Source organism: Loxodonta africana, chromosome 24, assembly GCF_030014295.1.
Source record: "Loxodonta africana isolate mLoxAfr1 chromosome 24, mLoxAfr1.hap2, whole genome shotgun sequence".
Taxonomy (NCBI): Eukaryota; Metazoa; Chordata; class Mammalia; order Proboscidea; family Elephantidae; genus Loxodonta; species Loxodonta africana.
The window spans coordinates 25,080,569-25,152,657 of NC_087365.1; the positions used below are offsets into that span (position 1 = coordinate 25,080,569).

The following is a 72,089-nucleotide window of genomic DNA, read 5'->3' on the forward strand; positions in this document are numbered from 1 at the left end:
TAAATTTAGTAATTAATTTTGTTTATTTTCTTAACATTTTTCTGGAAATAGTAGCCAATGCAATTAAATTAAAAAATGAAATGAGGTATATTTATGGGGAGGAAGGAGCCAAAATTATTATTATTTGCAGATGATTTAATTATACTCCTAGAAAAACTCAAGTAGCTTGACTGAAAAACTTTTAGAATCAATAAGAGAATTCAGCCATGGACCTTGTTATTAAAATGTATATATATAAATCAATAGTTTTCTGAAGAGTAAACCATTATTAGTAGAAAATATAAATTAGTAGAAAAGATTTCATTCACAATAGGAATAAAATGAGAAATTACCAAGGTATAAGCTTAATAAAAATGTGCAGCAAAAACTAACTCAAAATGGATCAAAGACCTAAATATAAAATCTGAAACGATAAAGATCATGGAAGAAAAAATAAGGACAACGTTAGGAGCCCCAATACATGGCATAAACAGTATACAAAACATAAAGAATGTCGAAGAAAAACTAGATAACTGGGAGCTCCTAAAAATCAAACACCTATGCTCATCCAAAAAAAAAAAAAAAGAGTAAAAAGACTACCTACAGACTGGGAAAAAGTTTTTAGCTATGACATTTCTGATCAGCACCTGATCTCTAAAATCTACATGGTACTGCAAAAACTCAACTGCAAAAAGACAAATAATCCAATTAAAAAATGGGCAAAAGATATGAATAGACACTTCACTAAAGAAGACGTTCAGGTAGCTAACAAATATATGAGGAAATGTTCATGATCATTAGCCATTAGAGAAAGGCAGATCAAAACTACAATGAGATTTCATCTCACTCCGACAAGGCCGGCAGTAATCCAAAAAACACAAAATAATAAATGTTGGAGAGGCTGTGGAGAGATTGGAACTCTTACACACTGCTGGTGGGAATGTCAAATGGTACAACCACTTTGGAAATCGATTTGGCGCTTCCTTAAAAGGCTAGAAATAGAACTACCATACAATCCAGCAATTTCACTACTTGGAATATATCCTAGAGAAATAAGAGCCTTTACACGAACAGATATATGCACACCCATGTTCATTGCAGCACTGTTTACAATAGCAAAAAGATGGAAGCAACCAAGGTGCCCATCAACGGATGAAAGGATAAATAAATTATGGTATATTCATACAATGGAATACTACGCATTGAAAAAGAACAGTGAGGAATCTGTGGAACATTTCATGGCATGGAGGAACCTGGAAGGCATCATGCTGAGTGAAATTAGTCAGTTGCAAAAGGACGAATATTGTATAAGACCAGTATTATAAGATCTTGAGAAATAGTTTAAACTGAGAAGAAAACATTCTTTTGTGGTTACGAAGGGGGGAGGGAGGGAGGGTGGGAGAGGGGCATTCACTAATTAGATAGTAGATAAAAACTACTTTAGGTGAAGGGAAAGACAGCACACAACACAGGGGAGGTCAGCACAATTGGACTAAACCAAAAGCAAAGAAGTTTCCTGAATAAACTGAATGCTTTGAAGGCCAGTGTAGCAGGGGCAGGGGTCTGGCGAGCATGGTTTCAGGGGACATCTAAGTCAATTGGCATAATAAAATCTATTAAGAAAACATTCTGCATCCCACTTTGAAGAGTGACTTCTGGGGTCTTAAAGGCTAGCAAGCAGCCATCTAAGATGCATCAATTGGTCTCAACCCACCTGGATCGAAGGAGAATGAAGAACACCAAGGACACAAGATGATTACGAGCCCAAGAGACAGAAAGGGCCACATGAACCAGCGACTACATCATTCTGAGACCAGGAGAACTAGATGGTGCCTGGCTACAACCGATGACTGCCCTGACAGGGAACACAGTAGAGAACCCCTGAGGGAGCAGGACAGCAGTGGGATGCAGACCCTAAATTCTCATCAGACCAGACTTATTGGTCTGACTGAGACTGGAAGGACCCTGGTGGTCATGGCCCGCAGACCTTCTGTTGCCCCAGGACAGGAACCTTTCCCGAAGCCAACTCTTCAGACATGGATTGGACTGGACAATGCGTTGGAGGGGGATTCTGGTGAGGAGTGAGCTTCTTGGATCAGGTGGACACTTGAGACTATGTTGGCATCTCCTGCCTGCAGGGGAGATGAGAGAGTGGAGGGGGTTAGAAGCTGGCAAAATGGACACGAAAAGAGAGAGTGGAGGGAGAGAGAGGGCTGTCTTATTGGGGGGAGAGTAATTGGGAGTGTGTAGCAAGGTGTATATGGGTTTTTGTGTGAGAGACTGACTTGATTTGTAAACTTTCACTTAAAGCACAATAAAAATTATTTTAAAAAATGTGCAGAATCTATAGGGCAAAAAAGTTTAAACTCTCATGAGAGAAACAAAACATAGGTAAATAAATGAAACACCTTGTTCTTGAATAGAAGCACCCAATATTTTAATAATACCAATAATTTCTCTGCTAAAGTAACAACAAATAGAAAAAAATATTAAAATTATTTTAATTACTTAAAATGTTAATATTACTTAAAATCATTTAAGTGTTTTTTTTCTGTATGCTGAAAATAACACTTCAAGTTATTTTTCAGGTAGAGCATTTGCTCTATCCTGAGCTGAATATTCCATGTCTGTGGTAGGTGGAATTCTAAAGATGGTCTTCTGAAGTGCAGTTGGTTTCTCTCATATATGATTTTTCTGACCCTGGGTTTGTAATTCTGTCAGAAATGATTGGTTGGGCTGCAGATGCCCTGTGATTGGTCTGTTTTACTCGGTTTACAGGGATTGATTGGTTTACTGGTTGGAAAGGTGGTGTGTAAAACCACCCAATAGGATGGAGTGATTTTCAATCCACTGAGGGGATTGGTTGGTTCATGGTCCTACTGGAAGGGCCATGCATTGAAATTAACAAGGAGTTTGCTTATATAAGCAAACTGTGGTCAACCCCAGAGAGGTTTTTAAAAAGAGGTGAGGAAGGAACCTCAAAACCAAGAAGAGGGTAGAGTGGAGCAGTTTGGACCTGGGGTTTCTGCAAGGAGAACCTCCTAAAAGAGCCGTAATAAGGGTCAAGGGCTGCAACACTTAAGACGGTCAGAGGCAAGGTAGGGGCTTGATGGCAGAGTAGCCCAGGAGGGGTCTGGTGACAGTAGAAAGGTACTGCTAGGAGAGCAACAACTGAGCAAGCTGCTGTACTGGCTATGAGCTGGGTCACGTAGCAGCGGAAAGGCTGACAGTAGAGATGCTGAAGGCAGAGAGGCCTGTTAGCACAGCAGAGAGTCCTACTAGCACAAGAGAGAGGCCTGCTTGCATGGCACAAAGGCTGGCTAGCATGACAGAGAGGTCTGCTTGTACAGCAGAGAGGCTTGCTTGAATGGTAGGGAGGCCTGCTAGTAGCAAAGCAGCTGAGACAGCTGTTCCGATTAGAACCTGTCCCACACTGAAGAAGGGAGGGATATGCTCTTCGCTTCTGGAGAGCCTTCCTGTGCCCATGTGCTTCCTGATCCTGATTCCGAGTCGTTTCTGTTGCTTCCAAGTTGATCCTGATCTGGAGTTGTAGCCTGTTACTTAATAACACATAATTGTGAGTATGATCTGTGAGTTCTGTGTGGCCATTGCAATGGCCACAAACCCAAACCCAGCAGAGAAGTAGAGAGTGCTGTGGTGGGAATGGCTGGTGTCAGAAATGGTGAAGAAATTAGAAAGTGGAGGTATGTCTGACCTTTGCCTCATAGGAACTAGCTTTGTGTTAATCCTGATTCTTATCCCTCGTGCATTTAGATATTTCCTTACATTGCAAGAGGACTTCCCTCCTCCCTCAAGATTCCCATCTCCTAGTTATTCAATCAGAACTAATCTAGGTACTTATGAGAAGAGATTTTGTAATTATAAAGAGTCCAAAGTCAGTTGACCTTAAAATACAGAGATTATCTAGGCGGGTCTCGAGTATAATTTAACTTTATCTAAAGGATTTGGCCTTTATCCTTGGTTTCTGAGAGATAAACTCTAAAACCTTGGACATTTTCCAATGATCAAAAGGTCTTTGATGAGGACTCCAGACCACACCTGAGGGTTTATGACTCCAATTGGGTGGGGGGTGACTATGCCAGAAAGACCCACTGATGTAGACTTCCTGATGTCCCTCTTGTGATGTCAGCTTCCTGATATCATGTGACCTCCTGGGAGAGGGGCTGGAGTTTTAATTATGTAGTGAGGGCTCTAATAAAAGCTCTCAACACTGAATCTTCATGAGCTTCTTGATTGGTGAAAGACTTCTGCTCTTGCAGGTGATATACCCTCTTTGGGACATGGACCCTTCCCATTGGAACCCTCCCAAACCTCCCTCTATGTGTCACTTCTTTGTGCCAAACCTGATTTGTATCCTTTATATTAAACTTGTAATTATAAGTAGCACTTTCTGTGAGTTCTATGACTTGTTTACCAGTCTGATCAAATCATGTGAGTTCTTTAAAAGGCAGAAGGGGAAGTCAGAGAGATTTAAAGAGTGAAAAGGACTCGACATGGCATTCCTGGTTTGAAGATGGTGGGGGTCACATGAGAATAATTATGGACATCCACGAGGAGTTGACTGAGGCCTCTGCCAACAGCCAGCAAGGAATAGAGACCTCCAAGGAATTGCATTCTGCCAACACTTGAATGAGCTTGGAAGTGGATTCTTCCCCCAGAGAACCTCCAGAAAGGAATGCAGCCCTACCCACACCTTGATTTCAGCCTTGAACAGAGGACCCAGTCGAGCCTACCCAGACTTCTGACCTACAGAACCTTAAGGTAATAAATGGGTGTTGTTTTAAGCTGTTAAATTTGTTGTAATTTGTTATGGAGCAACAGATAATTATACAATGCCTCTTCTGAACTATTTTATTCTTCATATATAATTAGCAATAACTTCTGATGCTTTATATTTCAAATCCTCCCTCAAAGAATGAAAGTTGCTTATAATGAGGTCAGTCAATTTAATGGTGGCCTTATTTGGGTATTATCATTTATTTCAAGACTGTGCCAAGGTTTCTGAAAGCTGTGTATATGAAAAAAGCCTTTTCAGGTCAGGGATACTCACAAAGAATCACTATTATACTTCTGAAATCAGCTTGGTTGAAGACTGGATTTTCGTCATAGACCCATTTTTCAGCAGTAAGCAATTTCACAGAAATAAAATATATCTAAATACATTATTAGCTGTTTGGGGCCATGGGCATAACTTAAAATTTCTCACAAGTACCCAGTTGCCCTTTTTCCTGATGCCAGAAGCCCTTTGCTTGCCTTGACACCCTAACTAAACGGGAGGTAACTTATTGTGTTAGTCAGTCTAAGGTCATTTCTACAAACTGATTTTTATACTTTTTAACCTTAGTCTTTCTTTGGAGCCCCTGAGTGGTACAAACTTAACTCACTTGGCTACTATTCAAAGGTTGGAAGTTCAGGCCCATCCAGAGGCGCCTTAGAAGAAAGGCCTGGGCTATTTCCAAAAAATCAGCCACTGATAACCTTGCTGAGCACAGTTCTACTCTGACACATGCGCTGTCACCGTGAGTCAGAGTCCACTCGATGGCAATTGGTGGTAGTGGTGATGAATCTTTAGTGGTGATGAATCTTAAGAAAAATAACTTTTTTTTAACTGGACAAATGATGTAAGTTCTTTATAGAAAAAACAGAATATGTTACATAAGAAAAGAGGAAAAACATCTGTATATCCTTCTATATATACATGTCCTCGTCTTTCTTCCACTCCACGTCTCCCCATCTCCACATCCATTTCTGCATCTGTTCGTATGTTTGTGTACTTTTGAACTGAGTGTATAGCCCAGTGATGCACACTTCCTGACCTGAGACATTCACTAGTGACAAGTCAAATGAGCTCCAACTCTCAAATTTTCCAAGTTTTACCATGATTTCTGGGGCAACTAAACTTTCAAGTACCTCTTGACAACCACTGTATTGCCATTTACCTAGAAATGGGGCAGTCTCAGCTCCTGGTTAAGAAAGAAAAGTGAAAAAATGAAAAAAAAAAAAAAAGACTCACACATCTTCTGCCACACTTGCTCCAGGGCAACAACAACAAAAAAACCTATAGTGTTATTTGCACAAGGGTGAACAAAAAATCTTTTATGCAAATATTTGGTTGAATATTTTCCCACTCCACAATCAAATACTGCTTTCTGTTTATTCCTGGATGAGTAGAACCACTGTGGCAGAAAAGTGCCAGCTGCCACCTGCCACAGCTCTTAACTCGCCTGGAACAGGAGTATGGCAGAGTAGGTGAGCTGGGCTGAGGTTTGTCCCCAGTTGATCATGACAACTTCTTCCAGATTCTGTCCCTGGTTTGGTCACTCTTCTGCTTGTCTATTTCTGCATTACAAACAAAATACTAAAACTTAGTGGCTAAAACAATTTATTTTGTGTCCTATGGTTCTATGGGTTGACTGGGCTTAGCTTGTTGATTCTCACTTGGGGTCTCTCGTGCAGTTGCAGTCAGATACTGGTTAGGACTGCAGTCATCTGAGGACTCAACTGAGTCCAAATTCAAGATGACTGAAGTACATGGCCAGTAGTTAGTACTAGTTGTCTGCTGTGAGCTCAGCTGGAGCTGTCAACTGGAGTGCCTACACATAGCCTTTCCATGTGTCTTGGACTTCCTTATAGCATGGTGACTGGGGTTTGAGAGGGAGCATCTCAAGAACAAACGTTCCAAGAGAGCCAGGTGAGAGCTGCAAGACTGAGCCCAGAAGTCCCAAACTGTCCCTTCCACTGTAAGTCACTAAGGCCAGCCCAGATTCAAAGAAAGGGGAATTAGACTTTACCTCTTGATGTGAATTGCAACATTCACATATTGGGAGGAAAGGAAATATTGGTGGCTATCTTGAGAGATAACTTACATTAGGCCATTGTGTTAGTCATCTAGTGCTGCCATAATAGAAATACCACAAGTGGATGGCTTTAACAAAGAGAAATTTATTTTCTCACAGTCTAGTAGGTTATAAGTCCAAATTCAGGGCTTTGGCTCCAGAGGAAGTCTTTCTCTCTCTGTTGGCTCTGGAGGAAGGTCCTTGACCTCAATATTCCCCTGGGCAAGGAGCTTCTCAGGCACAGGGATCTCAGGTACAAAGGACACGCTCTGCTCCTGATGCTGCTTTCTTGGTGGTATGAGGCTTGCTTCTCTCTTTTATATCTCAAAAGAGATTGCCTCAAGACACAATCTAATCCTGTAGGTTGAGTCCTGCCTCACCAACACAACTGTTCCCCATCCTCCCTCATTAACATCATAGAGGCAGGATTTACAATATGTAGGAAGATCACACAATACTAGGAATCATGGCCCAGCCCAGTTGATAGGCACATTTTTGGGAGGACGTAGTTCAATTCATGACAGTCATGAACAAGTGAATCTTGAGCTCCAGCCTTATAGAGGGCTTTTGGGAGGTGTTGTGGTGGTACCAGGATGCATAAGACGTAGTTTCTTGACAATTAGGATTCCTTGTGGATTGAAGAGGTGAGAGTGATTCAGGCAAACCTTATGGTGGAATTGAGTGGGAGTGTCTATCAAGGTCTCAAAGCCACCTCATAGGAACTGTTATGGATTGAATCGTGTCCCTCAAAATTATGTATTGTAAATCTTAACCTCTATTTGGAAACTCTGGTGGTGTAGTGGTTAAGAGGTATGGCTGCTAACCAAAGGTCAGCAGTTTGAATCCACCAGGCACTCCTTTGAAACCCTATAGGGCAGTTCTACCTGTACTATAGGGTCCCTATGAATTAGAATCTACCTGATGGCAATGGGTTTGGTTTTTGGTATGCCTGTGGGTTTTTTTTTTTGTGTGTGTGTGTGTTTATAGTCCCATTTGGGAATGTGTTGTCTTTGTTATATTAATTAGATAGGATTAGTGTAAGGTATGTCTTGAGTTAATCTCTTTTGAGATGTAAAAGAGATTAAATATGCAAGCAAGAAGCAAACATGGGGTGAGATAGGTGCCAATATACATGCAGATTGCCAAAGAATCAGGAAACAAAAGTTGAAGAGACAGGAATCTTCTTTAGGGAAAGAAAGAAAGCCTCCCCTAAAGCCCGTGCTGTGAATTCGGACTTCTAGCTTCCTAAACTGAAAATATAAATTTCCGTTTCTTAAAGCCACTCACTTATGTTATTTCTGTTATAGCAGCACTAGATGACTATGACAGAAACAATACAAACCTGATCACAGACACCTACCAGGGTCCAGTGAACACAGTGTGCATGATGAGACACATCCAGGGGAAGGAATCCCAAAAGAAGACACAGCTCAAGGCTTTCAGAAGAGGAAAGAAAGCATCACCTGACTCAGGTTGGTACCTCCAATTTGGAAAAAGTATGAAAAAAAGTCTAGACCAAAAATGTCCCAGGAAGAAGTATTGGAGTATGAAGATGACCCTGGTTGTAACATGGAGCAGAGAACTTCCTCTGCTTAAGGAAGGCTACAGATGTCTGAGAGAAGAACAGGCAAAGGGAATTGCCAGTTATCTCCCCATCCCCTAAGTTTCTACTCCTTGGAATGGTAGGGATATTGCACAAGCCTCCTGGTTCCTTCAGGCAGGAGGACTCCCTTCTCCTCATCACCTATGGTATTGGGAGTGATGTTGCAGAGGCTGGGATGCTTTTATTTTCAAGAAGGGATTGCACTGTGACACAGATGACTGGTGGCCCAGCCCAACATCTATTTTCCCCTTCCTCCTTAGTAATAGAACCACTGAATCTTAGCTGCATATATGACCATTAATGTAAAAAGTGTATTTCACAGTATTCCTGTGGCTAAGCATGGCTATGTAACTAAGTTTTGACTGATGAGAGTTAAGTAGAATTTTTGTATCAATATCCAAATGGTTTTTAAAGGGAAGGATATGCCCTTCTTACTTTTTCTTCTTCCTGAGGGCTAAAATATGGACATGATGGCTGGCATTCAAGTAACTATATTAGACCATGAGGTGACCTCGAGGGTGGTGGAGTAAAGAGTTAGAAGATACCTGGATCTTTGGGGTGATTGAGACACCACACCAGTTCTGGGCTGCCAACATCTAGACTTCAATATGAGAAAAAGAAATACATTTCTATCTTGTTTAAGGCTGTGTTATTTTATTGTTCTTATTGTTGTTACAGGAAGCCAAACTTAATTCTAACTGATGCACAGAGCTAATGAGTTTGCCTATTATCATTGGCCACTAGTTAAACGTCTTCATAAAATACTGTGTTAATTATGTTTGAGCATGGATAATTCAGGACTTTGCAATTAGATGCATTTCTCTCCAGGGTTAGGTGAGCATCAAGCAATCAACTCTTGAAAAGTATCTCTGCATCTTTATTCTAGGTATTGCTCTGACAAGAAGCATAACATTGGGAGGGTAAACACCATGTATGATAAATAAAGGAGCAACTTTGTAATCACGTGCCCAGGGACTGGTATGAAGCAGGCATGTCATGAATATTTTTTGAATGAAATATGGTTTGGATGAACCAATCAATCAGTTAGTCCATATAAACCGAATTACGAAGGTATGAGTTTCCACCATCTTTATGGCCAGAAATCTTCTATTCAGTGGGTCCCCCAAGTACATCCAAATGTTTCCAGGTGAGCTACTCCTGAAGATACTCTTGTCACCTTTGCCTGCCACCTGTTCCAATAGCCTCCCAAGACTGTCCTTTCCCCCTGACCATCAGAGCCCCTCCAGGCTGTCTTTTAAAACGTCTTTATTGAAAGTTTAAAAACAATGCAAGGGAAATACAAAAAAGAGAATAGTTTAAAATGACTGTACAGAAATTTGAATATGGAGTGGATACTAGCCAACTTTATGGTATTGTGGTTAAGTAGGAGACTGTCCTTGTTCTTAGGAGGTACATGCTTTAGTGAGGTATAAAACTTACTTACAAAAAAATTGTTTGAAAAAGAGAGCTAAAGCAAAATGTGGAAAAATGTTAACAAATACTGAATTTTGGTAGAAATTAGATAGGTATTCAATAAGATATTCTTTCAGGTTTCTAAATGGACATTTTTGTAATTAAAAATTGGAAAAATTTTTTTTAAAGGAAAAAATTAATACACAGGCTGTGACAAACTTTTAGTGCCTATACAATTTCCATTCTCCCTTCTTCCTTCCTATGATTTTCTTTCTTTTTTATGGAGGAACAGCTTGTGGTCAGGTTTGTTTGTTTTTTAAAAAGACATTTCCTACCTTCGTTTGCATATAGGGATTATCATGTGACTAAGTTCTAGTCAAGGAAAAGTAGGTGGAAGTTGTTGGGTCAGCCTTCTGGAAATTTCCTTAAAAAGGAGGATTTGTCACACAATGAGATACCATCTCACCCTGAAATACTGGCACAAATTAAGAAAAAATAACAACAACAGAAAATAACAAATGTTGGAGAGGCTATGGGAGATTAGAACTCTTATGCACTGTTGGTGGGAAAGTAAAATGGTACAACCACTTTGGAAAATGATATGGTGCTTCCTTAAAAAGCTAGAAATAGAAATACCATAGGATCCAGCAATCCCACTCCCAGGTATATGTCCTGGAGAAATAAAAGCCATTACATGAATAGACATATGCATACCCATGTTCATTGCAGCACTCTTCACAATAGCAAAAAGATGAAAACAACCTAAGTACCCATCAACAGATGAATGGATAAACAAACTGTGGTACCCACACAATGATAAAGAATACTGAATCCGTGAAACATTTCACAACATGGATATATCTGGAGGGCATTAAGCTGAGTGAAATAAGTAAGTCACAAAAGGACAAATATTGTATAAGACCACTATTATAAGAATTCAAGGAAAGGTTTACACATAGAAAAAAACATTCTTTGGTGGTTACAAGGATGGGGAGGGAGGGGAAGGGGAAATCACTAACTAGAGAGTAGACAAGTGTCAACTTTGGTGAAGGGAAAGGCAACACAATATGGAGGGAGTCGGCACAACCTGACCAAAGCAAAGGCATAGAAGTTTCCTAGACACATCCAAACACCTTGAGGGACTGAGTTGCTGGGGCTGAGGGGTGGGAACCACAGTCTTGGGGGACATCTATGTCAACTGGCATAACACAGTTCACAAAGGAAGGGCTCTACAGCCCACTTTGGTGAGTAGTGTCTGGGGTCTTAAAAGCTTGCGAGCAGCAATCTAAGATGCATCTGTTGGTCCCATCCCATCCAGATCAAAGGAGAATAAAGAAAACCAAAGACACAAGGAAAATATTAGCCCAAAGGACTAAAGGACCACATGAACCACAGCCTTCAGCAGCCTGAGCGCAGAAGAACTGGATGGTGCCTGGCTACAACCACCAACCACTCTGACAGGGATCACAACAAAGAAGTCCCAGACAGAAGGGAGAAAAATGTAGAACAGAATTCAATTCATGTAAAAAGAACAGACTTATTGGTCTGACAGAGACTGGAGGAACCCCTGAAACTATGGCCCCCGGACACTCTGCTAACTCAGAACTGAAATCACTGCCAAAGCCCACTTGTCAGACAAAGATGAGACAAGTCTGTAAAACAAACAATAACACATGTGAGGAACGTGCTTGTTAGTTCAATCAAACATATGAGACCAAGTGGACAACTCCTGCCCAAAAGCAGAGGAAAAGGCAGGAAGGGACAAGAACTGAACGAAGGGACACGGAACCTGGGGAGGAAATGGGGAGAGTGCTGACACATTGTGGGGATTGCAACTGTTGTTACAAAACAGTATGTGTATGAATTTTTGAATGAGAAACTAACTTGAACTGTAAACTTTCACCTAAAGCACAATTTAAAAAAGGGGGGAGGTTTCAGCTGTAAGACACTCTCTGACCCTTCTCTGCTTCCTCTTGCCTGGAACCAAGACGTGGCTGGAGCTGCAGTGTGTACCGTGCAACCATGACAACAAATCTTTTTTTTCAATTGTTTATTAGGTGAAAGTTTACAGAGCACGTTAGTTTCCCATTCAATAGTTTGTTCATAAAGTGTTTCATGACCTTGGTTTCATTTCCCACAATGTGTTAGCACTCTCCCCATTTCCGCCCTGGGTTCCCCACTTTCTTTTGCCCTGATTTTCTACCCCTTCCGGCTTCTCATCTTTGCTTTTGCCCTTTTGATCTCGTGTAATTGACTGTTCTAAGGAGTATGTCCCTCTCAGGTGTTTTTATTTATCTTACGTGTTTGTCTATTATTTGGCTGGGAGGTGGTCTCTGGGAATGGCCTCATTTCCAGGTCAGAAGGATGTCTTAGAGCCATAGTTTTGAGGGTTTCTCCAGTCTCTGTCAGACCAGTAAGTCTGGTCTTTTTTGTGAATTTGATTTTTTTGTTCTACAATTTTTTCCTGCTCTGTCCAGGACCCTCTGTTGTGATCCCAGTCAGAGCGGTTGGTAGTGGTAGCCGGGTACCTGTAGTACTTGTGCTCTTGGGGTCATGTAGGTTGTGATTCATATGGTACATTGGCCATGAAGAAATCTTGATGGATGGTAGAGTAAAAAAGATAGGAGCCTAATCATTGTTGACATTGTTGTACGTTCACTTGCGGTCATGGTGGAAAGTTCTAGTACACTTAACAGCTTCCCACTTCAATAAACTGTGGGGCTTTCTCCAGCACCATGGAAGCTTGCACAACCTCTATACAGTAGCCGTCTGGACATGCTGGGGCTTTAGTACCCCAGGGTCAATTCTGAACCAGTGGTGCAAAGAATTGGGTTAAATGCCTCAGCTTTTCCACCTCTCCCTGGACAGTTCTGAAGCACTTTTTTCATGACTCTTCAGAGGGTCCCCAGCAGGACTGAGCCCTTTGCCCACAGTAGTAACCTGCTCTTTAACTGCACCTTTTTTGGCTTCCCTCCCTTTCAAGTCCCCACTTCCTCCTGGAATCATTTCCAAACAAACTACCTCTATCCAGAATCTACTTTTGTAGGAACCCAAACTAAGACAGGCTAGAATATTAGCGTCCTTTGGAATTAATGGGAACGCTTGAAGCTTAAAACAGGGGCTACTCAGATGAGTGTGGATTGGCAGCTGGGGACCTTAGAGGCGAGGGCAGGAGGTTGGAAACTCAGAGGTCAGGGGGGAGCTGGTACACTGGTCTCTATGAGGGTTGACAAGAGCTGAGCAAGTCAGCGATGGTCTGTCTGACATTCCAGATGTAAACTGAGCAAAGCACAGGTGCAAAGTAGTCCCTGAAGAAGGCTCCTCTGGTATGTTTGGGGTCTTAACATTTTTATTTTTAAAGAAATGCTCTTCTGGAATGTTCTGGAACTCTAAGAGGACAAAGAAGCACTTCAGACCCTTCATCAGGGGAAGGCAGTGTCCTCCAAAGAAGAGTGACTCAGGCTTACTGGCCAGTGGAGTGGCCCATGGCCAGGCCCAGGACTTGGCTGGCGGGTCCCAGCCCAGTCCAGAAGAAGCCATGCCAGTGTGGCAATGATGCGTCATTGACTTGGTTTACTGTCAGCCGGACCTGACCGTGACTGAGCAAGGCTATGAAGTTTCCCAGTCTGGGCCAGTATTGGTGTATGGACAGAGGGAACTGCGGGTGGGTGGCAAGTCAGGGCCTTACAGAGGCCAAGAATGGGGAAGCTTGTGGCCTCCTTCCACCATCTGGCAGCACTACTCCACCCCTTTCCCAGGTCAACTGCTTTTCTGGTCCTCCCTGGGATGGAGGTTCTCAAGGGCAGCCCATCCCCATCATGGTACTGCCTGTGCCCAGGGCAGGTCCAATCTGACCTGTTGTGGGATTTGGCATGGCAGGGTTGTGATCTGTACACCACACAACCAGCAGGTCGGTCTATGGGCTGATCACTTCCTGTCCTTCATGCTGCCCCAGGGCCGGGCCCCTCCTCCCGAGCCTACTCATTAGACAGGCCCTGATCTTTTTTTTTACTGTGGCAAAATATATATAACATAAGATTTACCATTTTAATCACTCTTAAGCATATGACTCAGTGTGAGTAATTAAATTCATGATGTTGTATCCCCATCGCCACTATTTATTTCCAAACTGTTTTCATCATCCAAAACAGAAACTCTACCCATTAAGCCATAGCTCCCTATTCTTCTTTCCCCTCAGCCCCTGGTAACCACAAATCTCCTTTCAGACAGGCCCTGATTTTGACCCAATTACTCTAGAATCATTCTCACATGTGTCCAGGGCGCCCAGGAAGGTGGTGGCTGAGGAGTGGGCAGGTGCCTCCGCTCTGTCCTCCTGGCCTCCTCCAGGCACCAGGAAAACGGGCCGTGCTCACAGACTCTTCCCTGCTTGCTGGTCTCTAAGAGCTTGTCAGAGCAACTTTGCTGCCCGTAACAACAAGGGTCATTGGTGAAAACAACCAACAGCTAAGGGAGGCGGGTCAGGAAATGATAGAAACAGAGAATTCTCTGTTCTCATCCCTGTAAAAGCACCAACCCCCTGCTCCTCCCAGTGGTGCTACTTCTTCACCAGTATCTGGAGATGTCATATTGCCTTCCTAGTGACATGGCTCATGACATTTATGGATTACTCTGACTTATTAGGAAACTATATAATCACACCAAACCTGCTTTCGTATAATTTTTCACCTTTTTCTTGGACATTTGCATTTCACTCACAAAAAAATTACACCTTTTTGTCAAGATTTTCCAACTTATTGCCATAAAGCCGTGTATAGTATTTTTTATATGTTTGAATATCTGTACCTTGATCTTCTTCCTTATAGCAAATTTTATTTTTGTTTTCTCCTTTCTGTGATCACACTTTTCAAAAACTGTTTTATCTCAATGAAATTAGCATTTGGCTTAGCTGATCAAATTTATTAATGGGTTTTATTAATTTTTACTTTTTGATTTCTGCTTTTATCATCTCTATTTTTTTTTTTTTTTGAATCTCTGCTTATACTTCCTTTGGATTTATCTTGCTGTTCATTTGTTTCTTTGGTTGAAAACTTAATTCACCTAATGTCGGTCTGTTTTTTTTACTAAATGCACTTGTGGGAGTGCATTTTCCTCTGAGCGTTGCTTTGACAACATCTCCAAGACGTTGATATGTAGCTCGCTAATTATTGTTTGTTTCTGAATGGTTTGTAATTTATTTTTCACTTTCTTTTGAAACCAAGAATCATCTAGACAGCTTTTATAAAAATTTCCAAGTTAACAGATTTGGGGCTACATTTAAGAAAACAATTCTATTGTGTTGTGGAGTGATAATACAGCCTGTATGATTTTTCACTTTTCTCTAACTTTAATCCACCTATCTCAGGTCTGTGCTCTGGTCCCCGTCAAAGAAATTTTCATTTTCTTTCACAGGTTGCTCCCTTAAATATTTGATAGCAGTTATTTAGCAATCCCTGCGGCAGCAACAGTTAAAGGGAAGGGAGAGAAGTCCAGTCCTCAGCCGGAGACAATCCCATCCTGTGGGGCTTCTTAAATTACCCAGATGCCCCACTCTCCATACCTGTCATCACAGACAGGAAAGAGAAAACTGCTAAGTTAGACATTCACAGTAGGACAGATGTGGCAGGATCTCACTGTCTTGGGGTTCATCTCTGGAGATGTCCAAGTCTTTCAATGTCCCTCCTTAATAAGCCTTTCAGGTCAACACAGTGCTCAGGGAGCAGAAGGCAGTGGAGCACCTCCCCTCAGCTCTGGAGTCTGTACTTGTCTAAACCTGCTTCTAGCTTTGTCTTTTTTATAGCCCAGCCCATAAACTAGAGCCCCAAATCAGGGTTCTCCACACTGTGTTCCACAGAGCACCAGTTCTGTAGCTAGTAATAGGTGATGTACAGAAAGGTTCTCTTTGGGGACTGCTGAGTTAAACAAGGAGAAAATGGACTTCTTTACCTTGGACACTCAGAGCCTCTGTATTTTCTAAAGTGTAAATTGACTTTCTATGAGGAGGAAAAAGTCTGGTAGTTTCTCCCAAGCGAATCTGCAATGGAACCCTTTTATGGAACACAGGTAACATTCTAGAACAGACACATGTGCCGTGTTGTTCAAGACCCTATTTTCAAATGTATCCCCACTAAGACTTTGGTTTGCCTTGATCAAATTTTTTTAGTCTGAGGATTAGAATCAGTCCTTCCCAACCCTCTCAGTGTGTATGTATCCTGATTCTACAAGCCAGTGTTTCTAGAATCCAATGGGCTTCTCCCTGTTGGCAGACCAGATCAGCACACCACCTGTGTGCGCATGCAGTGCACGTACACCTAATTGTTTAGAAAGGGACAAGACCAAAGACAGAGCCTTGCAGTGTGCCTCATCCATGGAATGATTTGATTGATCGGTAGGAGCAGCCTAGAACAGTGCTTCTCAGACTTCCTTGTGCAGGCGAATCACCTGGAGACATTGCTAAAATGCAGAACCTGAGTCAGTGGGTTGGGTTGTGTCTGAGATTTTGCATTTCTAACAAGCTCCCAGGTGATGCTGACACTGCAGGTCTTAAGTCCACAGCCTGAGTAGCAAAGCACTGGAGCACCGTGTTGAGAAGGCAGTTGCTTGAACAGAACAAGGGGATACGACCGAACCCAAACTCGATGCGGCCGAGTCTATTCTGACTCATGCAACCCTATAGATTAGAGTAGAACTGCCCCATAGGGTTTCCAAGGCTGTAGTCTTTACAGATGAGGAGTCCTGGCAGTGAAGTAATTAAAGCACAAGGCTGCTAACCAAAAAATTGGTGTTCGACCCCATCAGCCTCTGCAGGAGAAAGATGTGGCAGTCAGCTTCTATAAAGATTACAGCCTCGTAATGAGTTGGAATTGACTCGATTGCAAGGGGTTTGGTTTAACCGCTGTGCTACCAGGGTGTTTTCAGAAAATGTGTGCATCAGGGTTGTATCCTTTCACCATACTTACTCAGTCTGAATGTTGAGCAAATAATCTGAGAAGCTGGATCAGGATCAGGGGAAGACTGATTAACAGCCTGAGATAGGCAGATGACACAACCTTGCTTGCTGAAAACGAAGAGGACTTGAAGCACTTACTGATGAAGGTCACAGCCTTCAGAATGGATTATACCTTAAAGAAAACAAAAATCCTCACAACTGGACCAATGACTGATATCATGATAAACAGAGAAAAGATTAAAGTTGTCAAAGATTTCATTGTACTTGGATCTTCAATCAACGCCCATGGAAGCAGCAATCAGGAAATCAAACAAAGTATTGCATCAGGCAAATCTACTGCAAAAGACCTCTTTAAAATCTTAAAAAGCAAAGTTATCACTTTGATGACTAAGGTGTGACTGACCCAAGCCATTGTATTTTCAATTGCCTCACATGCATGTTAAAGCTGGACAATGATTAATGAAGACAGAATAAATATTAACATATATGAACTATGGTGTTGGTGAAGAATACTGAATATACTGTGGACAGAAGAACGAACAAATTTGCCTTGGAAGAGGTACAGCCAGGATGCTCCTTAGAAGCGAGAAGGGCGAGACTTCTTCGTGTGGCTTACTTTTGACATGTTATCGGGAGGGATCAGTGCCTGGAGAAGGATATCATGCTTGGTAGAGGGTCAGAGACAAAGAGGAAGACCCTCAATGAGATGGATTTTTCACGGTGGCTGCCACAACAAGTTCAAACGTAGCAGCGATTATGAGGATGGCACAGGACTGGGGAAAATTTTGTTCTCTTATTCATAAGGTCATTATGAGTCGGCACTGACTCAACAGCACCTAACGACGACAACATCAACATAGAGATGAAATAGTTATGAGCAGGGAGGGGCACACAGGGGACACACAGAGAGAGTTTCTAGTTTCTATTCCTTCATCTGAGTGTTGGTGAGTTATTCATTAAACTCTACAAAGAAGTTTTTTTTTCAGTTTTCTATATGCTATATACAGCATATGCTATGTACGACAAGCTCATATGTATATAAACATACGTGGTTGTTGTAGAGAAGGAAGCCCAGGAAACAGGTGATTGTGATTATCTCCACAGAAGAGAACTGGAGGTTGATGTATCGAGACGTCACAAGAGTCACTTTTCATTTCACCTCTTTGATTTAGTTTGAATGTTTTTACCAGCTGCTTTTTCTATTAAAGATAGTTAATTAAAAAAAAAAAATCTCTTTCATCACCTGCCCCTCCCCCAGTTCCACAAATAAACAATAACCAAAAAAAAAAAAAAAAAAGATCAGCTGCCAAGTGGATTCCGACTTAAGAAGACCCCATGTGTTTCAGAGTAGAACTGCGCTCCATAGGATTTTCATGGCTGTGACCATTTGCAGCAGATTGCCAGGCCTTTCTGCCAGAGGGACCACTGGGTGAGTTTGAACCGCCAACCTTTCGGTTAGTAGCCAAGGGTTACCTGTTTGCACTTCCTAGGGACTCCAATGGCATCATCCTATTTATACACAGAGTCCGTGGCAGGCATTACTCAGTATCTGTTTCCGCTCAAATCTGGGTGTAGGGGAGGATTCCAGTTCTCTGTCTCTGTGAAGTTAGGCATGGTCGTGTGACTTGCTCTAGCCCATGAAATGTGAGCAGAAGTGACATGTGTCACATCTGGAGAGAAGCGATTAATGGCCAGTGCCTGTTCTCTATTTTCCTTTCCCCTGTGGTGGTGACCAGTGGTGTTTTAGGTGGTGAAGCCCCTGTTAGCCTGGGCTGCTATACTGCAATGTACACGTAATATGAGTGAAAAATAAACTTACACAGTTTTGAGCCACTTAGATCTTGGAGTTTTTTATTGAAGCATTACTTAACTTACACTGAGTAAAACAGAGCTTTTGTTTTCCCAATCACAGTTTCATGAGAACTTGAGCTCCAAGTTTATTTTTCCTTTGATGACCATAGTTATATACCTACCTTTATACTTATTCCTTCTAGGAAAAGATAAATGACCATGCGTGATGCTAGTGAGTCTTTAGGTGCCCAAAGGATGGAAGTCAGATTCCTCTAAAGTTTAAAGGAATATTCAAAATGAGGGTTGTCTACAGGGGAAGGCTGTCTGAGACATTTCACCATATGCGAACTCTTAGGGAAGGAGTAGTGTGATTCCTTGTGAGAAGGAAGAGGGTGAGGATTAGGACAAAGGATACTGATGAGCACTACTCAGGCGCGAAGGGATGTTTCTTATCTAGTCTCTCTGTATGACCTTCCCCAGAATCCTGAACACCTCCCTAGACTGGCCATGGAGAAGGATGCAGAACCTGGAGGAGGGCGTAACTGTCTGTGGTGCAGTGAATTACTGTTATATGGCCTGTATAGCCATGGTCTCTTAACTCCCACAAAATGATTGGCTGGGACTATACAAATAAGGTGTATAAAGCTCTTGAGGGATTGGACGACAACCATGCAAATAAGGTGCCTATGGTCTACCAAGAGCATTGGTCAGTTTTGCCATCCCGGTAGGCTTAAAAGAGCCAATCCTACAGAAGTTGAAGAAGACCTCACTACCATCAAGAAGAAAAGCCGGGAGTGGAGTGTGCCCTTTGGAGCCAGGACCCCTGTGCTGAGAATTTCCTAGACCCAGGAGACAGAGAGAGCTGTAACACTGTAGATGGCATGAGATAGCACAAGATGTCACGAGCAATGAGAACCAGGAGACCAGCATAAGAAAGCTGCTTTGGGCTTCCCAGCCTATGGTGCAGTGTGGCTAGAGTGGTCACTGACCCATGGAGTGAGAGAGCTGACCGCCTTTGGACAGGAGTCTTGCTGGTGGAGCGCGGTGCCTCTGGGCACTTCTTGGTGGAGCTAAAGAGTTTTAACACTTGCCCAAGCAGGGCAGTAGTCCCAAGTAAAGGGCCTGGCAGCATAGGGCCTGTGTGGAAGGGCCTGGTGGCAGCAGAGCGGAGGGCTATCTTGGCTGAAAGCCAACCTAATTGACAAACTATATCCTTTCTCCTAAATTGTTCTTGTTACTTCCAAGTTGGTCCTGATCCCAAATTGTAACCTGTTACTTCCCCAATAAACCACATAATTGTGAGTATGGTCTGTGAGCTCTGTGTGGCCATTGCAACAAATTACCAAATACAACAGAGAGGGTGCCATGGGAGGGATGACTGGTGTCAGAATCAGTAAAAAGGTTGGAGAGTCTGACCTCCATCTCATAGGAATCAGCCTTGGGCTGATGCTGATTCTCATTACCCCCCTGAAGTTAGTCACCTTACACTGTCAGAATGAATTATCAACAGAAATAGAGACAAAGAGGCATTTCTCAAGAGTGGCTGGACAGTGCATGTTTTCTAAAAGAAGGGAGGTGTGGGTTGGAGACTTAAAGATTTATTGATTAAATGAACTTGAATATGTCCTTTTCACGTATTCCTGTTAAATTTTATTTTACTTGTTCAGTCCAACATTCCAGCCCCTGGGGATTGCATAAAAACCAGGTCTTATCTAATGAACTATTCCTTCAAGTTTTGGGTCATTTACAATTTGATAAGCATTTCTTCCATTTTCTCATTTCAAATCACTGATAAACATGTTGAATAGGACAGGGCCAAGAATAGATTCCCATGGGGCATTTTTTTTTTATTGTGGTCAATGTATACATAATAAAACATTTGCCATTTTGACTTTCTTCACACATGTACAGTTCAGTGACATTACATTTATCGTGATGGTCAGCCATCACCCTTATCTGTTCCCAAAATTTCCCATCATCCTTAACAGAAACTCAGTGTCCTCTAAGCAATGGGTCCTCCTTTCCCCTTCTTCCAACCCACCCCTGGTAACGCCAAATAAGCTTTGGTCTCTATACACTTGCCTATTTTAGTTTTTTCATATAAGCGGAATCAGACAATATTTGTTCTTTTATTTCTGACTTATTTCACTTAGCATCTTTTCAAGGTTCGTCCATGTTGTAGCATGTATCAGGACTTCATTTTCTCTATGGCAGAGTAATATTCCACTGTATGCATGTATGTATATACCACATTTTATTTATCCATTCATTTGTTGATGGGCGTTTAGGCTGTTTCTACCTTTTAGCTATTGTGAATGCCACTGCAACCCATGAGGCACTTTTTTAAAAATTTAATTTTACTTATTTTGTAGTTGTCAAGAATATACACAGCAAAGCATACACCAAATTCAATGGTTTCTACGTGTACAATTCAGTGACATTGATTACATTCTTCGAGTTGTACAACCATTCTCACCCTCTTTTTCTGAGTTATTTCTACCCCATTGACATAAACTCACTGCCCCCTAAGTTTTCTATCTAATCTTTTGAGTTGCTGTTGTCAGTTTGATTCCATATAGATAGATCTTGAAAAAGCACAATGCTCAAGGTAGACATTCTTTATTAGTTAAGCTAAACAATTATTTGGCCACGAGACACTTTTAAAGAATGTGGAAGTAAGATTTCTTAAGCAAAGAATCCATGTAATTTCTTGATTATGTGTACAAACAAAAAAACCCACTGCCTTCAAGTTGATTCCGACTCTTGGTGACCCTATAGGACAGAGTAGAACTGTCCCATAGAGTTTCCAAGGAGCCCCTGGTGGACTTAAACTGCCGACCTTTTGGTTAGCAGCCAGAGCTCTTAACCACTATGCCACCAGGGTTTCCTATATGTACAAGGGTGTCTCAAATTTGATAGCTTACTACCACACAAGAGTGTTAGGGTTTAGCTTGTCCCAAGGTATGTTATATAAGGCTGTGCTCTTGTACCTTTGAAATTCATGAGTATACTGACGTATTTTTTTAAATTAATAAATTATTTATTAAGCTACATCATTCTTGATGATAGTCCTGAAACTCTCTCTCCTCCTTTTAGACATTAATGAGATTTTTCCAACCCTCAGGGCTCTAGGGATGGTAGGTATTATATAAGACTTACTAATCATTTGGTTAATTGTGTTCTTGTATTTTATCTCTCTTTTACTATGTGGTTATAAAAAAGTTACATCTTAACTATTTAGGTGTGGTTATCGGTGTTCAAGATGGTTTCCATGATTGTCACCTCCTGGTATTCATGACCTTGTGCAGTCCCCTCCTATGTTCAAACAAGTCTGCCTTGTGAATTAATAGAATATGGCAGGAGTGATGGTGTATGTCTTTCAAAAATAGGTTGTAAAAGGCATTGCATCTTCTGCCTTGTCCTCTTGAGTTGCTCACTGGGAAAAGCGGAGGGAGTTAGCTTTCATGCTGTATGGCCACTCAGAGTTTCATAGTGAAATCCATACAGAGAGCGGCCAACCTGTCAACACCAACTTGCCATCCTTATGAGCGACACTTGGTAAAGCCTTCCGAGGACTGCAGCCACCACTGACATCTGACTGTAACCTCATGAGCCCTGAGCCAGGGCCACCCAGACAAGCCACTACCAAATTCCTGACCTGTGAGAGATAATGTTTATTATTGCTTTAAGCCCTAAATTTCAGATTATTTGTTACACAACAATGAATAATACAGGAGTCATTGAGCTCATGGCATTAATGAATATAGTTGAATTGAATATCTGATAGAGAATATTGCTGCAGAAAGAAAGGAAAGGTAGGTTAGAGACAAGCTCTGCTTTAGTCGTACTTAGAAAGAAATGTCCCAGCAGTTTTTCTGGCCTGAAGATCTTTCCTTAAATCATGTAAAATCCCAGGTGCAGGGGGAAAAACTGGCTCTTTTTGCCCCTAAAACTATATTCATTCAGTTTATCGGAAATTTAGCGAGCACTTACTTTGTGTAAGAATTAGGAAGTTTGAGGATAAGCAAAACATAATTGCTTAACATATTGCAAAAACAAAAGCCCACATCCCAGCAGGGAAGGCAAACTCACATACCACTAATAATGAGGTCAATGTTCCTAGTATGAACGGCCTACTGTGATAGTGCGGGGTAGGTGCAGACAAGGATGGTGGAGGGCCACAGTCTAGGTGGTGGGGCTTTGGAGAAAAAGCGAGGTTCTTCCAAGTGAATTGGAGGTGCAAGGATAGAAGGAAACTCATTGCAGGTGGAGAGGGTGGGCAACGCAAATCAATGCCCAATTTGATGAGCCCGAAGACTGGAAAGGTGGGGTAGAGCCAGCCTGGGAAGGGCCTTGAAGGCCATGCTAAGGAATTTGGACTACCTCCTGCAGGCAGAGAGTGGGATTGGGAGCAAGCTGGGCAGGTGTCAAAAGGCTTAAAGTCAGACTTAAGTGTGACCCTAACAATTTCAGTAAAAAGCGCTCTGGAGAAAATGTGGAGAAACTGAGGCAGACAGACCTTCTGTGAACTACTGCCTGGGCAAGGGCTGATGATGCCTTGAATTAGGATGGTGACTGTAGGAATGGAAAGGAGGGGACAGATTCCAAGGCCATTTCAAAATTGAGGGAGATAAATTTGGTGACAATAACTTTCCATCTTCCTTCCCTAGATTCTAGGGGGAAAAACTGAATAATCCTAAACACCTTCCAAGATAACACTTATATTTGAGGTTCCCTAAAAGCAGAGCCTGAGACGGGGATATAGGTGTGCAAGAGTTAATGAGGGAGAGCTCCCAGGAGAAGGGGAATGAAGGGTGCAGGGAGATTGGAGGAAGAAGTTAACCAGAGGTATGGTTTCATCCGGAACCTAGCCTTAGTGTCATCCCAAATGGAGCTCTGGAGCATGAATAGCGCCACAAGGTTGGCCTCACCTTGGGACAAGAGAGCCAGGCTTTTACACAACACGTCACAGTCATTACTGCAGGCTGCTGGGGGTGGATAACCTCTCAGACAAGGGATTCTGGTTGGCCAAGAAAGATTCTCTAGAGAAAGGGGCAGCTACGAGTCATCAGGAGTTTCTGAGTGGTGAAAGCGGTTAAGCGTTCAACTACTAGCCAAAAGGTTGGCAGTTCGAACACACTCAAACGCTGCCTGGAAAACAGGCTTGTCCCCAGCCTTGAAAACCCTATGGGGTGGGAGGAACCGCTATGGAGCAGTTCTACTCTGCACACATGAGGTCGCCATGAGTCAGAATCAACTTAACGGCAACTAACAGCAACATCATTAGCAGCCAACATTCATAGCACTTGGGGAAGGGACGTATCCGAAAGGCAAGCAGAATCTGGAGGGCACCAGCAGCAACCAATCCATCCTCGTTCATGCTCTTCACTCCAACCGACTCTCCTTTCCTTCCCCCACTTCCCCAAAAACAGTTCATTTCAAACTGACTTGCCCTTCCTTCAATGGGAGCTACAGCATTTATTATAAGAACCAACTAGCTTCCTGGCTGGCATATCAGGGGCCTTTAGAGCATTTTTCCACAGCTGCCTGCCCCCAGCCAGCCTTCCCAACCTCCTTTCAGCAGTTTCTCAATGGTACCAGCGCAACCAGGCTACAGATTTATGGCCCTTTGGTTGAAGGGAGCAATAAACCATCAGGTAATTGGATGTGTTCCGTATTTCCACCCTTAACCTGCCATCTATACTCAGTTCTGATGACGAAGGGGATTTGTGTGGTCCTGCCCACTATGCAAAGAGCTTAAGAATTGTTTCCAAGCTTTCCATCAAAGGGCAGATCAGAAAGGTAAAGACGCAGAGTTGGCTAAACTTTCTGCAATTTTAATTTACGTGACAATCATTATGGTTAATATTTATGGATGGGTAATTTTCCTTCCAACGCTAGTTTTCTCCTGTTGCAACAGTGGCTTTGTTGATCCAGTTTCCATGAAACAATGGCAAATCTTCAATTTCCTAATCTGATGAAGCAGTTTAAGCACTTTCTAAGGAGCAGATACCAAGTCTGGTAAGTTTATCAATTGGGACTTTGTAGGTTTGAGTAAGAATTTTGGTGTTTTTTTTCACTGAGTTAGATGGGGGGCCACTGGAAGGTTTTGAGCAGGATGGAGAGGGCATCTGACTTTTTTTTTTTAAAGGACCACTCTGGCTGTTGTATGGACAATGGGCAAGCAAGGAAGCAAGGGTGGAAGAGTGAGCCCATTAGGAGGCTCCTGCAATAATCCAGAAGAGAGAGCATGGGGCTTGACTAGGGTGGTAGCAGTGGAGAGGGTGAAAAAAGGGTCAGATCCTGAATACATTTTGAAGATGTAGCCAAGACAATTTGCTGATGGACTAGACGTAGGGTGTGAGAGAGAGAACCTTGAGAGTTCTTCAGAAGGCTGGGTGAGGTCCATTTCTGTGGCTCAGAGACCTAATGATCTCCCAACTCAGTATTTTTCAGACTTATCAGTTGGTAAGAATTATCCATCGCCATTGAGTTGCTTCTCCCTCATGGCAACCCCGTATGCTTCAGAGTAGAACTGAGCTCCATAGGGTTTTCTTGGCTGTGATCTTTACTGACGCAGGTTGACAGGACTTTCTTCCCTGATGCCACTGGGTGGGTTTGAACCACAAACCCTTAGGTTAGTAGTTGAGCACAAACTGTTTGCACCACCCTGGGACCTTGGTAAGAATTACTCAGATGATTATTAAAAATACAGACTTATCCTGAACCTAATAAATCAGAATCTCCTGGGCAGAGGCCTGGGAATCTTTTTAAAAAGCTCTCAGGATTTTTATAATCAGGCCAGTTTGGGAAACACTTTAATCTGTATTCTTGGTTGTTGTTGCTAGGTGCTGTGTCAAGTCAGCTCTGACTCACAGTGACCCCGTGTATAATAGAATGAAATACCACCTGATCGTGCGCCACCCTCACCACTGTTGCTATGTTTGAGGCCATTGTTGCAGCCACTGTGTCAGTTCATCTCAATGAGGGTCTCCCTCTCTTTTGCTGACCCTCTACTTTACCAAGCGTGATGTCCTCCAGGGACTGGTTCTTCCTGATAGCATGTCCAAATCATGTAAGAAGAAATCTCTCGCTATTCTCACTTCCAAGGGGCACTCTGGCTGTACTTCTTACAAGACAGATTTGTTCGTTCTGCTGACAGTCCATGGTATAGTCAATATTCTTTGCCAACACCATAACTGAAAGGCATCAATTCTTCTTTGGTTTTCCTTCATTGTCCAGCTTTCACATGCCTATGAGGTGACTGAAAATGCCATGACTTGGGTCAGGTGCATCTTAGTCCTTAAAGTGACATCTTTGCTTTTTAATACTTTAAATGTATTCTTACATCTATGGAAATATGAGCACAGGAAATAATGGCTCATGAATAACTGGCTGGGGGCAAACACGTAACTTATGGACTCAGGAATTGAATCAAGCCCCCTTCTGGGGATTTTGGGCCCTCAAACCCATCTGATCTTCTGTGTGGAAATTGTTTTCCTTTTTGCCAACTAGAAGGAACGCATGACTTGGATGGGTAGAATGAAAGGTGGAGACCTCCATACCATCAAGCCCATCTTATGTGTCTAATACATTAAAAATATGCGCATCACCAGGAAGTATCTGGGTAGGGAGGTATTGCTCTTTTTAAAAAATATTCTCTTTTGCAGCTCTCTATGATAACAGCTAACAATAACAGCATTTAGAAACAGCAGTTCCCTAGGTGGTGCAAATGGTTTGTGCCCAACTACTGTCATGATTTGAATTGTGCCCTCCAAAAATATGTGTCAACTTGGTTAGGCCATGACTCCCGGTATTGTGTAGTTGTCCTTTATTTTGTGATTGATGTAATTTTCCCATGCGTTGAAAACCCTAATCTCTGCCAGTGGCTAATGAGGCAAGGTTAGATTATGTTTAAGATGATTAAGGTGGGATGTAACACCCTTACTCAAGTCATATCCCGGATCCAATGTAAAGGGAGTTTCCCTGGGGTGTGGCCTGTTATCATCTTTTATCTTACAAGAGATAAAAGGAAAGGGAAGCAAACAGAGAGTTAGGAACCTCATACCACCAAGAAATAAGAGCCATGAGAATAGCATGTCCTTTGGACCCAGGGTTCCTGCACTGAGAAGTTTCTGGACCAGGGGAAGGTTTATGACAGGACCTTCCCCAGAGCTGACAGAGAGAAAGCCTTCCCCTGGAGCTAGCACCCTGAATTCAGACTTCTATCCTCCTAGATTGTGAGAGAATAAATTTCTCTTTGTTAAAGGCATCCACTTGTAGTATTTCCTCTATGCCAGCACTAGACGACTTAGCTAGTAACCTAAAGATTGGCAGTTTGAGCCCATTCAGTAGCATGGCAGAAAAAAGGCCTGGTAATCTGCTTCCTTTAAAACTACAGCCAAGAAAACCCTATGAAGTAGTTCTGCTCTGTAACACGTGGGGTCTCCATGAGTCAGGATTGATTCAATGGCAACTGGTTTTATTTAGAAAGAAAAGAAAGAGGGTCCTAATACATGGCATAAATGCAATGCAAACCGTAACTAACAGTGCACAAACACCAGAAGATAAACTAGATAACTGGGAGATCCTAAAAATTAAACACTTAAGCTCATCAAAAGATTTCACCAAAAGAGTAAAGACAGAACCTATAGACTGGGAAAAATTTTTGGCTACAACATATCCGACAAGGATCTACTCTCTCGAATCTATAGAATACTTCAACACCTCAACAACAAAAAGACAATCCATTTTAAAAATAGGCAAAAACATTAAGAGACATTTCACCAGGTAACATTCCGGTGGCTAACAGACACATAGGAAATGCCTGTGATCATAAGCCATTACAGAAATACAAATCAAAATGACAATGAGATACCATCTAACCCCAACTTTACTGGCATTAATAAAAAAGAAAAGAAATGTTGGAGAGGTTATGGGGAGATTGGAACTCTTATACACTGCAGGTAGGAATGTAAAATGGTACAACCACTATGGAAAACAATATGCTGCTTCCTTAAAAAGCTAGAAGTAGAAATACCATATGATCCAGCAATCCCACTCCTAGGTACATATCTTAAAGAAATAGGAGGCATCACACGAATGGACGTATGCATACCCATGTTTATTGCAACATTATTCGCAATAGCAAAAAGATGAAAAGAACCTAAGTGCCCATCAACAGATGAATGGATAAACAAATTATGGTACATACACACAATAGAATACTACACAACAGTAAAGAATGATGATAAATCCGTGAACCATCTCACAACATGGATAAATGTGGAGGGCATCGTCCTGAGTGAAATAAGTCAATCACAAATGGCAAAATATTGTATGAGACCACTGTTACAAAAACCCAAAAAAAGGTTTACACATAGAAAAAAACAATCATTGATGGTTACAAGAGAGGGGAGGGGTAGGGAGGAGAAATCATTAACTATCTAGTGCTAACTTTGGTGAAGGGAAAGACAACACACAATACAGGGAAAGTCAGCACAACTTGATGAAGGGCAAAGTCATAGAAGCTTCCTAGACATAGCCAAACATTTTGAGGGACTGAGTTACCTGGGGTTGATAGCTGGGGACTATGGTCTTGGGGGACATCTTGGTCAATTGGCATAACATAGTTCATAAAGAAAATGTTCTTCGTCTTACTTCAGGGAGTAGCTTGGGGTCTTAAAAGCTTGCGAGCAGTCATCTAAGATACATTTATTGGTCTCATCCCACCTGGAAAAAAAAAAAGGAAAATGAAGAAAACCAAAGACAAAGGGAAATATTAGCCACATGAACTACAATCTCCACCAGCCTGAGTCCAGAAGAACTAGATGGTTCCTGGCTACCACTATCGACAGCTCTGACAGGGATCACAATAGAGGGTCCTGGACATAGAGGGAGAAAAATGTAGAACAAAATTAAAATTCACACAAAAAAAGACCAGACTTACTGGTCTGACAGAGACTGAAGGAACCCTGGAGACTATGGCCCCCGGATGTCCTACTAACTCAGAACTGAAGCCACTTCCAAAGTCCATCTTTCAGCCAAAGACTAGACAGGCCTATAAAATAAATAATAACACATGTGAGGAATGTGCTTCTTAGTTCAGTCAAGTGTATGAGACCAAAAAGCAAAGACGAGAAGGCAGGAAGGACAGGAAAATTGAACTAATGGACATGGGGAACCGGGTGTAAAGGTAAAGGGGGAGAGTGCTGACACATTGCGGGGATTTCAACCAATGTCACAAAACACTTTGTGTATAAATTTTTTAATGAGAAACCCATTTGCATTGTAAACTTTCACCAAAAACACAAAAAATTTAAATAAAGAAAAAAAAGAGGAGAGTGAAGGGAAGTGGAAAGAAGGAAGATGGGAAGGAAGAATAAAGTAAGAGAGGGAAAGAGGCTGGACTCAAGATTTACTGCATAACATACCTAAATGTCACTTCAAGAAAAACAGATACTGCCTTTAAAAAAGAAAGAAAATTATTAGATAGTAGACAAGAACTATTTTAGATGAAGGGAAAGACAACACATGATACAGGATAAGTCAGCACAACTGGACTAAACCAAAAGCAAAGAAGTTTCCTGAGTACAACTGAACACTTCGAAGGCCAGAGTAGCAGGGATCATGGTGTGGGGACCACAGCGTTAAGGGACATCTAGGTCAATTGGCATAAGAAAATGTATTAAGAAAATGTTCTGCATCCCACCTTGGTGAGTGGCGTCTGGGGTCTTCAATGCTAGCAAGCGGCCATCTGAGATGCATCAATTGGTCTCAACTCACCAGGAGCAAAGGAGAATGAAGAACACCAAAGACACAAGGTAATTATGAGCCCAAGAGACAGAAAGGGCCACATAAACCAGAGACTATATCAGCCTGAGACCGGAAAGAACTAGACGGTGCCTGGCTACAGCTGATGACTGCCCTGAAAGGGACACAGTAGTAAATCCCTGATGGAGCAGGAGAACAGTGGGATGCAGATCTCAAATTCTTATAAAAAGACCAGACTTAATGGTCTGACTGAGACTAGACGGACCCCAGAGGTCATGGTCCCTGGACCCTCTCTTAGCCCAAGACTGGAACCATTCCCAAAGCCAACCCTTCAGACAGGGATTGGACTGGACTATAAGACAGAAAATGATACTGATGAGGAGTGAGCCTCTTGGCTCAAGTAGACACATGAGACTATGTGGGCAGCTCCTGTCTGGAGGCGAGATGAAAAGCCAGAGGAGGACAGGAGTTGGTTGAAGGGACATGGGAAATACAGTGTGAAGAGGAGTGTGCTGTCTCTTTAGGGGGAGAGCAGCTAGGAGAACATAGCAAGGTGTGTATAAGTTTTTGTATGAGAGATTGACTTGATTTGTAAACTTTCACTTAAAGCACAATAAAAAAAAGAAAATTGTAAGATGCAATAAGGAGTATACAGTGCTACATTCAAGATATTCTTTACAAAAATTTAGCCTGACTGAGACTTGATGTAACTCTGAGTTTACAGGACACACTGGGAAAAGAGGAACGCAACATCTTAAACAACAACATGGGGTGCAATGAGGGAAATGTAGACTGTAGGAAATTACACAGGGCAAAGGACTGAGTTTCTCAAACATGTATGTGGCAATGAAAAGGTGGAGGGGAAGAACCAATAGATTAAAAGAAACTTAAGCAACCAAATGTAATGTGTAGACCTAATTCTGGCGTTAAAAACATTTATGATGATGGAACAATTGGGGAACAGATAAGGGTGATGATTGAATAACATGATGAACGTAAGTTAATGTCACTGAACTGTACACAGGAAGAATGTTGAAATGGCAAATATTTTGGTACAGATATATTTGACACACACATAAACATTTATGAGTAAAAAAAAAATTTTTTTTTAAACATTTATGAGACAACTGGGCAATTTGAACTAAATATTTGATATTTAGGAATTATTGCTAATTTTGAAGTGTGATGGTGATTTTGAGGGCATCATAGTTATCTAGTGCTGCTGTAACAGAAATACCACAAGTGGATGGCTTTAACAAGCAGAAATTTATTCTCTCATAGAGAGAAATTTATTCTCTCTCTCTAGGAGCTACAAGTCCAAATTCAGGATATTAGTTCTAGGGGAAGGCTTTCTCTCTCTCTTGGCTCTGGAGGAAGGTCCTTGTTATCAATCTTCCTCTGGTTGAGGAGCTTCTCAGTGCAGGGGCCCCAGGTTCAAAGGATGGGCTATTGTTTCCTGGCTCTTGTTTCTTGGTGGTTTGAGCGCCCCCCACTCTCCGCTCCCTTCCTTTTCTTTTTATCTCTCGTAAGATAAAAGGTGATGCAGCCAAACTCCCTTTACATTTGATCAGGGATGTGACCTGAGCAAGGGTTTACATTCTACTCTAATCCTCTTTAACATTATCTAATCTTGCCTCATTAACCACAGACAGAGATTAGGATTTACAACATATAGGAAAATTGTATCAATCACAAAATGGAGGACAACCGCAGAATACTGGAAATCATCCTAACCAAATTGACACGTATTTTGGGGGGCACAATTCAATCCATGAAGGAGGGATTATTAAAAAACAAGTCCTTTTTTATATACCTGCTGAACTATTTATGGATGAAATTATTTGCCTGGGAATTGCTTTAAGTTAATCTAATGATGGAGGGAGGGGCAGGAGAAAGTAGGTGCGGTTGAGATAAAACAAGATTGGTTGAGAGTTGATAATTGTTGAAGCTGAGTGACAGGTGCACGGAGGTTCATTGTACTTTTTCTGCTTGTGTGTATGATTGAAATTTTTCATAGTAAAAAGTTTAGAGACCCAAAGACTGGACCAGAGAGAAAACTGAAAACCATACCTTCAGGGAGTACTGGCCCCACACTTTTTCACCCCTATTTTTTAAAGAAAGACAGCACATATATTTTTCCTGGAGAGTTGATTAATAAACATCTAGCAGCACACTAGTGCTGTCTAACATTCCCTAAATAACTTGTCGCCAATTTCCAACCAGGGTAACACATTGTCTTTAAATTCTAATTCCAAATTTCCAGTGGAGATAATCCAATCTTCTGTCTTGAGTCAATTGGCTGACTTTGGTTCAGTCGCCTATAGCCAAGAAGGCAAGATCACATAGAATTCAAGTCTTCCCCCAAAGCCAAGGAGGCTATTAGAGAAAAGGAGTGTGCAATGGGTCGAGGGGACATTCCAAAAATGTCTACTGTGACACACTCAGTATACAAGAAGCAGCTATGGCTTTGAAAAGTGAGCAAAAAAACATGTAGAAAGATATGGTTGGGATGGAAAGACAATAGGGTAAGTTAGAAAGCCAAGGACAGATAAAATCCGAAGACATTGCAAAAACAATAACGTTTTACATTTATCACATAGAGTAAAAGTAGAAAAATGTGCTTGGGAATGGGCAAGTCCAAGGTAAGGATCATTTCTACCAATGGGAGGGGGGGAATGGGATCAGGGACATGGACACTGAAGACTTTATTTGTAATTCTATTTTATTAAAAAAAAAGATTTGAAGCAAAAAAAAAAAAAGATATTGCAAGAAAACTAAACCTCAAGAATAGAATTAAAATTCATTTTGCATGATGACCTTTAAAAGTTCTCCTTAAATGCAGAGAAAAAGAACAGAGAAGTTGATAGTTCTAATACAGAGAACACATAACTGTGTCAGAGACACAATGGAAATACCCATTCTCTGTTTGCCTTACTGACATAATCTTAGTTTTGTTGGAGATGGCATTAAAAACATTTTACCATCTCCCTTGCAGCCAAGTGTGAACATGTGGCATATTTCTTCCCAACGAGACATAAACTGAAGTTTAGTGGGTATTGCTGGAATAGCATCGCTTCCTGATATAGGTGCCAACCCTTCCTCCCTCTGGCCTCTTCCTTCTCCTTGGATCATAGATGTGATAGCTGCTGCTGGAGCAGCCGTATTTTGACCATGAGGGGGAAAAGCCAACGGAATCAGGGCCCTGGGCTCAAATATCCTTAGACCATTTGACTAAGACCAGAAATTGCGTATCCCTGGACATTCCATTATATGATCAAAATAAATCCCTATTTTGTTTAAGATACCGATATCTGGGTTTTCTGAAACATAAAGATGAACTCAAAATCCTTAACTGATGTGCTAGCATACATATAATTAGTGTTCCTCAGGAAGAGACCAGAACAAATGGGTAGACCTAAACACTGAATCTATAAGAGAATAAAATTATCCTGAGATGGAGAAATATGCAGATTGAAGAAGCATATTGTCTCCTGAATAAAATCAATGAAAAGATCTACATCTAATAACATTTAAAGATATCCCAGCAAAGCATCTAAACTTTGAGTAAAAAAGGTGGGATCCAGGTAGAAAAAGGATAACAAAGGAGCAAAAATCAGGCTGGCTTTAATAGCAACCCCCACAGAGTTTTAAGGGGAACAATGCTGTGACCCAAGGATTTCACAACCAGTGTGTCTTTTATGTGTGAGGGAGAAATAAGAACGTTTTCAGACATGCAAGATCTCAAAAAAATATATCCTACCTAACATACAATAAAATACCGTGCAGTTATTTAAAAAAAAGAACATGGAAGCTTTTTATGTAGTTTTGTGGAAAGATCACCAAGATAAATTGTTACATGAAAGAAGCAAGTTACAGACCAGTGTGTGTAATATTCTACCTTAAGGATTAACATGTAGGAAATATAAGAATCTAAATTAGTGTTGGCTTGTTTATTCGCAAAGACATGAAGGGAAACATGAGAAACTAGAAACTGTGGCTAATGGTTGTTAGAGGAAGTTATACTGAGAAGACAGGGGAAGAGAATGAGTAATTTTTCACATGCTTTGGTTTGGTTTTTGAATCATGTGACAGTACTACCCATTCAAAAATTTAAACTTAAAATACTGTATTTTAAACTTAAAAATAATATACAATATATATAAAGAAAAACAAAAACCCATTGCTGTCAAGTTGAGTCCAACTCACAGCAACCCTGTAGGACAGAGTAGAACTAACCCATGAAGGCTTACCAAGGCTGTAAATCTTTACCAAAGCAGACTGGTAATATGTATATATATAAAGAGAGAGAGAAATAGAGAGAGAGGGACATACTATGTTGCACTAACTGCTCTAAACAAGGGTCGTTGTGGGCAAACCCCACCTTCACTGATAACTGCATGGTAAAGATCAGCAGGACTCCAATACATACCTGAAAATGGATCCAGTCCATATCTTTCCACTTCTCTATCCTCATCACCAGCTGACCCAAGGGGCACTCTCTTTCGTTCTTGCCCATCCACGGGTAGGCCAGGGGGCACCTGCCACAAGCTCAGAAAACCACATGGTTCCCTTCATTTTAGACCAGCCAATGCTTTCTCTCTCTCATCTCTAATTACCAAGGGCTAGGCCAGGGGACACAAGTTAAAGGACAAAGTCCTTCATGCTGCCAATAGGCAGACCCAGCTCCTGCTGGCTTTCCGTGCTCCTGTGGGTTTCCATAATTCCCTGGGATGACTCACAGAGTTCATGGAGAGTACAATACCGATTTATTATAACCAGAAAGGATATAAATGAAGAGACACATAGAGTGAGGTGGGGGAGGGCCCCAGAGCAGAACTTCCATGCCCCCAGGGAACACATTCTCCCAAGATCAGAATGTTCACTCTTTCCAAACCAGAAGCTCCACTAAACCCCCATCTTCAAAGCCTTTATAACATGGCCTAATCACATATAAAGGAAAATTATATCATGCTCTTGAGGCTGCCAATATCAGATCCCCAGGTGGTCTGGCTCTCAGGACCAAGAACAAAAGGCCAAATTGCTTCACCTTACATATGTATTTAACATCTGCTTTAGTACTTTAAAGATATATACCAGCTGGCAGGAGAAGAAAGCAAAATTCAAACCCCGGGAATGCAGAAGTTGTGGTATAAGATGTTGTTGTTGTTAGCTGTCCTCGAGTCGGCTCCGACTCATAGCGACCCTATGAAAAACAGAACGAAACACTGCCTCGTCCTGCGCCATCCTTACAATCGTTGTTATGCTTGAGCTCATTGTTGCAGCCACTGTGTCAATCCACCTCGTTGAGGGTCTCCCTCTTTTCCGCTGACCCTGTACTCTGCCAAGCATGATGTCCTTCTCCAGGGACTGATCCCTCCTGACAACATTTCCAAAGTATGTAAAATGCAGTCTCGCCATCCTTGCCTCTAAGGAGCATTCTGGCTGCACTTCTTCTAAGACAGGTTTGTTCCTTCTTTTGGCAGTCCATGGTATATTCAATATTTTTTGCCAACACCACAATTCAAAGGCATCAACTCTTCTTCGGTCTTCCTTATTCATTGTCCAGCTTTCAAGTGGATATGATGCAATTGAAAATACCATGGCTTGGGTCAGGCGCACCTTAGTCTTCAGGGTGACATCTTTGCTCTTCAATACTTTGAAGAGGCCCTTTGCAGCAGATTTACCCAATGCAATGCATCTTTTGATTTTTTGACTGCTGCTTCCATGGCTGTTGATTGTGGATCCAAGTAAAATGAAATCCTTGACAACCTCAGTCTTTTCTCCGTTTATCATGATGTTGCTCATTGGTCCTGTTGTGAGGATTTTTGTTTTCTTCATGTTGAGGTGCAATCCATACTGAAGGCTATGGTCTTTGATCTTTATTAGTAAGTGCTTCAAGTCCTCTTCACTTTCAGCAAGCAAGGTTGTGTCATCTGCATAACGCATGTTGTTAATGAGTCTTCCTCCAATCCTGATGCCCCGTTCTTCTTCATATAATCCAGCTTCTCATATTATTTGTTCAGCATACAGATTAAATAGGTATGGTGAAAGAATACAACCCTGATGCACACCTTTCCTGACTTTAAACCCATCAGTATCCCCTTGTTCTGTCCAAACAACTGCCTCTTGATCTATGTAAATGTTCCTCATGAGCACAATTAAGTGTTTTGGAATTCCCATTCTTTACAGTGTTATCCATAGTTTGTTATGATCCACACAGTTGAGTGCCTTTGCATAGTCAATAAAACACAGGCAAACATCCTTCTGGCATTCTCTGCTTTCAGCCAGGATCCATCTGACATCAGCAATGATATCCCTGGTTCCACATCCTCTTCTGAAACTGGCCTGAATGTCTGGCAGTTCCCTGTCAATATACTGCTGAAGCCGTTTTTGGATGATCTTCAGCAAAATTTTGCTTGCATGTGATATTAATGATATTGTTCTATAATTTCCACATTCGGTTGGATCACCTTTCTTGGGAATAGGCATAAATATGGATCTCTTCCAGTCAGTTGGCCAGGAAGCTGTCTTCCATATTTCTTGGCATAGGCGAGTGAGCACCTCCAGCGCTGCATCTGTTTGTTGAAACATCTCAATTGATATTCCATCCATTCCTGGAGCCTTGTTTTTCACCAGTGCCTTCAGAGCAGCTTGGACTTCTTCCTTCAGTACCATCGGTTCCTGATCCTATGCTACCTCTTGAAATGGTTGAACATCGACTAATTCTTTTTGGTATAATGACTCTGTGTATTCTTTCCATCTTCTTTTGATGCTTCCTGGGTCATTTAACATTTTCCCCATGGAATCCTTCGCTATTGCAACTCAAGGCTTGAATTTTTTCTTCAGTTCTTTCAGCTTGAGAAACGCTGAGCATGTTCTTCCCTTTTGGTTTTCCATCTCCAGCTCTTTGCACATGTTATTATAATACTTTACTTTGTCTTCTCGAGAGGCCCTTTGAAATCTTCTGTTCAGTTCTTTTACTTCATCAATTCTTTCTTTTGCTGTAGCTGCTCGACGCTCAAGAGCAAGTTTGAGTCCTCTGACATCCATCTTGGTCTTTTCTTTCTTTCCTGTCTTTTCAGTGACCTCTTGCTTTCTTCATGGTTGATGTCCTTGATATCATTCCACAGCTCCCATGGTCTTCGGTCACTAGTGTTCAATGCATCAAATCTATTCTTGAGATGGTCTCTAAATTCAGGTGGGATACACTCAAGGTCATATTTTGGCTCTTGTGGACTTGCTCTGATTTTCTTCAGTTTCAGCTTGAACTTGCATATGAGCAATGGATGGTCTGTTCCAGTCGGCCCCTGGCCTTGTTCCGACTGATGATATTGAGCTTTTCCACTGTCTCTTTCCACAGATGTAGTCAATTTGATTTCTGTGTGTTCCATCTGGCAAGGTTTGTGTGTATAGTTGCCGTTTATGTTGGTGAAAGAAGGTATTTTCGATGAAGAAGTTGTTGGTCTTGCAAAATTCTATCATTCAATGTCCGGCATTGTTACTATCACCAAGGCCATATTTTCCAACTACTGATCCTCCTTCTTTGTTTCCAACTTTTGCATTCCAATCACCAGTAATTATCAATGCATCTTGATTGCATGTTCGATCAATTTCAGACTGCAGCAGCTGATAAAAATCTTCTATTTCTTCATCTTTGGCCCTAGTGGTTGGTGCGTAAATTTGAATAATAGTCGTATTAACTGGTCTTCCTTGTAGGCGAATGGATATTATCCTATTACTGACAGCATTGTACTTTGGGATAGATCTTGAAACGTTCTTTTTGACGATGAATGCAACACCATTCCTCCTTGAGTTGTCATTCCCAGCATAGTAGACTATATGATTATCCGATTCAAAATGGCCAATACCAGTCCATTTCAGCTCACTGATGCCTAGGATATCAATGTTTATGTGTTCCATTTCATTTTGGACGATTTCTAATTTTCCTAGATTCGTACTTCATACATTCCAGGTTCCAATTACTAATGGATGTTTGCAGCTGTTTCTTCTCATTTTGAGTCGTGCCACATCAGCAGATGAAGGTCCTGAAAGCTTTACTCCACCGACGTCATTAAGGTTGACTCTACTTTGAGAAGGCAGCTCTTCCCCAGTCATCTTTTGAGTGCCTTCCAACCTGGAGGGCTCATCTTCCTGCACTATATCAGACAATGTTCCGCTGCTATTCATAAGGTTTTCACTGGCTAATGCTTTTCAGAAGTAGACTGCCGAGTCCTTCTTCCTGGTCTGTCTTAGTCTGGAAGCTCAGCTGAAACCTGAGTCATCCTGCTGGTATCTGAATACTGATGGCATAGCTTCCAGCGTCACAGCAACACACAAGCCCCCACAGTACGACAAACTGACGGACACATGGGGGTGTGGTATAAGAGTGGGTTGGAATATACAGTTGAAAGTAGAAAATCCTCGTAATTATTGTAGAGCAGATTTCAATAACATTGGGGAAAAAAATGATTCTTGAAAGAATACATACAATATCAAATATAATAGTTTAGTAATAATTAGTAATTTACTTTATAATGTAATTTATTAATAATAATGTTGATCTAAAATCTTGGATTATATTATCAATTTCAGGATAGCTCCAAAGAGAGTTTTGCTGTTAGTTCTGAAAAAGAATCATAGATTAAAGAATGTTTTTGGGAAAAATTTTAAAGCCAATCACCAGTATGGTTAAAAATAGGATGCATACATTCTACGTTACTGGAGATTATAAAGGTATAGAAAATGCAGCCCATATAGCAAAAGTTAGAAAATAAAGAAAAAAATAACAAAAAACTAAATGCGTATGTAAGAACTATATCAATTGTAATGATAAATGTAAGGTGATTAAACTATTATTAAAAGACAACACTGCAGATTAGGACACAAAATCATAACCGTATGCTATTTACAAGCTACATGTATAATGAAGTAACCAAAAAAGTTAAAAATTTAAGAAAAGTAAAAATGATACCAGGGAAGTAGAAATAAAAAAAATCAAGGTAGTAGATTACAACCAGTCAGGTAGAATTCAAGGCCTTGTCACATTAATAAAATTCACACTAAAGATTTACGTGTTCCTTTTGCAATGAATTGTATTACATTAAAATATTTAAAACAAAAAACTGTTAGAAATCTTAAGAGAAACTAAGTAAAACATAGTCATCAAAAAGATTTAATTCAATATCACTAAGTATCGACCTATCAGGGAAGACACATAAATAACATGACAGAGAATCTTAATAATTAACAAAAGTAATTAGTTAAATGAGATTTAAAAATAAAAATTAACTACTTGGAAACTTAAAAAATTACCCTTCTAAATAACATTTGAGATAAAGACGAAAAAAAAAAATCAAAACCACAACTCTTCAGAAAATAAAAATGACAAATTAAATATCAAAATTTATGCAGTGGACCAAAACTGTACTTGAGAGGAGAATTCATAGCTTAAAAAGTTTTCAGTTTAACAATATACAATGTGTTAAAACAAAAAATGTATTAAGCCAATAATAGAAACTGAAGTTTATTGAATATATGATTTGTAAATAAGGGTAACATTTCAAATAGAATATGTAAAATATTCAGAAGATGAGAGAACTTCAAAATACTTATACCAAATATTATCAGCATTGCCAAGGAAAAAAGGGTCTGAACTGAACTGATAAACAATTTGTGGTCAGGAAAGATTTTCATACAGAATTGTCTTGAAGAGCAATTAACTAACAATTTACCCTAAACATACCTCCCAGTCTGACCCTTGGAGTCTGTTTTCCAAAACTGAGTTCTTCAAATAATGCAATGCCCAAGGCATATGGTCTTGTTAGTTTACTTAGACCATTGTTTGACTCAATGGTGGCTTTTAGAAACCAATTTTTTTCAAGGCTCAAGGTTCAAAAGGATACCTAAGGGCAATGACCTATGTGGGTTACACCAGTGTCCATGGAAGCCAGAAATCTAGATTCCAGGAGAATTAAAACAGTTTATCAAATTAAAGTAAATTAACTAATTATCCAACTCAGAAGTTGAGAAAATAGCAATGAGATGAATCCAGGAAACATAAATAGAAGAAATCAGATAAAAGCATCAACCAATAAATTGGTAAAAGACTAAATACACTTCTTTTATTTTTTTAAGGAAAAATCACACTTTGCCCCAGTTGAATAATATTTATTATGATGGTATTATAACTTTTTAGGGGCTCTGGCAACAGTGATATGACCCAAGGTCACCTAGATACACCTAATTAGTATCCCTTACCTCACACTGTAGCCTGAATTAGGGCTAGAAGCTCTGTTCAAGCCACAGACTCTTCTTATTTTTAAAAATAAATCATGAAACTTTGCTACATAAACATTTTAAAAAATTCATTCTTTCAAAAGATCAGTAAAATGAACAAGTCTCTGACAAGTCTTTCATTCAGGAATGAACATATGAATTTCCAAGATTTTAGGAATTATTGGAATTAAAAAAAATTTTTTTTTTTTTGTAGGACTTAGGGAATTATAATGGAATCCACAGATTCAAATAATTTTTTTTTAAGTTTAAGGGAATACAATGTTAACAAAACAACACAAAAAACAGGGAAGGACTACTCAATAAATCGTATTAGGGTAATTGACCAGTAATTGGGGGAGAAAAATATTTAATTTCTCCTTTTACATTATTCACAAAAAGTCAATTTTTAATATATGTTCTCTCTAGGGCTGATTTTAAAGCATTCATCTCTCCACCCATACTCAGTATTAGGCCTTTTACCTCTCCACGCGTTTAGGAAAAAGATATAATATGAATAAATTCCCAGCTATTAAACCATGTTTAAAAATCCAAAAACCCAGTGCCATCGAGTCAATTCCAACTCATAGCGACCCTATAGTTTTTTTTTTTAAACCATGTTTAGGATAAATAATATTGAGTTATGGTTCCTTGTTTGAAATAATTTTATATCATACATCATAACCAGTCCCTAGGAATAAGTGAATTCATACATTGTTGTCACTGCCTTTAAGAGTTGAGTTCCCAGAGAAATATCAAAGGAGGATTTTTCAGGAACTTCACCCAGGAAGGGGCCTCCACTGAGGAGGGAGTGGGGGAGAAAGCAGGGGTGAGTCAGTGAGAACTTTTCCTCTATCAGCACAAAATTCAGGAAGCTATTTTCTCCTGAAGCTGGGTAAGGTTTGCGATCTGAAGGGGGGCTAGAGAGAGGGGAGGAGATGGTTCAGACACCCTCAAGGCAAAAAGCTCCCCTTCAGGGGCCCTACAGAGACTTGGAAGGAAAAATTCTATTGAGTCAGGAAAATCCTGGTGTGAACCAGGCCTTGAGGGATGGCTGGCACCTGTCCCCCTAAGGCAATGGTTCTCAGCCCTGGCGCCACGGTGGAATCTCCTGGGGGAGCTTTAAAAACACACTGAAGCCTGGGCTCCCACCTTCAGAGGTTCTGAGCGAAGTGATCTTAGGTCCAGCCCAGTCTTAGGGATTTATTATGATTATTATTGTGCAAAGTATATACGTTGTCCTGCGGAAACCCCAGGTTCTGCTCAGCACAACTCATCTTAGCCAATAAATGAGAGACTGAGGTGGGAGAGTGGAAAGCTACCTTTATTTCATTGCGCAAGGAAAGGAAACAGTTGGGGCTGCTGCCACCAAAACTACTCAGCAAAGGCAATGCTGAAGGTTACTTTTAAGGGGTTTAGAAGTAGGAAGTTCATACGAGTTACATCAGCAACATTCTTAATCATACAACACAGGCACAATGGGGTTTACATATAACTTCATACATCACATGTTCAGAAAATGGCAGTTAAACTCCACCCAGAGGCAAGAAAGTTACCATGTATGAGGTTTAAAAGGTTATCCTGAACGTCAACATGGCACCTAAACCGGTTTCTACCAATTTCCTCTGGTTTTGGGCAGCAGTTAAGGAGAGGGGAACCAGAAATTTAATGTAAAGCTATGAGGTGTGTCAAACAAAGGAACTGGGATATTAATGTAAAGCTATGGGTTATGCCAAGCAAGCTGCTTGAGGCAGTGGAATTTTCCACAGCTAGGAACTTTTGTCTTATACGGATATCAGAACATTTGCTGTTTCTACAATCTTCATTTGTGTAGTTCAATGGCATTAATTATGTTCGTATGTTTTTCACCCATTACCATTGACTGTTCCCCAATTCTTCCATCACCCTTAGCAGAAGTTCACCTGAGGATTTTTAAAACATACACAAGTACTTCCAATGTGCAGCCAAGGCTGAGTCAGTAAATGCTGACAATCCAAATCTCTTTGCCTTTTTTTTTTTCCTTTGCTTTTTTTTAAATTGTGATTTAGGTGAAAGTTTACCAAGCAAATTAGTTTCTCATTAAACAGTTAATATATAAATTGTTTTGTGACATTGGTTGCCAACCTGGCGATGTGTCAGCACTCTCTCCTTCTTCACCCTGGGTTCCCTGTTTCCATTTTGTCCAGTTTTCCTGTTCCCTCTTGCCTTCTAGCCTTTGCTTTTGGGTTGGTATATCCATTAGTCTCCTATGCATAAATTGAACTATGAAGCCTGTTTCTCACATGTGTTATTGATGGCCATATAGACCTGTCTCATCTTTGGCTGAGGAGTGAGCCTCAGGGGTGACTTCAGTACTGAGTTAAAAAGATGTCTGGGGGCCATATTTTGGGTGTTTCTCTAGTCTCTGTCAGATCAATAAGCTTGGTATTTTTTGGGGGGTGGAAGTGTTTTGAATTTTTTCCTGTATTTTTCTCCCGCTCTGCTTGGGACCCTCTATTGTGATCCCTGTCAGAGCAGTCGGTGGCAGTAACTGGGCACCATCTAGTTGTTCTGGGCTCAGTCTGGTGGAGGTTATGGTAGTTGTGGTCCATTAGTTCTTTGGACTAATCTCTTCCCTGTGTCTTTGGTCTTCTTCATTTTCCTTTGTTCCAGACGGGATGGGACCAGTAGATGTGGCTCAGATGGCCGCTTGCAGGCTTTTAAGATCCCAAATGCTACTCAGCACAGTCAGCTGTAGAACAATTTCTTTATAGACTATGTTATGCCAATTGAGCTAGATGTCCTCCAAGGCCATGAACCCCAGCCCTCAGACCAGTAATTGATCTCTCAGGGTGTTTGGATTTGTCTGTGAGGCTTCTATGACTTTGCCCTGGAAGAGCTGATGTTTATTGAGAGCTTACCCTGTGCCAGGGCCTAATCCACTTGTTTGCCCCTTTAAACCTCTCAATAAGGTTATGTATAGGGCTGTTGTTTTCCTATATACAGAGGGGCCACTGAGGCATAAAGAAGTTAAGTACGCACCAAGGTTACACAGTTCTCTACTTGAACTTCAGAGTTGTAATGCTGTGCTGCCAAGGATTGCAGCCAATTCCTGCCCCCTGATGCCCCTGGGGAGGAAAGATAATCTGAAAGGGCAGGAGCATCTCCACCCCAACTAGTCTGCCTGGTGCCAGAGGTGGAATTGATGGGCACAAAAGACTCACCAAGAAGGAAACAACTCCTTCATAGACCCTCCTGAGACTAACCACAAACCCTGATTCACCTGCCTACCAGAGACATCTGAGCTGACTGCAGGCCACCTGATTCTTCTCCAGCCCCTTCTGATTCTCGTCACTATTGGCTCCCTCCCAATCCAAAACGTGTGAGGGTTTCACAGCGTTTAGGTCCTTACCTGAGGCTCGTGGGTGGAAGATGTCAACCCAACCCAACCCAACCCAACCCAACCCAACCCAACCCAACCCAACCCAACCCAACCCAACCCAATCCGACCCGACCCAAGCCAACCCAACCCGACCCAACCCAACCCAACCCGACCCAACCCAACCCAACCCGACCGAACCCAACCCAACCCAATCCAACCCAATCCAATGTACTGGCTCAGGCCTGTGGTCCCATGGCAAATTGAAGCAGGAAGTTTTCTCAGTCTGCTGGGAGTTATGTAGGAGTCATCCTCACCCTAGCTGAGGAGTCCTGGGGAGCCAGAGGGAAGCTGGGAATGAAAGTTTCTTTCCCCAGTACCTTGCCCTGCTGTTAAGAAAATAAGCCTAAAAGGAATCAGTTTTCTTGGAGTTGTTCTCAACTCATGGCTACCCCATGTGCGTCAGAGTAGAACTGTGCTCGATTGGGTTTTCAGTGGCTGATTTTTCAGAACCAGATAACCAGGCCTTTCTTCTGAGGCATGTTTGGGTGGACTCAAACCTCCAACCTTTTGGTTAGCAGCCAAGTACATCTACCACCCAAGGATTTCTAAAAGGAAAAGGGGGTAGAAATCACAATGAAAGTGGAAGAAGTTTAAAAAAAAAAAAAGAAGGCCTAAATAAGTAAAATGTGAGTTCAGAAAATGATTATTTTTATTAAAAAACAAGTCCAGTGAAAGAAACTTAAAAAGCTGTATGTTTTAGTTATCTATAAATGCGTAATACATTAACTCAAAATTTAGCAGCTTAACACTATAGGAAACATTTATTACCTCACACAGTTTCTGTGGGTGGGGCAGGAATTCGGAGGCAGACTAGCTGGGCAGTTCTGCCTCAGTCTTTCATGAGGTTGCAGTCGAGATGTCCATCGGGGCTGCCGTCGTCTGAAGCCTTGATGGGGCTGGAGGATTCCCGTCCAAGATGGCTGACTCACATTGCTATTGGCACAAGGTCTCAGTTCCTATGACATGGCAGCTGGCTTCCTCCAGAGAGTTTCCAAGGTGACACAAGTCCCAAAAGCACTCACCATCATTCCTGCCAATGTCCTATTCGTTACACAAGTCATGCTTCCCCATTCCACATGAGAGAGGACTCCACAGAGGTGAATACCAGGAGGTGAGGATCTCTGGGGTCCTACTTGGAGACTCAATACCACCCTACATAAATAAAAATACCAAGATGAGTAGTGCTTACTGTGAGCAAGCACTGTCCTCATATGCTCATACCTTTAATTCTCCCTGTAACATCATGCTACCACCTGTCAGTTTCTCGTACAGTGATAGCTTCCATGTTGCTGAAATGCTGGAGGAGCTATGCCACTGGTATTTCAAGTACCAGCAGGGTCACCCATGGTGGATAGGTTTCAGCAGAACTTCCAGACTGACACAAACTAGGAAGAAAGGCCTGGCGATCTACTTCCAAAGACTAGCCAATGAAAACGCTATGGATCACAACAGAACATTGTTTGACTCCCTTGCTTTGGATATTTCATCAGGAGAGATCAATCCCTAGAGAAAGACATCATGTTTGATAAAGCAGAGGGCCAAGAAAAGCATGGGAGAAACTCAGTTAGGTGGATTTAAGACAGGGATCAGAGGAACCCCCAAATCTGCAAACAAAGTAACAAGATATGGGTCAGGGTGCAGAAACAAAGCCATTCCCCAGAACAATGGGGTAGGGTATCAGAAAATAGCTTGCAAACTTCTTTAAAGTTGTCTTTCAGAAGCAGCTGGAGAAAACCAGCTCCATGGATGTGCACAGAACATCCACCTGTGACCACTGTGTGACCTTCCACCAGGGGCAGTGAGGGGCTGCAGCAGCAGCTGGGAGACTCTGCAGGAGCGACATCCTGTAGTAAGTAGTGCTATGAATCCCAGAGGCCTCAGGGACAGGAGCCCTCTTGGAAAGCTACTGTGTGTGCACCTTAGTTAACATATCCCCGCCTGTGCCTATAAATAAACATGAATCTTTTCGAGCCCTAGAACTTTTAAAAACCCAGGCTCGTCTTTTGTTCTGTGAGACGGGGGTATGCGTTGCTTTAGGCCCTCCTCGTCTCCGCTTGCAAGCCTCTTCAATAAAGCTTTGCTCATGTGGAAAATTCTGCGTGCCTTACCTCTTCATTCTTGACCAGTGAGAGGCAAGAACCTTATTCCAGTAACAGACTGGCACAGTAACTACAACAATGGACTCGAACATGCTGGGCAATTGTGAAGGTGAAGCAGGACCCGGCAACATTTTGTTCTAGTGTACCTAAGGTTATTACGAGTTGGAGTAGACTCAACAGTGCTAACAACAACCCTATGAATTAGGTACTGTTCTTATTCTTATTTTATGGATGAAGAAACTGAGGCACAGAAAAGTCCAACAACTAGCCCAAGCCTCCCCAGCCGGTAGAGGTGGAGACAGAATTTGACTCAGGTGACCTGATACCAAAGTCCTGCTGTCACTCAGGACAACCCACTGCCTCAGTGAAGCACTAAATCAATGAGAATTAAAACAATGCAGAAGAAATCAAATGAGTTAGGAAGAAGATAGGGAAATTTAAAAGTAGAACAGGGTAAAAAAAAAAAAAAAAGTCCAGGGGTAGGTAGGGTGAGGTGAAAAAAGCCAGTGAAAGTAAAGGCATAAGATAAATCAATAAAACGGTAATGATTTAAAATTGGAGCTATAGAAGGCAAGAGAAGAAAAAAGGCAGGATAAGATTATAGCTTAACATTCCCCAAAGAACAGTGAAGAGTTTTAAAAAGAACCATAAAGGATGAAGCACAAAACTAAAGGACAATGAAGGAAAGCTTTACAAAGATTTTAAAGATATAAACTGAAGCCAAACCCATGTGATAAAAAGTTACGAACAACAGTGGGATGCAGACCCCAAATTCTCGCAAAAAGACCAGACTCAATGGTCTGATCGAGACTAGAAGGACCCCAGTGGTCATGGCCCCCAGACCTTCTGTTGGCCCAGGACAGGAACCATTCCCAAAGTCAACTCTTCAGGCAGGGATTGGACTGGACTATAAGACAGAAAATGATACTGGTAAGGAGTAAGCTCCTTGGATCAGGTGGACACTTGAGACTATGTTGGGATTTCCTCCCTGGAGGGGAGATGAGAGGGTAGAGGGGGTTAGAAGCTGGTGAAATGGACATGAAAAGAGAGAGTGGAGGGAGGGAGCGGGCTGTCTCATTAGGCGGAGAGCAGTTGGGAGTACGTAGCAAGGTGTATACAAGTTTTTGTGTGAGAGACTGACTTGATTTGTATTCACTTAAAGCACAATAAAAAAAAAGTTATGAATAAAAATTTAATCAGTGAGGAGCTTAAAAAGATAAAAGTTTTAAAATGTTGCCAGCGGGTCAACTCAGACTCATGGTGACCCCATATGTGTCAGAGTAGAACCGTAACCCATAGGGTTTTTGGTGACTGATTTTGCAGAGGTAGATTGCCAGGCCTTTCTTCCAAGGTGCCTCTGGGTGGACTGGAACCTCCAACCTTCCAGTTATCAGGGGAACCACTGCACCACTCAGGGACTCCTAAAAAGGCTGTTGTTGTTGTTGGGTGCCAGTGAGTTGATTCCAACTCATAGCCATGCCATATGACCGAGTAGAACTGCCTCATAGGATTTTCTAGGCTGTCATCTTTATGGGAGCAGATAGCTGGGTCTTTCTCCCAGGGAACTGCTGGGTGGGTTCCAATCGCGGACCTTTTGGTTAGTAGCCAAGCAGTTAACCATTGTGCCAACAGGGCTCCTTACCTAAAAAACCATAGGTTATTGAAAAAAAAAACAACTTGCTAGAGGCAGTCAGGGAGAAGCTGAAAGAGGGTTTTTAGGACACTCCAAGCTTTTTGCGTGTCCTAAAATAGGCAGGAAAGTGGCAGGCAGGCACCTGATCTGCAGCCAGCCCTCTGGGTCCCACGTGTGGTCCTCTGGGCTGAGGCTCTTCCCTTCCACTCAGGAGGCCTGGGCAGAGCTTTCCAGAATGCTGCTTCTCAAAATGAGATACGTGAGCCAGCAGCATCACATCGCCCAGGCGTGTTAGAAATGCAGACTCTCAGATGCAATCCCAGACTCGCGAGACCAGCAGCTGATTTTCAACAAGACCCCCAGGTGATTCCTGTACATTGAAGTTTGAGAATTGCTTCTGATCTATGTATTTTTTTTCTTATTAAAATGTTAGCATATAGCCCCCCTCTCACCATCACATTTTTCTCTTTCTCTCTCTGAAGATAGCTGCCTCTGTGAGTTAGCGTGTTTCCTTCCCTGCATTTTACTTACAGTCTCTGGGTGGCTCAGGTGGTTTGCAATCAGCTACTAACCTAAATGTTGGCAGTTCAAACCCACCCAAAGGGCTGGGGATCTGCTTGGTTACCTAGTGCTGCTGTAACAGAAGCTTATTCTCTCACAGTCTAGTAGGCTAGAAGTCCAAATTCAGGGGGCCAGCTCCAGGGGAACGGTTTCTCTCTGTCAGCTCTGGAGGAAGGTCCTGGTCATCAATCTTCCCCTGGTTTAGGAGCTTCTCAGGTGCAGGGACCCCAGGTCCAAAGGACGGACTCTGCTCTCAGTGCTGCATTCTTGGTGGTACGGGTCCCCAGGTCTCTCTGCTCACTTCTCTTTTATATGTCAAAAGAGATTGACTCAAGATACAACCCAATCTTGTAGACTGAGTCCTGCGTCGTTAACATAACTGCCTCTGCTCCTGCCTCATTAACATCATATAGAGGTAGGATTTACAACCCACAGGAAAATCACATCAGATGCCAAAACGGTGGACAACCGCACAATAATGAGAATCATGGCTTAGCCAAGTTGACACATATTTTTTTGGGATACAATACAATCCATGACAGGGACATTTAAGTTGCTTCCAATTTTTTGCTATTATAAAAAAATTTTAAAAAGCTGAAATTAAGATTTTCAGCTGTCTTTGTGCACACTTGACAAGAGCTTCACAACCGCAAATACACAGAAGATGATTTTCTGAGTTAGCCCGTATTTAGATCTTTATATTTTATTGGATATTGTCAAATTACTCTACAAAGGGGTTGAACCAATTTATACGTCTGTCAGCCATGTGTGAGCATTCCTTTATATTCAAAGTCTCACCAACATTTGACTTCACTGGTGTTTTAGACACTGTGAGCTGGCTAACCTAACACCCTGTCTTGTCTAACCCTTTCTGCCTTGCCTGTAGCTAGTATAGAAAACTAGTATAGAAAGCTAAATTTTTATCTCCTTTTCATCTGGGGTGCCCATGTAACAGAGTTTTGGACACTGTATCCCTCACATTTTATTTTTTTAATAACTTTATTAAGATGTAATTTGCATATTATACAATTCACTCATTTAAAGTCTACAATTCAATGGTTTTTAGTATATTGACTCTTATGGGCAACCATCCAGTCAATTTGAGAGTATTTTCGTCACCTCAAAAAAAAAATCCCATGCCTTTTAGCTATGACTCACTATGTCAATAGCTTCATAGATCAGAATCAATTCCCGGAAGGTGGGAGATCAGTTGTATCCCTGCCTTTCCACTTCTCTATCATTTCTGACACCAGCCACCCACATGGCATACTCTCTCTCTGACTGTAGCCACCCAGGTCAGACCTTACCAGTTAAGAGAACACCATTCTTGGGTTAGTTAATTCACTGGAGTGACTCGAAGAACTCACAGAAGATATTATACTCTGTTGTAGAGGAAAAACATCACAAAGTTTAGCAAAGCAAAAAGAAAGTTTTATTCGGCATATATTCAAAAAGACAAAAGTGAGAAGTGGACAGGCATGCTACTAAAGCCATGTCTGCCCGAATCCAAGGAAATATTTATTACAGAGTAAGCAAGAATGGGAAAATGGACAAGCACGTTTCAAAGCAAGGTCTGCCTGAGTCCAAGGAACGTTACAGAATAGACAAAAGTGGGAAAAAGGACAAGCTTGCTGCCACAGCCATGTCTGCCTGAGTCCAAGGAAGGTTACAGAGTCACCAGTATATATTAACATTACAAATGGGCAAAACCACTGAAAGCTTTACCTTTTCATAGATTGGCTAGAAACTGTGATCTTACATTTTGAATTGCCTTTCTTAATGATCATTGGTACAGGTTTCAGTAATGAGAGTCAGGAGAGTCTTCGTTGGTCCAACAAATTTCTGTTCACTAAATGTTAATAGAAAAAGATAGGAGTGGAAAGTCTTTTGTGTTCTGCCTTATGTGAAACGTTCCCCAAAAGATATTTTCCAAGATTGTCCCATCTATTGTCTTTATACCTCATGGCCTAGTTGATGTGTCCTTGTGAGTCTTTGTGAGCCAAGCTCCAGCTGGGTCATATTCTCTATGCTCAAGGACAGGGAATAAATAATGACTCTAATATTATTTACTAAATCAACTCACAACTACCAGTTTTGTTGTAGTAAAAGGATATAAACCAGGATTGTCATAAGGAAGGATGCATGGGCGAGGTCTGGGAAGGTTCCCAGTGTGGAGCTGCTGTGTCTCAAAGAGGGCATGTCACCCTCCCTTCACCAACCAGGAAGCTCTCCAGCCTTAATGTTCCAGGATTTTATTGGTCAGTCCTGCATGATAGAATAAATCATGCCTCCCGAGGCTAGTTGATAAAAGCCTCCTGGGTAAGTGTTTTCTAGTCTAGCCAGTCTCCAGTCCCCAGCACATCCTCATGTACGGCCTGGATATCCCAGAACAAGGCACCCCAGTGACTGCAAGGATTATTTTTCTGGAGCCAAGGAGAAAGGCCACCTTACTTAGGGTCAAATTAGGTCCTTTATCCTACATTCCACCATTGCCACCACCATCACTCAGCCCTAAGCAACTATTCTATTTTCTGTCTCTAAAAATTTCTCTATTCTGGACTTTTCATGTGAATGGAGTCATATCATATGTTGGTTTTTGTGACTGGCTTCTTTCATTTAGTATAATGTTTTCAAGGTTCATCCAAGTTTTAACATATATCAGCCTTCATTCCTTTTTATAGCTGAGTAATATTCCACTGTATGGATGTACCACATTTTGTATATTCATTTATTCATCGATGGACATTTGTGTTGTTTACACTTTTTAGCTATTATGAATAATGCTGCTATAAACATTTGTATACAAGTTTTTTGTGTGGACAGATGTTTTCAGGCTTTACCTAGGAGTGGAATTGCTGAGTTGCATGGTAACTATGTTTACTCGTTTGAGGAACTGCCGGACTTTCCAAAAGCGGCTTTCCAAAGTGGCTGATTCTAGCCACCCCAGTGGCTGTGAGCAGCCCTGGTGGCAGAGTAGTTAAGAGCTCATCTGCTAACCAAAAGGTTGGCAGTTCCAATCTACCAGGCGTTCCTTAGAAACCCTGTCGGGCAGTTGTCCTCTGTCCTATAGGGTTGCTATGAGTCAGAATCAGCTTGAAGGCAAAGGGTTAGTGGTTGTGAAGTGGTATCTTGTTTTCGTGTTGATTTGCATTTCCCTGATGACTAAAGATGTTGTACATGTCTGTTCAGATTCTCTGCCCGTTTTTAAATTGTGTTGCCTTTTTATTGCTGAATAGTAAAAAAAAAAAAAAAAAAAAAAAAATTTTTTTTTTTTAATTTTTCTGAATACAAGTCCCTTATCAGATATCTGATCTGTGAATATTTCGTCCCATTCTGTGGGTTGTCTTTTCACTTTATGGTATCCTTTTTGAGGAACAAGAGTTTTTAATTTTGATGATATCCAGTTTATCATTTTTTCTTTCATTGCTTGAGCTTTTTGTGTCATATCTAAGAATCCTTTATTAAATCCAAGGTCATGAAGATTTACCCCTCTGTTTTAGCTCTTACATTTAGGACTTTAAACCATTTTGAGTTAATATTTATATATGGTGTGAGATAAGAGTTCACGTGGTTTATTACAGAAAAAAAATCAGAAACAAAATTGGCAAAATTTCAACACTTGTAAAGACTCGCTCGTAGATACGTAAGTGTTGGTTATGTTACTCTTTCTGCACTTTTCTTGATGTTCAAAATACTTCATATAGCAGAAGTCAGCTGGAATGCTTTTAAAACATTTGCTTATCTGATAAAAGGAGGATCCATGTCATTAGTTCAACCCTTTGTTCTCTCATTCTGGCCTTAAATCCAGGCGAGGTGCATGGGGGCAGACCAGCTACCTTGCAATCAAGAGCGTTGTGCCTATGAACCAACACCCACAGTCACTTACCTCCAGGCTTCTTGTTACACGAAAAAACCTAGCTCCAGTTACCACTGAGCCAACTCCATCTCATGGCGACCCCCTGTGTCAGAGTAGAACTGTGCTCCATAGGGTTTTTTTTTTTTTTAATAATATTGTATTATGTTTTTGGTAAAAGTTTACACAACAGATTAGGTTCTCACTTGACAATTTCTATACAAATTGTTCAGTGACATTAGTTATGATTTTCACGATGTGTCAACATTCTGTTTAATTGCGTTCTGGTTGCTCTGTTTCCGGTGCTCTAGTTTCCCTACCCCTTTATCTGCTACTCTTTGCTTTAGAGTAATTGTTGACCTTTTGGTCTCATATAGATGGTTTTGTAACAGGACACCATACTCATAGGTCATATCCTTTATTTTCTGTGCCAATCTGTTATTTTGTTAAAAGGTGACCTCAGGAGATAGTTTCAGTTCAAAGTTTCAAGAGAATCTCAGGGTGCTACTTTTCCCATCACCAAAATTCACAGGGTTTTCAGCCGCTTATGTCCCAGAAGTAGATTGCCAGGCTTTTCTTCTGAGGCACCTCTGGGTAGACTCACACCTCCAACCTTTTGGTTAGCATTGGAGCGTGTTAACCATTTGCACCACCCAGGGACTTTGTGAAAAAATAACCTCTTATTTTTCTGAATTATTGTTAGTTAGATATTCTGTTACTTGTAGCCAAATGCATTCCTAACTAATGCAGCCAGGCTTTTTAATTTTTGCCAATGTGAAGGATGTAAAATGGTATCTTATCATGCTTTAATATGCGTTCTGTGGTTAATCATAATTGTTGAGGTTACTCATAATTGTTGCATTGTGTCTCAGTCATCTAGTGTTGCTATAACAGAAATACCACAAATGAATGGCTTTAACAAAGGGAAATTTATTTTCTCACAGGCTAATAGGCTAGAAGTCCAAATTCAGAGCATTAGCTCCAGGGGAAGGCTTTCTCTGTGGGCTCTGGAGAATGTCTTGTCATTAAGCTTCCCCTGGACTAGGAGCTTCTCCCTGCAGGAACCCAGGTCCAAAGGATGCACTCTGCTCCTGGTGCTGCTTTCTTGGTGGTGTGATGTCCCCCCAGTCTCTGCTCATTTCCTTTTCCTTTTATCTCTTATAAGGTAAAAGGTGATGCAGGCCACACCCCAGGGAAACTCCCTTTACATTGGATAAGGGAGGTGACCTAAGTAAGGGTGTCACATCCCATCCTCTTTAACATAATCTAATCTTGCCTCATTAAACATAGGCAGAGATTAAGATTTACAACAGGTAGGAAAATTACAATCACAAAATGGAGGACAATCACAAAATACTGGGAATCATGGGTTAACCAAGTTGACACACATTTTGGGGGGACACAGTTCAATCTATGACACATTGTAATATATGTTTTACACATTGATGCATTTGGTTAGCTCATGTTTTACTCATAATTGCATCTATATAAAAGTTGTTGAATCTTGTTTCTTAGGTTTGACTATTATGGAGGTTTTCTGCTCCTTGAAGTTTATAAGAATGCCATGAGACCGCCAGGGCTTGGTAACATGTTTTTCCAGATACTTATCCACTTTATCTAATTTTTTACATGTACAGCTTAAGATACAGTGTTCAGATCTTCCTTGCCGTAGTTGGGAGAACAAGGAAAGGAGGCAAAGAAAAAAAAGATACTTTTATTCATCTCTGATGAGCTACAACCACAAAAAGAAATGGGGAAGAATTAATTAATTTCTCACTACTCCCAAGTACACTCATTAAAGACTTTCGCCCTAACTTTAAAAATCTGATTAATTAACAGAGGACATTCTGGGGATCCATAAGCCAGGCAGGAAAGCAATAGGTGATTTCAGGAGAAGGTGAGCACCAACTTGGTTGTGACTTTGCTGGGGCACGTACAGGAGAAAAGGCAAGGAGGCCACCTAGCACAGTGGCCATGGCCACATGATGGAGGTCCAGAGGCCAAGTCAAGAAGGTAGAGCTTTATATTGTAGTCACCTGGTCTTCAGCCTTTTGCCAAATGCACCATTTTGGAGATAATTGCAGGGGCAGGAGAGGAAAAAGGACACAAACCTCCTTTTCTTACTACTTTTAAGCCTTGTCTTAAAAGATGGCTTGACGTGAAGGAGTGATGAGGATAAGGAGGTAGGGGAGGAATGCTAGGAGTTAAGAATAACCCTCGAGGTGTTGGTTCTCAGGTAAGAACAGCACAAAAAGCCAGCAATAAAGTGGAGGCTTTGGGCTAGGCTTGGAATGAAGCGTGCGATTGTGGCCTTGGGACAAGAATGTACTGGGGGATTAGGAGATCTAGAGCTTTGTAGTTTGGGTGACCTTGGGTGAGTTACTTAACCCCCAGAGCCTTGGGATACCAGCATGAGGTCTTTGGTTTTCAACTGAATTCCATGTAGTTTTACATTCCCGTGGCTTGGCCAAAGGAACCTGGGTATCGGAGGGGTGGGGGGAACCTCAGGATCCCAAGGTCCCCTCTTCAATCTTAGCACCTCCCCTGTTATATCTCCTTTGTGTACTGCACTCTGGGGTTCTGAGCAATACCATCTGTGTTTGGGAAACCAAAAATGCTGTGGTTTAAAAAATTAAATAGTAAAGAGTATCTGCCATGGATATTTGACAACCACTGGGATTTTTAAAACAGTAAACAAAGCACTCTAGAGCAATAAATTCACAAAACAGATTGGGCAGGGGAGAGGCTGAACCTGAAGGCATTGCCATATAGTCAATTCCGGCTTATAGCGACCCTATAAGACAGAGTAGAACTAACCCATAGGGTTTCCAAGGAGCGACTGCAAGGTGGATTTGAACTGCTGGCTTTTGGTTAGCAGAGGAACTGTTTGTTTGTTTGTTTTTAATTTTTATTGTGCTTTAAGTTAAAGTTTACAAATCAAGTCAGACTCTCATACAAAAATTTATAAAGACCTTGCTATATACTCCTAACTGCTCTCCCCCAATGAGGCAGCACACTCCTTCCCTCCTCTATTTCTTTTTGAGACAGTTCGGCCAGCTTCTGACCCTCTCTACCCTCTCATCTCCCCTTTAGACAGGAAATGTCAACATAGTCTCGTGTCTACTTGATCCAAGAATTTCATTCTTTACCAGTATCATTGTCTATCCCATAGTCTTGTCCAATCCCTGACTGAAGAGTTAGCTTTAGGAATGGTTCCTGTCTTGGGCTAACAGGTCTGGGGACCATGACCTCCGAGGTCATTCTAGTCTCAGTCAAACTATTAAGCCTAGTGTTTTTTACAAGAATTTGGGGTCTGCATCCCACTGCTCTCCTTCTCCTGTTCCCTGTAAGGGCAGTCATCTGTTGTAGCTGGACACCATCCAGTTCTTCTGGTCTCAGGCTGATGTAGTCTCTGGTTTATGTGGCCCTTTCTGTCTCTTGGGCTCGTAATTACCTTGTGTCTTTGGTGTTCTTCATTCTCCTTTGCTCCAGGTGGGTTGAGACCAATTGATGCATCTTAGATGGCCACTTGCTAGCGTTTAAGACCCCAGATGCCACTCTCAAAGTGGGATGCAGAATATTTTCTTAATAGATTTTATTACGCCAATAGACTTAGATGTCCCGTGAAACCATGGTCCCGAAACCCCCGCCCCTGCTGCGGTGGCCTTCAAAGTGTTCAGTTTATTTAGGAAACTTCTTTGCTTTTGGTTTAGTCCAGTTGTGCTGACCTCTCCTGTATTGTGTGTTGTCTTTCCCTTCACCTAAGATAGTTCTTATCTACTATCTAATTGGAAACCCTGGTGGTGTAGTGGTTAAGTGCTATGGCTGCTAACCAAAGGGTCGGCAGTTCGAATCTACTAGGCGCTCCTTGGAAACTTCTATGGGGTAGTTCTACTCTGTCCTATACGGTCGCTATGAGTCGGAATCGACTCAACGGCACTGGGTTTGGTTTTTGGTTTTGGTTTACTCTCTAATTAGTGAGAACCCCTCTCCCTCTCTGCCTCCCTCCCCCCTCTCATAACCATCAAAGGATATTCTCTTCTAGCAGAGGAACTCCTTTTTTTTTTTTTAATAATTTTTTATTGTGGTTTAAGTGAAAATTTACAAATCAAGTCAGTCTCTCACACAAAAACTTCTATACACCTGGCTACACACTCCCCGTTGCTCTCCCCTAATGAGACAGCCCGCTCTCTCCATCCGCTCTCTCTACCAGAGGACCTCTTGACCATCACGCCACCAGGGCTGTGCCTGGCCACTCAAGGTGTGGTCTGTAGACCAGCAATATCAGCATCACCTAGAAGCTTGTAAGAAATGCAGATTCTAATTCCATAGGTTTGAGATGGGCTTGAAATTCTGCATTTCTTACAAATTTCCCGGGATGCCATCCAGATTTCAGGATGGACTTCCTGGGTGATCACGGAAGTAGGGAAGGTTGGAGGGAGAGCAGGCCTCTGCGGAAAGTGGGCTAGTTCGATTTTAGGCACAATGAATGACTTATAGGTTGTCTGGCTCCATGTCTGTGAAAGGGGATACTGTGTTGTCCTCGGAATGAAGAAGCATTTAGTGTGGTGAGACATTATATGAAGTAACAAAGCAGGGTATGAAGCAGTGTATGTGGTAGAATGTTGGTCTTACTTGGGGTTCCCTCCAAAGTGAACTCGAACATAGGAGTTTGAGTGCAAGTAGTTAATCTGGGAAATGAGCTCGGGAAACACTAGGGAAGGAGTGGGGAAGTGAGACAGGGAAGGGAATGCAGCCAGTAATGTGTGGGTTATCCAACAAATCACTATTGTGGACAGCTGGAGCCCACCCTGCCTAGAAGCTCAAGGGTGCAGCGCAGAGCTTGCGTCCCATCAGAGAGATGGGCAAGGGAGCTGGGATGTTAATGACAGCTCCTGAGAATCTTGGGTGGTGCAGCTCCTGGGTGGTTGTAATTCCCCTGCATGCACAGCCTGCTGTAAGTTCTGCCAGCAGCTTTCCCTCAGGCAGAGAAATGCCGTCATTCGCAGGTAAAAGGCTATATGTAGGGGCCCTCTGAAAAGCTGAGATGCAAGGATGAGGCAGGGCACTGATAGCGCCTGCTGCACAGCAGCTTGTGTGAGGGAGTTCTTTTCATTTGCCTGTGCATAGAATGTGTGTGTGTGTACCGTCAACCCTAGCTATCCACAGTAGTTATGTTCTGTAAAGTTACCGTGAACCACACTGAATTAACAAACACTGAACCATTGCCCCTAGGGGAAATACAGGCACAGGGTTAGGTTCCTATGAGCCTCTGGTCACAACTTTTTTGTCAACTGATCAGTACTGTACATAAAGTTGTTTTATGGGTGATTCTGTTTAAATACAACTTATTTAATATATATTGTTGATTCATTAACATTGAACCTGTGACCAATAGCCCTCTAACTCATCCCTAAACAAAGCTTATCTAAAATACTTTTTTCCAAAAAAGCACATCACAGCCTTTCAAACTTAGGAACGCTAGACAGCATGTCAGCACTACGCTTGGGGGCCGTTTTGTAAATTGTGGTAAGTATATATAGACACATAACAAAACATTTTCCATCTCAACATTTTTTACGTGTACAATTCAGTGACATCAATTGCTTCCATCATGTTGTGTGACCATCACCACTATCTGTTTCTAAATTTTTCTATCACCCTTAACAGAAGTTCAGTGCCTTGGGAGCCTTCTTAAACAGAGAAATAACCAACAAAAGCACAGAAATGCCAAAAACGTGGCACTAACTAGACCACAAAGAGGACACATTTATAGTACAAGAGCTGAGACAAGAGGCCAGAGCGTCACCTGTTTTGGCCTCAGCTGGGAATGTGGCTGTCAGGTGACTCAAATTTCTTGCCACTTCAGTACATGTCCATGAATGAACACGAAAGCCCTGCAAGTATTGATTTCGGAGTTACAACTACATTTTAGGGAGTAGATGGATTCACAAATACAGAATCCGTGAATACTGATGATTGTGTATGTATGTGTGTGGTGTGCTGTGTGTGTGGTATGTGTGGTGTATATGTGTGGTGTTTGTGTTGTATATATGTGTGTGTATGTGTGTGAACATGTGTCTGGAGGAAAACACAAGCAGTAAGAATGGTTGCTGCTGGGGAGGGGAACTGGGTGGAGGAACAGGGGTGCCATGGAGACTTACCTTTTGAATTTTGAACTGTTGTTGTTAGGTGCTGTCAAGTTGCTTCTGACTCCTAGTGACCCTGTGTACAACAGAACAAAATACTGCCTGGTCCTGTGCCATCCTCACAATCATTGCTAGGCTTGAGTCCATTGTTGAAGCCACTGTGTCAATCCATCTCGTTGAGGGTCCTCCTCTTTTTCACTGACCCTCTACTTTATCAGGAAACCCTGGTGGCCTAGTGGGTAAGAGCTAAGGCTGCTAACCCAAAGGTCGGCAGTTCAAATTCACCAGGTGCTCCTTGGAAGCCCTATGGGGCAGTTCTACTCTGTCCTATAGGGTCACTATGAGTCAGAATCAACTCGATGGCAATGCTTCCCCCGCCTCCCCATTTTACCAAGCATGATGTCCTTCTCCAGGGACTGGCGCCTCCTGATAACATGTCCAAAGTATTTGAGACTTACCTTTTGATTTTGAACAAGGAGAATGTATTTCTAAAAATAAGTTAAAAAATGGATAAATACAATTAAAACAGATAGTTTTAAAAAGTGACCTGAAGAAAGAGAAAAGGATAAAACAGATTATAAGTTACTCGCTTGTGGCACCTGAATGCAAGGAAAGGAGGCAGGAGGTGGGTCAGGAGAGATGGAGAACAGTTAGCAGAAAGGCAGGTGAGGCAGGTGCTTGTATGCACCAAAGTGATGTGTGTATACAGGGACAGACCGCTCAGATTTCTGATTCCACGCTGTTTTATACATTTTAATAAAATAAATGTGTATGTCATGGATTGAATTGTGTTCCCCCAAAATATCTGTCACCTTGGTTAGTTCATGATTCCTTTGTATGACCGTCTACCATTTTAACATCTGCTGTGATTTCCTTATATGTTGTAAATCCTGTCACGATGATGTAATAAGGTCAGTTAGAGGCAGTTATATTGATGAGGTCTGAAAATTAGATAGTGTCTTAAGCCAATCTCTTTTGAGATATAAAAGAGAGAAGCAAGCAGAGGGACATGGGAACTTCACACCACCAAGACAGCAGTGCTGGGAGCAGAGTGCGCCCCTTGGACCTGAGGTTCCTGCGCTGAGATACTCCCAGACCAAGGGAAGACTGATGCATCACAAGGACCTTCCTCCGGAGCTGACAGAGAGAGAAAGCCTTCCCCTGGAGCCAGTGCCCTGAATTCGGACTTCTAGTCTGCTGGACTGTAAGAGAATAAACTTTTTGTGAAAGCCATCCACTTACGGTATTTCTATTATAGCCGCACTAGATAACTAACACAGTGTAGTTAAATGGAATTTAATGCTTTTATCTTTGTCAGACTATGCATTCTACTTTTTGGTAAAGAGTGTAAAGCCAACAACACATGAGATGGGATTTAAGGGCAGCCCAACAGCAGCCAACATTCTTCCTACCATGTGTAAGCATTAACCGTTAACTTCCTAGCATGTGTAATGGAGTCACCAAGAGTCTTATTTAAAAAAGTAACTGCCCTGCACCATCAATAATGAGACGAAACTACAACAATACATTCTGACGTGAAACACAGAAGGACACACAATCACATCTGTGATTTGGGCCAAAAAAAATTTAACCTAAATAGAATACTGAGGAAATATCAGACAAACCCGAATTAAAGAACATCCTGCAAAACAAGTGACTTGGATGCTTCAAAAACATCAATATCATAAAAGACAAAGCAAGGCAAAGGAACTTCTCCAGATTAAAGAGATTAAAGGGGCCTGACAACTAACTCCAACATGTGATCCTTGATTGGATCCAGGATCAAAAAGAAAAAAATCTACAAAGGACGTTTTTGGGAGAATTAGGGAAGTTTAATGTAGATTGAATATTCAAGTATTACGACAGTGTTGAATTTCCCAAGTGTAATATTGTGGCTGTGTAGGAGAACGTCTTTGTTCTTGAGAAACTTATGGTGAAGTGTTTAGAAGTAAAATTCACAGTGTCTTCAATAATTCCCAAATGCTTCAGCAAAAAAAAAAAAAAAAAGGAGCAAGAGAGAGAGAGAGCACACAATTAAAAAATCTTGGTGAAGGTTTTATGGGTGCTCATTGTCCCACTTTTGCAACTTTCCTTGAGGGTTTGACATTTTCAAAATAAGAAGTTGGGGATGAAAAACAAAATAGAACCAAAGTCGGAGGTTAAAAAGGAACTGTCCCAGTAGGTGAAAACCACTATGGAGATACAAATCTGGAAGCTGTGGGCTCAAGAGGATGAGTGCCTTGCTTCTTAGTTTTCTAGAAGGGAGCAGAGGTGAGCAGAAAGGCCAGACCCACTTGGCACTACAGTGGAGCAGGCAGATACGGGCCAGGCTCCTGGCCTACCAAGGGGCAGGCCTGGGAGGAGAAGGAGGCCTGTGGGCTGACTGGTAGAGATGCAGAGTCAAGGAAAGAAATCCAAGCGTGTGATTTTCAGTCTTGGTTTGTGAGAGGGATCTTCTGCTCAAAAACATCTCTGCCACTCCCACCACAGTACCTAACAGTCCACCAAAAGAGAAACATTGTTTTGCATGTTTAAGCCTCCCACTAAATACACTGTTCTAAACCAGGGGCACAGTGGCCAAATCCCATCTTCAATGCTAACTGCTTGGTAAGGATCAGCATGAATCCAGTTCCCAAAGTGTGGAAATGGATTCAGTCCTCACCTTCCCACTTCTCCATTTTTGTCACCAGCTGCTCATGCAAATCTCTCTCTCTTAGCTCCAGCTGCCCAGAGGTAGGTCAGGGCGCCTTCTTTTAGACTGCCACACAGACACCAGCCCCTGCTGGCTCTCACTGCTCCTGTGGGTTTGTTAATTCACTGGAATGATTCACAGACAGCATACCGTACTTACCACAGATTTATTACAACCACAACCAAATATTACAACCACAAAGGATACGAATGAAGAAACACATAGGGTAAGGTCTGGGAGTGGTCACAGTATGGAGCTTCCAGGTCCCAAAGAGGGACAGGCGACCCTCTCCCATGTGTGGTCACCAACCAGGAATCTCCTCTGAGCCTTAGGGCTCAGAACCTTTATCAACCTCACCAAATGTCTGTGATAGATTACCATACATCATACTTCCCAAGGCTTAGTCAGCATCAGGGCCCCAGGTGGTCCCTCTTGGTTTAGTCAACTTCCATTCATTAGCCTCAGGTGTTGGTATGGCTTCAGGAACAGAGAGCAAAGGCCAGATTGCTTTCTGCAAAGTGATTCCATACCTACCTCATTACACCAGTAGGTGTTTAGAATCTATTCCCAGGATACAAAAATGAGCAACACCGATGTGGTTCTCTTGCCTCACACAGTCCAGAGTCCAGTCTGGAAGACAAACAAGGAAGTGGTGTGATATGATTTGGAAGGGCCCCTTAACCTGAACTGGTGGAGGGAAGCAGCCAGGGAAGACTCCTCTGAGGACATTAACCTGGGAAATGGGGAGCAAGACAAGCTAGCTGAGGGTTAGGGGAGATGAGGATTTCAGAAGTGGGGAAAAGGGGGAGTGGGAGGCCACCAATGTAAGTGTGCTTTTCTTCAAGCAGCAGAATTTAGAGAGATCCCTGAATCGAAACTCTTCACTTTAAAGCTGTGCAGCATTGACAAGTTAATGAACCTCTCTGGGCTCAATTATCTCAGAGTAAAAATGGAGGAAATAATGCCCTCCCTACAGTGTGAGGGTAAGGGAGATACTGTGCATGGAGCACCTGGAATCTGGTAGACATACATGTAAACTTGAACTTCGATTTCACATTTTTGCCTTAGGGCAGCGCTTGCAATACATATATAATACAATATATCTACAAAAGATTCAGTATTCAGACTATTAAGAATATATGGGCTCTTTTTTTTTTTTATGATAAAACGCTGTTGAATATAATTTAAAAGTACTTATTACTTGTCTGTAGGCCTAGAGTACAAAGTTTCATATATTAAATTACCTGTTGGTTATTTTACTTTTTTAAAATTAACATCTTTATCCTTTAAATATTTATTTATTGAATAAGAGCATATCATTTTAATTGGAAACTGAATTATTTTTAGTTCTAACAGAAACTCCTAAGATGATTAGTAGAAAACATAATAATGGTGAAATTATTAAACATTAATTTTGTAACAGGTCTTGTGGGTTACAAAAGCTCTACGTGGGTTATCTAATGCAATCTGTGAACTAACAAGTAAGAACTAACATTTATTGAGCACGTACTGTTCTGATTACTTCACATGCATATAATTTACTTATTTTTGTTGCGTTCTGTTTAAGTTTTTATTTGAAACCTGTTGTACTACTTGTACTTGTGCTTAGGGCCCTGGGGTTTTGCACGGGAAGTATGTATCTTAGTCATCTCGTACTGCTCTGACAGAAATACCACAAGTGGACGGCTTTGAAAAAGAGAAATTTATTCTCTCATAGTCTAGTAGACTACAAGTCCAAATTCAGGGCATCGGCTCCAGGGGAAGACTTTCTCTCTCTGAAGGTTCTGGAGGAAGGCCCTTGTCATCGATCTTCCCCTGTTCGAGGAGCTTCTCTGTGCAGGGACCCTGTGTCCAAAGGATGTGTGCTCCTCCTCTTCTTTCTTAGTGGTACGAGAGCCCCAACTTTCTGCTAGCTTCTCTTTCCTTTTATCTCTTGGAAGATAAAAGGTGGTCTAGGCCACACCCCAGGGAAACTTCCTTTACATTGGATGAGGGATGTGACCTCAGTAAGGATGTCACATCCCACCCTAATCCTCTTTAACATAATCTAATCTTGCCCCATTAACCTTAGGTGGAGATTAGGATTTACAACACAGGAAAACTACATCAATCACAAAATGGAGGACAACCACATAATACTGGGAATCATGGCCTAACCAAGTTGACGTATATTTTTGGGGACACAATGCAATTCATGACAATATGATAACTTGGCTTTTTTTTTTGTGTGTGTGTGATTGCTATCTACCTGTGTATCTATCTATCCATATACATATACGTAAAACATTTGCCATCTCAACATTTTTTACTTAAACAATTAAATGGCATTAATTACTTTCATCATTGTTGTGTATCCATCGCCACTATCCATTTCCAATTCTTCCATCATCCTTAACAGTAGGCTCAGAACCCCTTAAGCAAGGACTCCGCCTCTCCCCTTCTCTCGCACCCCATAGAGACTAATAAACTTTGGTCTCTATGCATTTGTCTATTTTAGATATTTAAGTGGGATTGTAGAATATTTATCCTTTTGTGACTGAGTTATTTCACTTAGCATGATGTTTTCAAGGTTAATCCATGTTGTACTTTTATAAATTAATAAAATTAGATAAATAATGAAAAATGGGCAAAAGATATCAACACTTCCCAAAAGAACATATCCAAGTGGCCAACAAGCACACACATCATCGTCATCAGGAAAGTACAAGTTAATGAGATATCACATTACACCTACCAGAACGGCTGAATTCAAAAGCCTGGCAATACCTAATGTTGGGGATGTTGCGAAGCAGCTGGACCCCACACACTGCTGGTGGGAGTGTAAAACTCTGCAGCCACTTTGGAGAGCTGTTTGGCAGTTGCTGATATAACTAAACATACACCTAACCTGAAACACTGGGTACTGGAGAGAGGAAATGAGAAAGGAAAAGACATACCCATAAAAAGACTTGCACATGAGTGTTATTCGTAGTCTTAGTCAGAAGAGCCAAAAACTAAAAAATAACCCCAAATGGGCCTTAACTCAAGATTGGACACACAGTGGAACACCTCTCTGTTATAATAAAAAATGAACTATTCATACATGTGACAACTTGTAAGCCTCAAAAACAGTATGCTGACTGAAATAAGCCAGGCACAGAAGAGCATTTATACCACTCACATGCTGTATGATTTCATTTACATGGCAAAACTATTTGATGGTAAAAACAAAACAAAACAAAAAAACCAAAAAGTGGTTAGAAAAAGTGGGAGGGCACTAACTGGCCATCTACTTCTGAAAATTAGCCAATGAAAATCCTATGGATTACAAAAATGCAATCCACAACCAATCGTGAGGATGGCTTGGGACTAGACAGTGTATCATTCTGTGCGTGGGTCACCATGAGCTGGGCAGACTGGACAGCAGCTAACAACAACTAACTGAGAAGAAGGATGAGGGAAACTTTCTGGGGTGATGGAAACATTCCATACCTTGAACTGGGTGTTGGTTACATGGATGTACTCAAGAGTAAAAACTCATTCAGAGGAATACTTAAGATGTGTACACTTCACTACATGTAAATTATTCCTCAACAGGAGGCTTTGGTCCTCAGGCACCTTCTTCTCCCTGATGGCCTAACATCCACATACCCTCTGTCTAGATGTATCAACGCTCAAAAGAAGATGGTGTTCTACTTTTAGAGACAGGTTAGGACTGGCCTTCTGGGGCTGGGGCAGCTATTCAATGGTATTTCACGTACAGGTGGAGGGAAGAGCCAAGATTTAAAGGAAATTTTGAGTCATAGAAAGGAAGGAACTTGCTTGAAGGAAAGGAACTTACCCGAAGGAAGAGTTGTGTGGAAAGCCCCAGCGCTGGGCTGGGAACCTTGTACTTAATTAAGCCTTTAGGGTTTTGGGCTCATACTTCTGCTCTGTTCTTCACACCCCTGTCTTCTCTTGGTCCCAGGGCCAACATGTCTCCTCCAGAGGCCTTCTCTGAATGCCTTGTCTAATATGGCGCCCACCACTTCTCACCCTCATTCTGCTTCATTCAATTCATAAGTAAAGGTCTGGAAATAAGCTCTTCCTTGTTATTTGTTGATTTGTTAGAGACTACATTTAAATTACAAATTCCTAAAGAGCAAGGCCACCAACCATCTGTCAGTTTGTTCTAATGTTTTGGCTTGCACATTGCTTATGGTGCTGGAAGCTATGTCACTGGTATTTCAAATACCAGCAGGGTCACACATGATGGACAGGCTTCAGCAGACCTTCCAAACTAAGACAAACCAGGAAGAAATCCCTGGTGATCTGCTTCTGAAAATTGGCCAGTGAAAACCTTCTGGAGCACAACAGAACATTGACTGACTTGGTTTGCTTTGAACACGTCATCAGGAAAGATCAATTGCTGGAGGAGGACATCATATTTGGCAAAGGGAAGGGCCAACAAAGGTGAGGGAACACCAACATTCACAAACAGAAATACATCCACAGGTATAGGGGTTAGGATTCCAACCCATATTTGGGGGAGTCACAATTCAATCCATAACAATCACCTTCTAAGTAGTTATCTTTCCATTGGTCTCAGATCACGCCATTCCCCACACTCACTGACAGCTAGCTTCCCAAGAAACATCCTAAACACCTACGTGGGGTGTTAGCAGACACTGTCGGTGCTCCACCCAGATGTCCAATGACTCTTTTACCATTTCTGTAGGTCCTCCTGTGCCTTCTCTATGTTTTGTTTGTTTCATTTTTTGTGTATGTGTGTGCGTTTAATTGTGTTTAGGTGAAGATTCACAGAGCAAATTAGTTTTCCATTCAATAGTTTGTACACAAATTGTTCGATGACATAGGTTGCACACCCCACAGTATGTCAGCCCTCTCCCCATTACCATCCTGAGTTCTTCATTTCTGTTCATCGGATTTTTTTCCCTGCCTTCTCATCTTTGCTTTTGGGCAGATGTTGCCCTTTTGGTCTCAAGTAGATGATTCTTCTAAGGAGCAGTTTCCTCATGTGTGTTACTGTTTATTTATAGGCCTATCTATTATTTGGCTGAAAGATGCTTTCCAGGAATGGCTTCAGTTCCAAGTTAGAAGGGCACCTAAGAGCTACAGTCTTGGCAGTTCCTTCAGTTTCTCTCAGACCAGTAAATCTGGCCTTCTGTATGCTTTTGCTCCCAGTGGTCTATCCCTATGACTCTCTTTAGAGAACCGTCCTTGGCCTACTGGAACTGCTCTCCTAGAAGCTCTGAGAGCCTAGGAGGTTAAGGTTTGACTGACAACTGCAGAACCATGAGCACCCAGCTCCCTTGCCTTGAGTAGAAACAAACTTGGAGATAAAATTATCCTCCAGAACTTCCCTGTGGGATAGGGCTGAGGGTGGCACCTTCCTGAAATCACCCCCCTTGGTTAGGTCGCTCCTTCCTATTTTGCTTTCTCCATTTCCCTACTAGTTTCCCCTGGGGAACTTTTCCTGCATATATCACTTGCAAAGAAATCCTTGTCTCAGGATCTGCTTCTGGGAAACTCAATCTAACATACGTGGTCTTAGAATATTCTTGAATGATATACAAGGCTCTCAGCAGTCTGGTCTAGCCCCTCTCTTGGGTTTCATGGTGCTTGGCTTCTGTGAATGACCTATGTATGTATTAGCCTTATGGATTATGGGAGAAGAGGGATTTGACTACTAAATGAGACATTACAGTGTATGCCAGCCAAGGTGCAAAGGACTATGCTGAGTGTTGTGGAAATGTGGGTGGTAAGAAATGCCCAGAGAGAAAAGGGTACTGTGAAAATTCTAGTACGTGTTCACACTTCAGCAAAATACGGTGTTATGGATTAAATTGTATCCCCCCAAAATATGTATTGGAATCCTAACCCCTATACCTGTGAATGTAATCCTGTTTGGAAATAGGGTTTTTTGTCATGTTAATTAGATCATGCCTAAGAAGTGTGGGTTCTAAATCTAATCACTCCTGAGTTATAAAAAGAGTAGATTAGATACAGAGGGAAAGTCCCTCGGTGACATAAATTGTTAAGTTTTGGACTACTAACCGAAAGGTTGGCGGTTCAAATCCACCCAGAGAAGCCTTGGAAATAAGGCTTGGTGATCTGCCTCTGAAAGCTCACAGCCTTGAAAACCCTATGGAGCAGTTTTTCTTTGAATACTTGGGGTCACTATTAGTCAGAATGGACTTAACAACAATGACAACAGACTCAGAGGTACACACACACACACACACACACACACACACACACACAGGAAAAGACAGACACCAGGTGAGGATCGCCAAGGAAACACCCGGAGCTACTGATAAGGGAGAAAGTGACACAGTTAAGACCCTGATTTGGACTTTAGCCTCCAGAACTGTGAGAAAACGAACTTCTGTTCTTTAAAGCCACCTACTTGTGGTATTTGTGTTACAACATCACTAGGTAACTAAGACACAGCAAAATAAAAAATAGCCAAATATAATGATACAGCAAAATACAACGAAGTGACTAACAGTCACTTATAATCCTACCGTCCATAGGTAATTGCCATTGCTGTTACTAATATTTTACTGTATCCCTATTAGTTATCTATTATTAAAAAACTTAGCAGCCTACAACAATAAGCATTGATTTCTTACATACTATATTTTACACCCCTTCTGAGTTCGTTTGCCGGCTATGCCTTCCCCTCACAAGGTATTTTCGTAAGCAGCTATGCTATTTTTTTTTTTTACAGTAACATGTGGAAGAGGACTGACATGGCAGCGCTTGTGAGGGTGCCTTGTGAGGGCGGGAGTGGCCAGCAAACAAACCGGAGGGAATGTGTTATTTGCATAAAAACATGGTAGTTTCTGTGGGTCAGGAATGAAGGAGCAGCTTAACTGGGTACTTCAGGCTTGAGGTCTCATGAGGTTGCAGTTTAAGATACTGGTTGGGTCTACAGTCATCTAGAGGCTTGACTAAGATTGGAGGATGCTCTTCCAAGGTAGCTCACATGGCTCTCGGTAGGAGGCCTTGGTTTCTTGCCATATGAACCTCTCCATAGGGCTGCTCGAGTGTCGTCAGGACATGGCAGATAGCTTCCACCTAAGTGAGACATCCAAGAGACAGCAAGCTAAAAGCTGTAATCTCTTCTATTTTAACCTCAGAAATTGCACACTGTCATTTCTGCAATATTCTTTGGTCATAACAGGTCAGCCCTGTTCATTGTGGGAGAGAAGTGCACAAGGGCATGAATGCCAGGAAGTGAAATATCACAGGATCCATCCCGGAGGCTGGCTGTCACAACCCTTTCCCGACGGCCTCTCTTGCTTTCTCTTTCTCTCTTTTACTGTACAGGCTGTGTAGAAAATAATGTTGGTTTCTTAACCCAACTACAATTTCCTCTTTTTTTTAACAGAGTGCCAATTCTGTTCAGATTTTATATTGTTCCCGTCTTCATGGGTATGGTCTAATTAACATAAAAATTCTTATTTGCAGACAACACCATCTACTATAGCTGGTCAAAGCAGAAAGGGATGTCTATTGCTCACAGAATCATCAGGAGGGCTGAAGAAACACAGTTTATGCCATGGGGAAAACCACAACCTGCAGGCTTGTCACCAGGTTTTATAAATAAAGTTTTACTGGAGCACAGCCTTGTCCAAACATTTACATATTGTCTACAGTTGCTTTCACACTACATTGCAGAGTAAAGTAATTGTGACAGAGCCCAAAGAGCCTAAAATATTTACTACCTGGCCCTTTAATAACAAGGCACAGGATGACTCCACAAACCACACAGTAAAACGGGAATGCCAGGGCCACTGTTGCCTCCACTGCAATCAGGATGTTGTAAATGAGGAAGCTGTTGCCACAGCTACAACCTCCAGAACCTCAGTCCCTTCGCTGTGTTCACACCAGCAGGCCTATGTTCCGTCACATCCTCCATGAGATTTCGCTTTCATTCATGAGCTCCCATGAGTGTTTTGATGGGTGGACATGCAGTTTTAGCTTCCAGCCCCTGCAGTCCAGGAAGACATGCTAGAAGACTAACCCCAGTATCAACCATAACTGTCCTCCACCTTCCCTCTATTCATGTGCTAAGGTCACCTTTTCAGGTATTCCCAATATAAGGGCGAGTCCTGAATAGTCTAAGTCAATAAGTACATCTTAAACATCATAATCACCTGGAGATTTTTTTAATATAATTTTTATTGTGCTTTAAGTGAAAGTTTACAAATCAAGTCAGTCTCTCACACAAAAACTTATATACACCTTGCTACATACTCCCAATTACTCTCCCCCTAACGAGACAGCCCGCTCCCTTCCTCCACTCTCTATTTTTGTGTCCATTTTGCCAGCTTCTAACCCCCTCTACCCTCTCATCTCCCCTATCTGGAGAGTTTTTAAAACTCAGATCCCTGGGCCCCACACTCAGAATCTTTGATTTAGGAAGTCTGGGGTAGGATCCAAGAATTTACCTTTTAAAAAGTTCCCAGTTGACGTCTGGGGTCTTAAAAGCTAGTGAGTAGCCATCTAAGATGCATCAATTGGTCCCAACCCACCCGGAGCAAAGAAGAATAAAGAGCATCAAAGGCACAAGGAAAATATTAGTCCAAGACAAAAGGGGCCACGTAAACCAGAGACTCCAACAGCCTGAGACTAGAAGAGCTGGATGGTGCTTGGCCACCACCAATGATGGCCCTGACAGGGAACGCAACAGATAGTTCCTGACAGTGCAGGAAAAAAATCGGGTGCAGAACTCAAGTTCTAGTAAAAATACCAGATTTAACGGTGTGACTGAGACTGGAGGAAGCCCGGAACACATGGCCCCTGGACTCTTTGTTAACCCTGAACTAAAACAATTTCTGAAGGCAACTCTTCAAAGAATAGACTATAAGCCATAAAATGATACATGTGAAGAGTGTGCTTCTTAGTTCAAGTAGATAAAACCAAAAAACCAAACCTGTTGCTGTCCAGTCGATTCCGACTCATAGCGACCGTATAGGACAGAGTAGAACTGCCCCATTAAGTTTCCAAGGAGCGCCTGGTGAATTTGAACTGCAGACCTTTAGGTTAGCAGCCGTGGCACCTAACCACTACGCCACAAGGGTTTCCTTTAAGTAGATACACGAGACTAAATGGGCAGCTTCTGTCCGGAGGCGAGATGAAAAGGCAGGATGGAATAGGAGCTTGTGAATGGACACGGGAAATTGGGGCCGGGGGGGAGGGGGGAAGAATGTGAGGCCGCATTATAGGGAGAGCAACTAGGGTCACATAACAATGTATGTATGAATTTTTGTATGAGAAACTAACTTGAGCTGTAAACTTTCACGTAAAGCACAACGAAAAAAAAAAAAAAAAGCTCCCAGTTGATGTTGATGCAACTGGTCTAAGTCATTGCTTTCTCACCTTTTTCACATCCTGCCTCACCTGGGCAAATGGATGGTCCTGCCCAGGAGTGACAGGCTCGAAGCCCACTCAGCCTACCTGAGGACTGCGGGAATCAATATCTTGACACATTGTAAACCGTTCATAGCAGAAACACACCTTGTCAGTGATTGGTTTAGGGTGGGTACAGGAGCCCTTTCTGGTCAACAGAGCTGAGCGGCAAGTTCCTGATGAGGGCGCTGGAAAAGGTTTCCTTGCTCACGAGAAGAGATGCGTAGGAAAAATAGTACCTCTTCTTCAGTTGGGCATTGCTGTCAAGGCACGTTACACCTGGAACCATGGCATCCATCTTGCAATACTGAGGGGAAAATCGAAAAATGAAAAGGGCTTGGGCCTTTGAAGATGTCATGAAGCTATTAACCAAATCTGGATGCACCTTATCTCTGGGAGTCTTATTAACAGAGAGAATACATTTTCTTTATTTATGCTAGTTGATTCAGGTTTCTTCGTTAAGTTTAGCCAAAAGTAATCTAAGTACTTCATAATCTGTTTTGACTTACATTTCATGAATACCTTTCCACATCATTTGATATTTTTCCTCATCACCAAATAAAATGAGTTCATAATGCTTTAGCTTATGAATACGCTGAAGTTTATTTAACAACTCCCTGTTACTAGACATTTAGGAGATTTCCAATTTTTTATTATTACAAATTATTATATATTAAATATCCATGTTCATAAATCTTTGAGCACGCCCATAATGCTTTCCTTAGGATGAATTCTAGAAGTAGACTTGTTAGATTAGAAGGTAAGAGCTTTTTAAAGTTTTATGATATGTATTACTACGTTTTCCAGAAAACCCACCTCCACTGCCGTCGAGTCGATTCCGATCACAGCGACCCTATAGGACAGAGTAGAACTGCCCCACAGAGTTTCCAAGGAGCGCCTGGCGGATTTGAACTGCCAACCTCTTGGTTAAAAGCCTAGCACTTTAACACTCCCACTAAGAATACAGGAGACTTTCCATCTCCTCACATCTTCACCAACATTGGGTATTATGCTTTTAGAATTTTGTTTCAATTTATATTTTCTTATGACCAATATTTGTTGTGATAAAAGTTAAGTATCAAAAAATTTTTTTAACTAACTTTCTAGAGTACTTTAAAACTGTATTTAAAAAATCTAGTTGTGGACAGTTTTTATGCACTGACTAACTGATTCATTGGAAACCCTGGTGGTGTAGTGGTTAAGAGCTACAGGTGCTAACCAAAAGGTCGGCAGTTCTAATCCACCAGACGCTCCTTGGAAACCCTATGGGGCAGTTCTACTCTGTCCTGTAGGGTAGCTATGAGTCGGAATTGACTGTATGGCAACGGGTTTTATCTGTTGGATCTAGATTCTAGAATAAATACATTATTTAAAAAAAAACAAAAACAGTGGAAAAGGGGAGTCTGCTTGTGGGGTACTGAGTTTGCTTAAGGGTGCTGGAAAATCTTGGAAACAGATGGGGTGATGGTTGCCCCGTGATGAACATAATCAATGGGACTGAATTGTACATGTAAAACATGTTGAGTTGGCAAATGTTTTCTTATATATATATTTACCACAATAAAACAAATGAAGGAAAAAGATTTCAGAACAAATATATAAATATAGATTGACTGACAGCAACCAGTGACAGAAAATGGTTAACTCGGGTTCACAGGGGAGGCACTACCCACTTGGTTGGGGGATGAAGAATGCCACATGCAATGCCTCGGGAGGCTTTTCTCCACTGACCACCTATGTGGCATGAGCTGAGGGAGAAGCAGTATATCCAGGTGCATTCTCACGTATTCAAACACACATTACTAAAAGGCCACCGTCTGCAAGAGCGGGGCCAGCTCTGATAGGGTTGCCAGATTTAGCAAATAAAAGTACAGGATACCCAGTTGAATTTGAATTTCAGTTAAATGATGAATGATTTGGAACATACTTTTGCTTAAAAAAAAAAAAAGAGGGCCCTGGTGGCACAGTGATTAAGCGCTCGGCTGCTAACTAAAAGGTCGGCAGTTGGAACCCATCAGCCGATCCATGTGGCAGTCTGCTTCCATAAAGATTACAGCCTTGGAGTGAAATTAGTCAGATGCAAAAGGACAAACACTGTATAAGACCACTATTATAAGTTCTTGAGAAATAGTATAAACTGAGAAGAACACATTCTTTTGTGGTTACGAGAGGCAGGAGAGAGGGAGGGTGGGAGAGGGTTATGTACTTATTAGTTAGTAGATAAGAACTACTTTAGGTGAAGGGAAGGACAATACTCAATACAGGGAGGGTCAGCTCAACTGGACTGGACCAAAAGCAAAGAAGTTTCCAGGATAAACTGAATGCTTCGAAGGTCAGCGGAGCAAGGGCGGGGGTTTGGGGACTATGGCTTAAGGGGACTTCTAAGTCAATTGGCATAATAAACTCTATTATGAAAACATTCTGCATCCCACTTTGAAGAGTGGCATCTGGGGTCTTAAATGCCAACAAGTGGCCATCTAAGATGCATCAATTGGTCTCAACCCATCTGGATCAAAGGGGAATGAAGAACACCAAGGTCACACGATAACTATGAGCCCAAGAGACAGAAAGGGCCACATGAACTAGAAACTTACATCATCATGAGACCGGAAGAACTAGATGGTGCCCGGCCACAACTGATGGCTGCC

At 41.8% G+C, this 72,089-nt stretch overlaps 1 long non-coding RNA gene across 2 annotated transcripts; it reads left to right on the top strand.

The window, feature by feature from the left end:
* Positions 1-1,377: 1,377 nt before the first annotated feature.
* On the top strand, positions 1,378-43,060 carry LOC111751118 (uncharacterized). 2 transcript variants are annotated; one of them, XR_010319218.1, is made up of 4 exons: positions 1,378-4,761; positions 8,144-8,308; positions 9,326-18,227; positions 19,070-43,060. It is a non-coding gene; the product is annotated as an uncharacterized LOC111751118 (long non-coding RNA). The 2 variants fall into 2 exon arrangements; XR_002786174.2 differs by lacking the exon at positions 19,070-43,060 and having other exon boundaries at positions 9,326-10,741; positions 11,171-18,095.
* Positions 43,061-72,089: the final 29,029 nt, after the last annotated feature.